This window comes from Eschscholzia californica, unplaced genomic scaffold (genome assembly GCF_041429995.1).
Source record: "Eschscholzia californica isolate CP2 unplaced genomic scaffold, dmEscCali1.0.p SCAF_1, whole genome shotgun sequence".
Classification (NCBI taxonomy): domain Eukaryota; kingdom Viridiplantae; phylum Streptophyta; class Magnoliopsida; order Ranunculales; family Papaveraceae; genus Eschscholzia; species Eschscholzia californica.
This window is the reverse complement of record NW_028238198.1, coordinates 50,723,866-50,795,954: the sequence shown is the minus strand read 5'-3', so window position 1 is coordinate 50,795,954 and position 72,089 is coordinate 50,723,866. Positions and strand designations below refer to the sequence as shown.

The 72,089-nt window shown below is 34.6% G+C and overlaps 3 protein-coding genes across 9 annotated transcripts in view; all 3 read right to left on the bottom strand.

Moving 5' to 3' along the window:
• Nucleotides 1-2,778, bottom strand: part of LOC147567433 (uncharacterized) — a 3,401-nt gene extending 623 nt beyond the window's left edge. The window contains exons 1-4 of the mRNA XM_086669502.1: nucleotides 2,512-2,778; nucleotides 516-637; nucleotides 265-435; nucleotides 1-172 (exon numbers count right to left, since the gene is read on the bottom strand). The exon at nucleotides 1-172 is cut by the window's left edge and continues 269 nt beyond it. Coding sequence (XP_086525628.1) covers nucleotides 1-172; nucleotides 265-435; nucleotides 516-518 — 346 coding nt within the window. The 5' untranslated portion in view covers nucleotides 519-637; nucleotides 2,512-2,778. The remainder of the gene's footprint in view (nucleotides 173-264; nucleotides 436-515; nucleotides 638-2,511) is intronic.
• A 51,064-nt stretch (nucleotides 2,779-53,842) lies between these two features.
• On the bottom strand, nucleotides 53,843-60,358 carry LOC147567432 (uncharacterized). Of its 7 annotated transcripts, none has more exons than XR_015230765.1 (25): nucleotides 60,007-60,279; nucleotides 59,825-59,899; nucleotides 59,599-59,740; nucleotides 59,293-59,485; nucleotides 58,938-59,059; nucleotides 58,739-58,830; nucleotides 58,439-58,508; nucleotides 58,298-58,355; nucleotides 57,698-57,780; nucleotides 57,369-57,586; nucleotides 57,211-57,282; nucleotides 57,071-57,124; nucleotides 56,900-56,989; nucleotides 56,718-56,793; nucleotides 56,534-56,630; nucleotides 56,386-56,455; nucleotides 56,063-56,242; nucleotides 55,735-55,857; nucleotides 55,551-55,634; nucleotides 55,262-55,446; nucleotides 55,044-55,182; nucleotides 54,896-54,952; nucleotides 54,446-54,746; nucleotides 54,241-54,342; nucleotides 53,843-54,153 (listed from the first exon to the last, which is right to left on the bottom strand). XR_015230765.1 is itself a non-coding variant. In XM_086654085.1 (24 exons), the coding sequence occupies exons 1-24, from the start codon at nucleotides 60,100-60,102 to the stop codon at nucleotides 54,040-54,042; spliced, it is 2,592 nt and encodes an 863-aa protein (XP_086510211.1). In that variant the 5' UTR covers nucleotides 60,103-60,358; the 3' UTR covers nucleotides 53,843-54,039. The 7 variants fall into 7 exon arrangements, 1 of the variants encoding a protein (XP_086510211.1); XR_015230766.1 differs by having other exon boundaries at nucleotides 54,629-54,746; XR_015230767.1 differs by having other exon boundaries at nucleotides 54,674-54,746.
• Nucleotides 60,359-63,317: 2,959 nt separating this feature from the next.
• LOC147567431 (large ribosomal subunit protein uL22-like) lies at nucleotides 63,318-66,014 on the bottom strand. Its single transcript, XM_086654086.1, has 7 exons — nucleotides 65,756-66,014; nucleotides 65,605-65,641; nucleotides 65,397-65,437; nucleotides 64,163-64,393; nucleotides 63,975-64,077; nucleotides 63,805-63,872; nucleotides 63,318-63,629 (listed from the first exon to the last, which is right to left on the bottom strand). The coding sequence occupies exons 1-7, from the start codon at nucleotides 65,756-65,758 to the stop codon at nucleotides 63,561-63,563; spliced, it is 552 nt and encodes a 183-aa protein (XP_086510212.1). The 5' UTR covers nucleotides 65,759-66,014; the 3' UTR covers nucleotides 63,318-63,560.
• Between the last annotated feature and the right edge of the window lie 6,075 nt (nucleotides 66,015-72,089).

Here is a 72,089-nt window from a genome sequence, read left to right as displayed (position 1 = left end):
CATCATGGTCGCGAGGAGGTTCTAGAACTGTATGACGAAATCTGAGCTGACGGATGGCTCGTTTTGGGTATAATAAATCCATGGTGTCGAAATTGACAATCATCCCAGAGTAGAATAACAACTCGTCCTCCTCATAATCATCTCCATACTTCGCGTAAGGATTCCGAGCAACCTGCCCCAAACAGCAAAAACAATTATAAATATTCATTTCGAAGTAACTAAAACTAATTTACTTATGAAAATTATATGGAGTATATGACTTACTTGTTCAACTAATAGGTTGTCCAGTTTCTGCCTGTACTCTACGAGTGATCTCTTTCTGGTTTGGACCCTAGCAGGCTTCGGTAACCATTTCGCAGCGAATGCCAACCCTTGTACAAATTCTGGTTTAACATTCGAAGCATTAAGAGTAGGAAAATACTCGTAAATCCAAACCTAAGAAAATGTTTCAGATATTCAGTAAACTAATTATAAAAAAAATTAATAAAATGATTGAGTACGAAACTCGAACGTACCATGAGAAGGGTAAATCATCCACCCATCTGTTTCACTTCAAACCTGCTCGCAGTTAACATTTGATTCAACAGGTTAGCAGGACAGGCGGAACCCCATGAATAAGTATAGACCTTGTCCAACTCTTCAAAACACTGAAGATATTGAACATTCACCCCGTTCCCACTCTTGTCGGGGAAAATACAAGATCCCACAGCGTAAAGTAAATACGCTCTCGCTGCATACTCCTTCTGCCTCGAAAAATTATTCTTACTTTCCAAATTTTGTCTTAAGAAAATCTAACTTCACTGTTTTCAAATGCCCGTTCTTTAGAGCTTCCATTGACTCTTGACGGCTAAGTCCTAGAGTTCTATTCATCATATCTAACATTTGATCCACGTTCGTTGTATTGTATAATACACCATTTACCGCACTTCCATCAATAGGGACCAACGATGTGTTTCACATCGTTCAGTGTGATCATAATCTCCCCAAACGGTAAATGAAAAGTGTTGGTCTCTGGATAAAACCTCTCAACGAAAGCACTAATAAGTGATTGAAGAGAGATAGAGTGAGATTTTTAAAGAAGGACTCTCGGCTGGAGTTGGGAAGAAGAGATTAATTTTGAAATTGAAGATTTGAGGGAAAGAAGGAAAGAAGATAAGTGAGATATCTAGAGAGAAAGTAGGATTCGGCTTTATCTTCTTCCATATTCAGAGATGATTAGATAATTTCTAGAGAGATTTTCATCTCTTATAAAAGAGAAGGGACAGGAGCTTAACAGGGCATCTCGGTTGGGATCATCTTTTGGGGGGAACAAGAACAGAGAACCTTCTTCTTCTTCTTCTTCTCTCTAGGCTTAATGTATAGATATTTTTGTGTGAGAGATAAGAGAAGAACAGAGAGCTGTGAGCTTATTAAAGAAAAATTTTATGTAGAGAGAGAGAGATATCCAAATCACCATTATCTTCTACTGCTTTCTTTATTCTTGTGAGAGAAGTAATAGAAACAGAGAATGAGAGAAAGTGAGAAAGAGTGATTTGTAGAGAAAAATTACAGAGAGAGAGAGAGAGAGAGAGGGATAAGAAATAAACAGTGTTCAACCTTCTTCTTCTTCTTCTTCTTTTCTATTTGGATTGATTTTTAATGTTCTTTCTTTACTGTTTCTAGAAGACGAGAAAATCCGTGGGAAAATAATTTTCTCACAGAGAAATTGTTTCCGAGAAGACGAGAAAATCGCGTTCCCTTAGGGCGCGTTTGGCTGCCAGACGGGAAAATCAGAAGGAAACCATTTCCGGGAAGAGAAAAAAAGTTTAATTTTCTTCCATTTTCTTTTATTCTTTATATGTATTTTAATCTCATATCATGATTATCTAATCGTCTAATCTAGGGTTAGGATGAAACCACGTTCAATCTTTTCATCGGGGTTTTAACGAAAACATCTCCCGGAATTAGGATAGTTCATTATCCGAAATTCTGAGTTATAAAAAGAAAGTGATTTAATTTGACTAAGTATTTGTTCTTAAAAGTAATTTTATGTGGTGAATTCAGAAACCTTAGTCTCTCTCCCTTAGTTCATCTCCCCCATTTGAGTTCACTTCCATTATTTTCTTTATTATTTTGTTCTTTATCATTTTATCACCAAAACCCGTACCAATTCTAAGTTTTAGAATAGTTTAACTAGTCTCTGAGGAACGAACTGGTCTTACCGGAAATATTACAACTTGACACCCGTGCACTTGCGGGTGTAGACCTATTTAGGGTAACCTTTCTAGGCCCATCATAAGCTTAAATAGTTAGACATAGCAATCTGAGTTACTCATTGCCATTGAAATAGACATTGGCTTAGGGAAGCAAATACAACATACCTTTCCACGCCATATATGGTCCGCAATGTGCCACCTATAGAACTTAAGTAATGTTCTGTCCATAGGGAATCCAACCTCGTCAGTCAAATAGGCTTGTTCATCTTCTTCGGATTCTTCGCCTCCTCCTCCAACTTGTCCTTCCTCTCTAGACTCCTCGCCCGAGACGTCATGTGATTCTTCGGCCTGCTCTCTGTTCGGTATTTCATCTCGAGACTCGTCCTCCGACAAGTTAGGTTGCTGAGTCCCCCTATTTCACTTTGCCTTTTGTTTCGTACGAGGCCCCCCACGTCTATCACGTACCGACACGGTAGGCCTAGTGCGAGGCACCACTTCACGTGGAGGGGACACTTCTGCAGATTCATCCACTCTCTGTTTTTTGCTCCTAGATATCAATATATTACAAGTAAAACTATAAGAACCCACGACAAGTTAAGTTTCTTATCACTGAAAACTATAATAACAGATATGAACATAAACCAATTTAATTCATCAAAGTACAGAAACCAATTTACACATGCATATGCAAGTATAAGAACAAGATATCATGGAAAACTATGAGACTATCAAAATTAAGATCGAATAACTACTCATAAGGTTGCATAGGAAATAAAAAGATCAAAACTTTTGATTTTCCTATTCAATTCATCAAGGGCATATGAGAGTAACTTCAACATACATAAGCACATGAAGAAAACCTCATTAGGCGATCCAAGCTTTGCTTCTGGTGTGATCGATCTTTCCTAAACCCACACAGAATGCATCAAAAAACGCATCATTCAACCTAGTAATAGAGTATGCACCCACCTCGTGCCACTCCACGCATCAAGAAACCCACATGGAATCCAGACCTAGTAATAGAGTAGGTCTTGTTCCTGGTTCTCAGGAACAGGAACCACGAATAGTTCGTGGTTATCAGGAACCACGAACTGTTCGTGGTTCAGAACCCAATCGTTTTCAAACCCAAAAAAAACCCTAGTAGATCCAAACACCCAATGGGTACCTTACTCGTTTCAAACCCTAAACATAAAATAATCATCAAATATGCCCTAAATAGCTAGTAGATCTAGAAGATTGATCAAGAAATTTCTTGAAAAAATCAAAACCGTAGGTTTAATGGGAAGAATTGGAAGAAATGTTACCTCTCTTGAAGACTAATGTTCGATGAAGAAGCTTTATCACGACCCATACTTGAAGATTGATCAAGAAATTTCTTGAAAAAAATTGTTTGATGAAAAACCCTAGGTTTTCTCTTTCTCTTTCTCTAAAATTTTTTACTGTTAGAATAAGTAAGGGACTTTTTTCTAGACTTAGTAAAAAATATGAGAAAAGGACCTATATCAAAAAAGTAAATAGTATTTGGACTTGGTAAAAAATATTCCCCATAAAATATGTTTCCCCGAAATTTTTTCAAAATTTTGCATATTCCCTTTAAAATTTCACACCCAGGAAACTATTTGCTTTCCCCAAAGATCTGGCCAAATAAAATTATAAAAAATAATAAAATAAATAATATTTATAAAATTATTTATATATTTATATATATTTTTTAATAAAATATTTATTTATATTTTTATATAAATTCTTTATAACATGTAGGTAATAAATAATTATTTTTTTTATATAATATTTTTTTGTTATATATATATATATATATAAATATATACATTAATCAAATATTGTATGCAATTACATAACTAACTTATTTATTTGAATTATTTGCTTCTGTCATTTATATAATTATATTAATTAATTATAAATATTTTTTATTATATTAAATTAATCACTAACCACATGCAACCATTTACCCACAATATAGTAAATGTTCTGGGGAACGGGCATTGTGGCTTTCATGTTGTAAGTAAAGCAATTACTGAAGGACGTCAAGTATTGGGTAAAGAAATTCGACTTAAAATGTATGATAGCGAAATGGGACTTAGCATATTTTTTAACTAAGTCCTATTTCGTGACATTAAACATGGAATTGTTTCATGATTATTTCGTGGCCACGAAATAAAAATGAAACATGATAGTTTTCATGATTATTCCGTAGTCACGAAATAAACATGAAACAGTACCATGTTTCATGCCACGAATTGGAACTCCCCATTTCGTAGCTCAAAACATGGTACTTTTTAGAGTTATTTCTTAGCCAACATATTTTTAACTAAGTCCCATTTCTGTGGATTTGTTGTAATAAAGACTTTCGCCCCTCGGTGGTGATATTAGCAATCAACATGAATTTGAGCTTTTTGGCGACTTTGACTGGGCCATCGATTTACAACAAATGTCAAATGATCGTTCTTGCTCATCATATAAATAAATACACTAATCAATTATTGTATGCAATTACTTAACTAAATTATTTATTTAAATTATTTTCTTCTATCATTTATACAATTAAACATAGTTAAGATGTAAGATGAGAATTTCATAATTAACATGAAGGGGTATAGCTATATTTAGGTGTAATTGCACTGATAAATTAAATTTGAAATAGTAATAAAATAAATAGTATTTATAAAATTATTTATACTTTTAAATAATTTTTATAATAAAATATTTATTTATTTATTTATATAATTTCTCTATAGTATGTAGGAAATAAATAATTACTTATAATTCTATATAATTTTTTTTAATAAAATATATTTTTTTTATATACACTAATCAAATGTTTTTATGCAATTACATAACTAACATATTTAATTAAGTTATTTTCTTTTGTCATTTATATAATTATGTTCAATAAATTTTAAATATTTTTATTACATTAAATTATTCACTAATCACATAATTGAAATATTAATTATATAGTTAAATATTTAATTAAAATAATTAAATAACGGAACTATTTAATTAAATTAATGATTTAAATATTTAAATTCAATTAAATTAATTACAATTATGTAATGAAATTAATTACATAACTGAAATATTTAATTAAATTATTGTATTCTGTCATTTCTATAGTTATGTTAAATATAATTACGTTAAATATAATTTGAACATTTGATTTTTTGGTTCTCTTAATTACAATTTTTCTGATTAGCTTGCTTAGCAATGTATAACAAACAACTTGTTGGAACTCATAAACACATCTCATAATTTTTAGACTTACTATCTTTAAGAAATTTTAAACCATAAAAAAATGGATTTTTAGGTTTATAGTCCAAAAAACGGGTCCTAATAGTAGATATAATCCTCTCTAATCCTATAAAGGGTTTTAAAACCAAAAAAATAATATAAATGGATATCTAGTCCATTTGGTCTCATCTAGAGAGAAAACACAAATCTCTAGAATAAATATTATTTCATAATCCCTAATCTAACCTTTCCATATTTTATAACTAATTTATATTCGAAATCTATGCATATCTTTTTCCATATTTATGTCTCATATTTCTCTCCAATCATGTTTCTATTCAAAGTAAGGATATCTTCATTATTATCACCCATATTTCTCTCCAATCATGTTTCTATTCAAAGTAAGGATATCTTCATTATTTTCAGTAACGGAAACTCTTTATTTGATCTCTCTAAAACCGATTTAGTTGACAAACCTCCATTAAACTCAGAAAATCTTCTTCTTCTACATTATATTGCTGTCCAAATTCATCATTATCAGGTTTAATACTTTCGAAATCTTTATAAACACCATTGTTAATATCTAATATTTCTTCTTATAACTAAAACCCTAATTATTTCGCTCTATTATAAAACGTATCAGATTTATGCTACATATCTATATATCTGTTTACTAATTCATTAATTTCGAATGTATGATGTTTATTTTCTCTCTCTAAAATTTTCATAACTGTTTAAGATCTTTATGTTTATTCCTTATTCAATGATTTATAACTAAAACCCTAAAATTTTCATAACTGTTTAAGATCTTTATGTTTATTCCTTATTCAATGATTCCTTCAAAGTTAGTATGTTATGTTTGCATCCAGTGATAATATCATATTTCTTTAGATCTATGTTTAATCTTCTGTTGTTTCTGATATTTCGTGAGATCAAATTATCAATTATCAATCGAATGTTTGATGTTTATTTTCTTTCTCTCTCTTAAAATTTCATTTATGTTTTTGATCTTGATGTTTAATCCTTCAACTAGAGTTTGACATTATTGCAATCAATCATCATAGCAGATATCTTTAGATTTGTAGTTTAAGCTTAATGATATTCTCATTTTTTTGTTCAGATCTGGTTTTCAATCCATACGGATTTATGAAACATTTGTTCTTTCGTACGGTTACTCATAACAGAATTTACAGTACATGTACTGTATCGTAAATTACCACAATCTATAGTAAATTATGGGTAATTTACAGAACATTACCCGTGCTTTAACACCAAAACAGTACTCATTTCATTAGTAAAAATACTTCGCTTTACTATCAAATCTCGTGTACTTTGCAATACAGTATATATAATTTGCGTATATCTTCATGTTCTTACCATTATGTATATAATTTACGTATAAGTGCTCATAAATTATGTATTATTTATTTACCATTACGTGTACTTTTCACAAAAAACAGTAGCCTTGATAAGTTTACCAAACTACTCAAAACCTTCAAATGTTGCCAAAATTTGACAAACATTATATATAATTTACGAAATTGTACATGTAGTTTATAATACAATATATGATTTTTTTTTCTTTAATGTATGTGTATTTATGTGTGTAGATTTAATATACCAGATGAAATTTCAAAGAGAATCATCAAATCAAAGTGAGTCAACGAAACTAATGGAGAGTACATGGACGGGCACCATTTTTGAACCAAAGAAGATTTTGTACTTTTTTTTTTTTGTAACAGAATGTAAAGGAATTATATGTAATGTAAAAGAAATTATGTGTAATTTATTGAACAAGACCCACATACATTTGATAAATTATGTTGTATATTTGACAAATGATGGTTTCCTCTTCATAAATAATACATAATTTACGTATTTGTTTCATAATTTGTATTCTATGTGTATTTATGTATGAGTAAAATATGAGTAAAAACGAAAACATATGTTGCTTTAATGTTCTCAGAAAAATATACTATTTCCAAAACTGAAAGTTAAGTGAGAGAAAATGATATTTATATGTTTTGTATATTAACCCCCAAATCACGCTAAATTGATCCTAGAAAATATACTATTTCCAAATCTGAAAGTTAAGTGAGAGAAAATTGATTTGAATCGAAAAAAATTTACATAGTAAGAGAGAGAAAATTGATTTGGTTACGATTTTTGTTTTGAATTGATTTTGGAAATAGATTTGCTTTCCAAAACGGTTAGAAGATAGATAAAAATCAATTTCGGATTTATAGTTAGTTGCTTTAAATCCCATAAATCACGCCCACATTAGAAACATTCCAAATTCACCCTGGAAAATTAAAAATCCCGTGATTTTTGTAGGAGGAACATGGACGGTAGTTTTCTCATAAAGAATGGGTTATTATGTCCATAATGTAAAAGGACTAAATATCCATGTTTTGGGAAGATTGGATCATAAACCTTTTTTGAATATTATTTTGGTCTATATACACACGGACCCTAAAAAAAAAGCATAATTTAGATATTTCTTAATTACATATGTTAACAAACTCCTTGCAATGTTTCATTTTATTTCTTTTCCGTGTTCTTCGTGTTTGGCGATTGAAAACCTTTGAGTTGTATGAACTTTTCTGCCTTTCATTTCCTTCATACAATCTTCAAAGTTAAACAGAAAGTGTTAGTATGATTAGTAAAATTATGCATGGCCTAACTTACTTAGAGTATGCCCTAGTTAACTAAGATGTAGAGGCTCTTTCTTCGTGTATCCCTTAAAAACGAAAAGATGTTAGTTTTTCCTGTAGTTACCATGAATGTTTCATAGTAGTGTCTGCTGAATGAGGGCTTCATTTTCGATTGTTTTGTCTATGTGCCCGGTCATAGCTTGGGCTACGACGGGTTTGTCTTAGGTTAGACCAGCGTGGCAAGGCTTTATTGTTGCTTGGCTAGCGAGACCTTTTGCTGTTGAGAGGCGTGTTGCCTTAGGGTGCCTATCGACCAGGGTTTAGGACGTCGTCTGTCTTCAGGGCTTACTACGTTATATTTTGAACAGGGCTTGTTCTTGATTTATTTTGAGTTTAGACTATGGCTCCTCCTTGATTTAGCATGAGGTTCAAATAAGACTCCTCATTAATTTAGTTTAAGGTTTGAATATGACTCTTCTTTAATTTATTATGAGTTTCGCAGAGGACTGTTCTTTAGTTTAGTTTGAGATTTGAATAAAACTCCTTCTTAATTGATTTTGAGGTTCGAATAGGACTCCTCCTTAGTTTAGTTTGATGTTCGAATAAGACTCCTCCTTAATTTATTTTGAGGTTCAAATAGGACTCCCCCTTAATCTATTCTGGGTTCGCATAGGTATCCTCCTTAATTTAGTTTGAGGTTGAATATGACTCACTCCGCGAACCCAAAATGTCAAACCGGTTATTCAAGATAAAGCAGGCAACCCTGCTTGACACGCAAAAAAATAAATGCTCAAGGCAAAAATGCCTCCAAAGATTAAAGTCTCGCTAGTCGAGCACCAACAAATCCCTACTATCCAGGCCTCCAAACGAACAGTCAACATACCCTCGTAGCCCAAGCCATGACCATGATGTGCATATCAAAAGAAGCACGGCCTCGCAGGACATTTTGATTGCCTAAGGTGACGACTGTAGCAAACCAGGGAAAATAATAACCAGCTTGCTTCGACGCGGCCAACACTGAAACATATCTTGAAAAATTACAGTTTGTGCCATTGGAGAAAACTAACACTTTTTTACTTTGCAGGAGAATATCTACGCACCTTAGTTGGATAGGGCATGCATTTTAGTAAGCCTAGATCATACATTATGCTAACCCACTAATGATTTTTGTTCAAAAGTACAAGCAGTATTCTATGAACAGAAAAAAGAACAAGAAGTTCTAAGATTAAAATCAAATAAACGTCTCATCTTTAGAAAGTGCTAAAAAAGTTGATAAGGGAAAAAGAATAACTAAGGAAAAGTTGTCCACGAAGAAAATCGAACATCAAGTGAAGCTATTTATAGATAGAAGATGAAGAACAAATGTCTCATTGGAAGCCTTAAAGAAAGAACGGTAGATGCCTCGAAAACTAAGTAATTAGTGATCATCGGTAAATCGCAGAGAATATCTGACTAAATCAGACATGACATTAATGTGACACGAAACAACTAGGGCCCTGTCCAATAAGAAAAAGGTGCATGTCCCACGCATGGCAGAAAGGTACCGTGGGTAGTTGCCCAAAAGATAAACTCTGAAAAAGTGTGATTAAAAGATCAGACGCTTGACGTCAGTAAATAAAAGGGTCAAGAGCGAAATACGTTCTCCAAAAGCAAATGCATTAAGATCCGTTGTACGCGAATGAACACGTCGACGAGTTTGGGAAAGCAACACTGCAAAAATGATCAATTACGTAAAGAACAACCTGACTATTAACACAACACTAGTTCAGGGTAAGTTTTAAACATTAAAGATTTATTTACTTAAGTTGCTCATAAATCATCATAATTATGCATTATTACACACACAACTATACAATAAATCCGAGGAAAGACTTCTAAGTTCTTTTACTCATTAGTTTCTCTACTTCGATAAGGAGTGGCGGGACTCGTGGTGATCCAGAAATTGGTCATCAGTTGACTGAGTTCAAAACGTTAAGAAAAGACCAAAAGTCTGACGGGTTAACCCGAATCAAGTCAACAAGGATATAATTCCCAAAGAGGTCTGTCACTCAAGCCATAATTGGGGGGTCGGTAGGATTTCTTAGGCCCCTTAAGCGCTTTCCTGACATAAATACAATCAGGTCTGCCCCTGGTTTTAAGAAAAGACAAAGGGGGGGGGGGGGTCCATGTAATTGTGATCGATACCTCAATCCTAAAGTTGTGGGGGGTTGAAGCGTGCCTAATGTTTACCGACTTAATTCGGAATCCTATCAAAGATCCCAGACAGTGAGGAGTATTTATTAAACTTGGACTTAAAAAGTCTTTTAAGGAGGAAACATCTCCTAAATAATCTACATACTCGGAAACATAATCCATAAAAAAAAAATTCTTAAACAAGGTATCTCCTAAATACCGAAGATATGGGAAATGTCAAAGAAGAATCCTAATATCTTCAGACTACGAAATAAAAGTTTTAATCCAACACGGTGCATCTCAACCGCCTCCTCGAAATCGGTGAAAGAAGCTTATAAAAGATAATCAAATCGTCTCAAAGCAGACAGAGACACAACACATTGAGTAAGTCGTAACTCCATAGGAAAGGTTCACTATTCAATTAATTTAGCTGCAAGGGTAATCTAATTATCTTGAGCGTTAAGGAGATTCTGAGTTCCTTGCAGGTTTCGCCCCCTGTTTGCGAAGAGCAGATCAAGATTCAACGTAGCAACCTCACTATTCTGACTAATACCAGAAGGACAAATTTTGACAATAGCACATTCAATGTTCAATTATTCAACTGCAAGGGCAATCTGTCTGTCTTGAGTGTCGGAGAGGTTTCCAAGTTTTTTTTACAGATTTTTCCCCAAGATCAAGAGGACCAGAGCGAGATTCAATGTGGCAGTCTCATTATTAGTAGAAGAAGGACGTACCACATTCAGAGTGTGAGAGCAAATCATAACAACATTATGGACAAGATAGGAAATAAATGTTGAAAGTTACTCTTCGTGACCCAGAAGAAACTTATCGAGGTCTCTAAAAAACAAAATGAAAGGAGAATCTCTGCTTTCAGTAGATACAACCTGGGAAGTAACAAAGGAAGTTAAACACAAAAAAGATAAGACAGGCGAAAAGAAACTGAAATCTCAAAGGAATAGCCACCTTGAATAGTGTCTGTGTGACTAGCTTTTTGAAAATCATCCCCAGCTGATGTTTGTATTGTACGATCATTAGCTACAAAATAAGTAAAACTTCAATGTAAGTTACAGCATGATCAATAATGTGATTTTTCTCACATACACCTCCGAGGTCAGCCTCAATTTTAGAAGATATATGATGGGCCTAGAAGGTTACCCTAAAAGGTCATCACCCGCAAGTGCACGGGCGTCAAGTAATAATTCCGGTAAGACCAGAGTCGATCCGCAGGGACTAAGTGAAATCTATTCTAAAACCTAGAAGTAACGGTTTTCTTTTCGAAATTGATTTGGTGATAAAATACTAAAGCAAATAAATAGACAAGTAAAAATGGGAAGTGAACTCGACGGGGGAGAAGTCTAGGGTTTCGAATCCGCCTAATCATGGTCAAATAACAACCTAATCATCAATGGCTTTATGTAACCGGATTTCTCGAATGATGATATATCAACTATTGAGTTACACCTGATAAGTATCAACCATAAAAGAATTTAACCTAATAATGATAGATCAAATCGGAGGCATAACTAGTGAAAATTATATCATCGACAAAAGTGAGCTCATTTATCAAATCACGGATTTTTAACTATTGCATATCAACTTATCAAGCATCAATCATAAAAGAACCTAATATAATCATGATGGATCAAGTTAGAAGTATAAACAATGAAAGAAGATCACTAAAACTACGATAAGAGTTTAATCAATGATATTATGATGAAAAAGAGATATATGTTAAACATGATCAAAACTTCATCAAAACCTTAAACTAGAGAGATTAGCTAATCATGATCAAAGAGATTAACAGTAATAAGTATGAATGATAATAGAGTAAAACAAAAAACAGAAAAATCTGGAACAAAGAGAATCAACACTTAAGCAAATAGGCAAACAGTAGATACTTGAGAATTTCTTTATTTCTGCTTGAAGAAATCTGAGAGAACTAACTTGATACATATCATATTTATAGTCATAAAACTAACAGTAAACTCCTAAAAAACTGCAACTACTTAGACTAATACTTCATGACTTGACTGCTACTAAAATCTAGGAAATTAGTTATTTGACTAAGTAAACAGAAACTTTAGTACGTAGATGCACTAATTTTTAACACTCCCCCTTAGTGCATCCTTCCGATCAAGAACTCCAAGAGCTGCTCTGAGATGTTCAAACTTAGGCTTTACCAAAGCCTTTGTAAATATATCTGCAACTTGATCATTTGTAGAGACTCCTATTAGCTTAATTTCTTGGTCCAATACTTTCTCTCGGATGTAGTGATGACGAACTTCAATATGCTTTGTCCGAGCATGAAAAACTGGATTGGAGGCAAGCTTAACAGCACTTTCGTTATCACACTTGATTTCGACAGCATAATCAAGTTTGCAGAACATGTCTTCTATTAACCTCTTCAACCACATACACTCTTGTGCAGCCATAGTTGCTGCCACATATTCAGCTTCTGTGCTTGATAATGCAACCACCGATTGTTTCTTGCTGCACCAAGACACCATAGCCGAACCAGTACTAAAGCAATAGCCTGAAGTTGAGTGTCTATCATTTTTGTCTCCAGCCCAATCTGCATCAGTGAAGCCTTTTAGACAGAACTTCTGAGTCCTCTTGTACATAAGACCATACTCAAGTGAACCCTTCACGTAACAAAGAATTCCTTTTGCTGCCTCCAAGTGACTAGACCTTGGGCACTGCATGAATTGAGAAACTACACCAACAGAGTAAGCAATCTCAGGCCTTGTGATAGTCAAATAAATCAAACTGCCAACCAGTTGCTGAAATTTCATAACATCCTTTAGTGGTTCTCCTTCATCTTTGATCAATTTGAGATGTGGCTCCATTGGAGTGGTTTTTTCTCTTGACTCCCCCATGCCAAAACGATGTAACAACTTCCTTGCATAGCCCGTTTGAGAAACAAAGTACCCTTGATCTGATTTTTCAATTTCTAAACCAAGAAAACAACTAGTCTCCCCTAGGTTCTTCATCTCAAATCGAACAGAAAGTTCATTTTTCAGCATCGAAATTTCTGCGTCATTATCTCCTGTGATGATCATATCATCCACATATAATAAAACCATCAAATGCATATTTCAATTTGATTTAATAAACAAACTAGAATCTGCATTTGAAACCTTAAAGCCGCAAAAGATAAAGTATTGAGCAACTTTACCATACCAAGCACGTGGTGCTTGTTTAAGGCCATATAACGCCTTCCTTAGTCTGCACACATGGTTAGGATACTGCTCCGCAACATATCCTTCAGGCTGCTCCATGAATACGTCACGATCCAACTCTCCATAAAGAAAAGCATTTTTTACGTCAAGTTGCCATAACTTCCAATTTCGGAAAGCTGCAAGAGAAACAATGGTTCTTATTGTTACCATCTTCGCCACGGGACTAAATGTTTCTTCGTAGTCCAATCCGTAACTTTGAGAAAAGCCACGTGCAACGAGTCGAGCTTTGTATTTTTGAACATCTCCACTTGAGTTTTTCTTTAAACGGTAAACCCATTTGCAAGTGATGGGATTGCAGTTTTCTGGTTTCACCACCAACTCCTATGTCTGATTCTTTTTCAATGCTTCAATTTCTTCTTGCATTGCAGCTTCCCATTCTGGACGGTCTTTGGCTTCTTCGAAACTTGTTGGTTCTTCATCTACTTCTCCTATAAAGAAGCATGAAGTGACTGTACACAACTGAACCTCGTAGTCTTTGAGGTAATTTGGTTGTCTTTTCTGCCTTATAGGCCTTCTTTCAACTTGTTGATCGTTGCCATTTGAGTGGCAATCAGCTGGAGATTCATTTGTATCTGAATCTGGTAAATCATTTTCAAAAACAGGTTGCTCTTGATCATCACAGAGAATTACTTCCTGCACATAATTTTTCTGGGCTGAATAATAGATGGAAATCTCATCGAATACAACGTCCCTAGAGGTGACAAACTTTCTGGTTTCTGGATTCATACACCTCCATCCTTTCCTGTTGGAATCATATCCCACAAAAACACACTTTTTTGCTTTCCGATCAAGTTTGGTTCGATTTGATTTTGGAATGTGAACATAGCAAACAGAACCAAACACACGAAAGTAATTTACATTAGGTTTTAATCCATATAACAATTCAAAAGGAGTTTTTTCTTTACCTGGCCAAGGTGGTAATCTATTTATCATATGACACGCACATTGAAATGCTTCAGCCCAAAGTTCTCGTGGAAGATTCTTGTCGTGTATCCATGAAAGACTTGTTGAAGCGAGATGTGCCAACTTCCTTTCTGCTACCCCGTTTTGCTGAGGAGTATTAGGACATGTCATTTGTCTCTGAATACCATTTTTCTCACAATACTGAAAGAAATCATCAGACATAAACTCTCCACCATTGTCACTTCTTAGGCATTTTATTTTCTGCCCAAATTCCTTCTCTATGGTGTTGTTGAACTCTATGAAGTTCAAGAGTGCCTCACTCTTCAATTTCAAGAACTTTACCCATGTATATCTTGAAAAGTCATCTACCATCACCATAACATAAGAATACCCACAATAACTTGGTGTTTTTGTTGGTCCCATCAAGTCTGTGTGCACTAATTCAAAAGGGGCTGATCTACGGTTGGATGAGCTTTTAAACGGAAGGCGATGTGATTTGCCAAACTGACATCCTTGACAAATCACATCTTCATGTACGTTCTTCAATGTTGGAAGTCCATCTACTAATCTGTTAGAAGAAATTTGCTGCAGCATTTGATAACCCAAATGACCTAACCGAGCATGCCAGATTGCTGAGTTGTCCGTTTGACTTGTTTTCTTCACATAGGCTTCCCCTGCTGCCAAGACAAACAAAGACCCTTTCTTCTTACCGGTCAAAACAACATCACCATCAATTGTCTTCACATTATCAAGAACTTTTACATCGTCTGGCCCAAACAAGACATAATTTCCAGAGTTAGTAATTTGAGAAACTGAAATTAAATTTCTTTTCAAACCTGGAACATGAAAGACGTTGTCGAAATTGACATTTGTATCCGTATCACCAATCTTGACAACTCCTTCATTTTCTACTGGGTATATGGAATCATCAGCGGTAATAATAACCCGTTCTTCATTATGTTGTCGCAATTCTGAAAATAATGAATCATCTCCTGTTACATGATGAGAACAACCAGAATCAACAATCCACTCTTCATTGCCCCTTTCCTGATTGAAAAGAACTTCATCAGGGATTGTTTTTTCAGCAACAGGGTTCCTTCTTTCAGCTACTTCTACAGTGAAACACTGCTCCCAATTGAGTGGTTCATTGCTTTCTTTTTCACTTGCAGCATTTACCGTGGAGAGCTTCACTCTACAATTTTTCTTCACGTGTCCGATCTTACCACATCTATAGCATTTGAAAGACTTGTTGTTTTGTGAGCTGCCTTTAACTGTTTCTGTGTTTGACCCTTTTTCATGGTTCTTGTTTCCAACCACTGGTTTCTTATGATGTTTTCCCTTTGAGAAGAGTGCAGCATCTGAATCAAAATTCTTCGCCATTTGCTTTGCCAATGCCTCTTGATTGGAAAGCAGATTTTCTAACTCTTCGACTGAAGGTTGCTTTGCCCATCCTTGAATATAGGTAACAAAAGGAGTGTACTCCTTCTTCAATCCACGAATGAGAAATCTCCGTAATCTACCTTCACTGATCTTCTCATCCGGATCCAATTCTGAAATTTCAGCACAAATACTCTTCATTCGTAAGAAATATTCAGAAATAGACATACCTCCTTGTATTAACATTGCTAACTCGTTCTCCAAAAATTGCAACCTCGTTGTATTCTTTTGAGAGAACAACCTCTCTAGTATCTCCCAAACTTCCTTTGGTGAGCTAATATCACGGACATGATCAATGAACTCTTTTCCAATTGAAGTCCTCAAGGCAAAAAGGGCTTTACCACATTTGATCCTCCATTTCCTTCGAGGTTCAGCATTCTCTGTATTATCAACTGGAATTTCTGCTTCACCAATGACTAGTTCCCACAAGTCTTGACCTTGAAGATAAGCCTCCATGCACATTCTCCAATACTTGTAATTTGTCCCTACAAGTTTCTCAACACCGAAATGTTGATTCGAGCTACTTCCCCCATTTGCAAACTCCATACTGCAATAAGAAACTTCTCCTCTACAACTTTCAATCCCCTCCAACAAGACAGACAAGCTTGATAGACAAGAAGAGAGAAAGTAATTTCAAAGTTCCAGAACCTAGCTCTGGTACCATAAAACAAAAAACAGAAAAATCTGGAACAAAGAGAAGCAACACTTAAGCAAATAGGCAAACAGTAGATACTTGAGAATTTCTTTATTTCTGCTTGAAGAAATCTGAGAGAACTAACTTGATACATATCATATTTATAGTCATAAAACTAACAGTAAACTCCTAAAAAACTGCAACTACTTAGACTAATACTTCATGACTTGACTGCTACTAAAATCTAGGAAATTAGTTATTTGACTAAGTAAACAGAAACTTTAGTACGTAGATGCACTAATTTTTAACAGAGAGGAACATCGAAGAAGGGCTACAATTTTCTCACTGATTCTCCCACGACAGCCAAACGCTCCCCTGGAGAAAATAATTTTCCAGCGTCAGTGGAAAATTATTTTCCAGATGGAATTTCGATCCAAACGCGGTCTTCTTCAACAACAAAATCTCTCTCTCTCTCTCTACTGTTTCTCTCTGTTTTTTAATTCAATCAGGAAGATCAAGGTACCAATAAATTGAAGAAAAAATGATTGTATTGAATGAAGAATTTAGAAAACCATTACTCTCTCTCTCCCTCTCTAAACAATAATATCTCTGTTTCTCTTTTGCTCTTTATTTCTAAATAATCAAAATCTGGTTCTCTCTTGCTCTCTGTTTCTAACTTTCTCTCACAAAAAGTAAAGAAATCAAAGGAAAAAAGATGAAGATAGATGATAACGTTCTCTGTTTTAGCCGTGAGAAGATGATGGTGAATACTCCTGGACCAATCTCCTTTCTTCTTCTCTCTCTCTCTCTCTCTTAATGTTCAATGAAGCCCCGAGAAGAAGAAGAAGAAGAAGAAGATGATGATCAACCCCTGTTTTAGTTAAAGCCCCAAAGATGAGATGATTAACTTGTTCTTAGCTCTCTATTTTTTATAGAAGAAGAAAGGAGAAAAACTCCCTAACTCCAAGATATATCTTTGAATCAAATATCTCTCAATATCTTCTTAATCATGCCTAACAGAGAATTCTTTCTTTCTCCCTGTCTACTTCGAATCTCTTTCAATCAAGCTACCACATTAGTAACAACCCTCTCAATCGAATCCCATTCAATCTCTATCCAAGAAAATCTCAATCAAGCTCTCTGTTCAGTTAAGATATAATCCAACCAATTGTTCCTTAAAATTTCCATGTAGTAGAGAGAGAAGAAAGAATTAAAATCATATTTTCCTCTCCTTGAAAATCTTCATGCCAATATGGTTGTTCCAGCTATCTCTTTGAGAAGAAGAAATTTCCCAAGAACAGTAACTCCCTCTATTACTCTCTTTCCATTTCTATTTTGATTTCTTTCATTCTCTGTTCCATATCTATAATTTCATCTTCTCTCACGAGGATATCATGAAAATTTCCTTCCTATTTTAAACTCTCCGCTCCTCTTTTTGTATTAGAGATTTCCTTCCAAAATCTAAAGAGGAGAGAGAATGTTTCTCAAATTTGGACGTCCACTAGTGAACGTGTATTAGCTGGCAAAAAAGATAATGATAAAATGCAACGCGAGGTAGTTTAAAAGGCAGCAACGTGCTTCAAGATTATACCACGTGTCTCTGCAACTAATTGGTCGTTTGATCTCTGGGAATACATTATTAACTTGTACCGTGTTGCACAGGCTCAAAGACTCCTGAAAGTCCCGAGTTTAACCCGCACGTCCCACCTGGGTACCGAAATATTTTTCCATCGCGGTTGGATTGTCCGCCATGTGTCCTCTAGCTGATTAGGTCAAATGATTTTGACCCCAACTTTGACTTAAGACTAACTTACTCATCCGGACTCCGAATTGGCATCTGTATTTGCCAACGAGTTCGTCTTGGGAGCTACTTTTCAACCGAGGATCAATGTGACCAAAATTTCCAGAATCACAAATGACAAAAATGCCCCCCAACATCTATTTCTCACGATTTCCTCTGTTTTTCACACTGAACTCCGTAAAGACACCTGAGAAAGAAAATCAAACAAATCATCAGAGTAACAGCTTGATTTGGACTATCTAACCCGAGTTAAGAGATTCAGATGAGACATTTTCATGTCTCATCAATATATCATCTCCAGAACGAATGTGAACTCTCCAGATAGTTCTATAAGTTGGGTCTCTGAATGTACCATGTGCAAGAAATAATTAGACTAAAATGACTAGAAATCATTTGGTTAGAGTTAAGTGTTTAAACTCGTACCTGTTTCATCAAGTAGAGAACGGTTCTCGAACAAGGAATGGGATACATTGTAATTCTATAGAGTGGAAAAAAAACACTATTTGTGGAAGATGTGTTATATCAAATCATGAGTTGTACTACACAAGAATGAAATAAGTGTTCTCTGTAGTTAGTTAACATGGAATAAATGATTGAACAAAACTCGGGAATAAGCTTAGGCAACACATGAGCAAAAGAAATAAGCATTCACGATACAAGCATAAGCTTAGTAGTTGTACGTATGAAAAAGTACCCGGAAATAGCTGATTTTAGTACATATACGCCGCCCCGACTCACAAGTTTTGCCGTATCACCTGCATTTTCAAAAGGATATCCTATAAAAATAATGTAATTGAGAGTTTAAAGGCAATGTTAGTAGAATTATAGTTGTTGGAATTAGGAATAACTATATATTATATTATTAGATTTAGAGATATATCTTATATATAAACGGGCGCGGTACATCCCTTTTGGCTAACGCCGTTCCGGTTGATTACATCTCAATTTTACGAGTAAAGTGTTCACGATCATTCTCCGATTGTAGGTGTACCGTGGGATATATGATCACGCCCTCTCACATCAAGTCGGTTCGATCTTACAGAAAGATGTGCATGTACATTGTGCTCATTTTTACACCATATGGGGTCATGCGATTACCTATCATTTGAAATCATGTACTGATTTCGAATAAAATCACGTTCTGATTTCGGATGACAGGTAACCACATGTCGCCAAAAGATGTGAAAATGAGCACAATGTACATGCACATCTTCGTGTAAAATCGACCTGACTTGATGTGAGAGGGCGTGATCATATATCCCACGGTACACCCACAATCGAAGAATGATCGTGAATACTTTACTCGTAAAATTGAGATGTAATCAACCACAACGACGTTAGTCAAAAGGGATCTACTGCGGCCGGCGGTGGCCAGAGAAGGAGAATTGGCCGGAGAAGAGAGAAGAGAGATAAGGTTCGTTTGGATTGAGTTTTTTTAGTTTTTCACAATCTTCCCCGGAAACTTTTTAGCTTTCCCCAAAGCGGTGGCCATTTTAAACTTCTACGGAGTTGTTAATATATGGGAAGGTAACGGGAATTTGGGTCAAATGACCTTTGACCCAAAATTATTTGGTGAAATAACTCTTGTTTTGTAGTTTTAGTCAAATGACCTTATGTTTACACTTTCCTTCCATATTTGCCCCTCATTATAAAACGAAGTGTAGATTTTCTAGACATTCGAACATAACAAGCAAAACCGAGAAAACCTTGCTCTCTCTCTCTAGAACGAAATATGATGGATTCCTAGAGTTCTCGAAGTGATTCCACCTTGTGTCTTCGATTTGTATGACATTAATCAACGCAATTGAGTTCCAATCTTGAAACTTCTCTCCGTCTAGGGTTTCAATCTTAAATATCTTCTTCTCCATCGGAAATTTCGGCCAAATTTTTGCTCGGTTAGGGTTTGTTCAATTTGTTGAGGTAAGTTCTTCTTTGTTATAGTTACCTTATTTCATCTTAATTTTTATTTCGTTTCATATTATATGTTGTTTTGTTTGGTTTTGAATTGGTTTTTGATTTATCTAGGTATTGTTCATTTTCCTAGGGTTTTACAACTTCATGATTATCTATTGTTTTAGGTTATGTTTTGATTGTTTATCTAATGTTTAATGTTAAATTCATCTAATATATTCTTAATTTTTCAATTTTTGTTTGGGTTTTACCTTAATCTTATGCATTGGTTACTATGCTTGACAATGTTCGCCATGTGTTTGTTAATAGTCCTCAATGAATGAAAATATTGTTCATGTTTGTTGAAGTTTTTTCTTACTTCATCTTCATTATTACATCTTATGTATTGCTTGATTGTCAATTTACATCTTGAATTCATCTTCCTTAATTGGTGTATACAACAATCATCTTCCTTATTCTTGGACCAGAACCGAATAATATAGATGTCATGACAAATGGTAGAACTTACAAGAATTTGTAAGATTAACTTACTTTTTTAACACGAAATAAAAGTTCCTTATCTATCTTGAGCATTTTCACAACATTTCCACGACCAAACCGATACTTCAGAACTGTTGTTTTTTTACTTGGGAACCTTTCATATGGTGTAGAAGCTGACTTTTGTAATGAAGGTTAATGCAATTTGCTGCTTAAAACTAAAAAATAATGTGTATAAAGTTTTTCTGTTTATGGTCATCCTTTTCTTCACTAATGCATGTGGTGCTAAGCATAATTCTTGAAAATTTGGATGAAACACTTTTAGGGTGGGAGAGTGTTCATGTTCCAGAAAGAGGTGAATCATTTCTGAAGTTGATTCCTCGTACGACTTTTTGGGGTCCATGGAAAACACTTTTGAAGCTATTTTTAGAGGAGTAGTGAGTTTTGAGAACATCAAATTGGCGATTAAATTATTATACTTTTGGACAAAGAGAAGGACTCGCAATCCGTGTTGTATAAGCATTTAACTTTTAAGTTGGAAACAATTTTCGGGACATAGTAGTGTGTTACTTTTCAAATTGGTACTTCGCTTTTGTCAATTTACATGTTGAATTCATCTTATGTGTTGTCAATTTACATGTTGAATTCATCTCATGTTTGTATGTATTTTGGAAGTTGGTAGTAATTTTAGTACGTACAAATAATGAATTTATCTTTGTTTTTTAGGGTAATTCCTAATAGAATCCGTGAGCATTTGGTTATTTCATGGTGGTAGATTAGAAAGGAGTTCAAACTGTATTTCCTAATGCAATGCACGGTGCATGCATTTACCACCTTAGTAATAATTTGAAGGCAAAGTTGAAGAAAAATGATTTCCTTTCGTCATTTTTTAGAGCAAGCAAAAGCTACAAACTTTCAGAGTTTAACAGTTATTTTTTACAGTATGCTACAATTTCTTGATACATGGTGAATGAATTTGTATTTTTGATTTGCAATGTTTGAAAATTTGGCCCAAATAGCAGAGAATAAAGATTTAGAGATATTGTCACAAAGATTGTTGTGTCAATGAAGAAAAATTATTTGTGAAGTCTCTTAATGTATCTCCAATGAAATATATTCTAATGTAAATGTAGTATGACCTTTTACTTGGTGCACTTTTAATTCTGTTGTGAACTCGTTGTATGTATGTGACTATTCCAAGACGTAAATTTATGTTCTTCCATGGGTGTAAAAAACTTAGACGATATTATATGACAAGACTACAGTAGTCTAGACTCATACGGCAAGAGTCTAGACTCGGACGGCAGGAGTCTAGACTCGCACTGCAGGAGTCTAGACTCAGAACGTCTCAAGGAGTCTTTCGATGTCTACTCTCACATTGTGTGGACAAATCCACAAGAAATTTAAGCATTCAAATTAATATTACTCAATTATAATAGATATCAAAGTAAAATAAGTCGAAGTATTTCCATAGGTGAAGTACTTTGAATTGTCCCCGGAACCATAAAACTCAATTTTGTCAAGCTATTCTTCCCATCTTCACATACTATTTCATTAAAAACTTCACGAAGTTCTCTAAGTGTTGTCCCGTCTGATAGAACTTTTCCGGCTTGTTTACCACCAATATACTTTATTTCGTCATTCACATTTTACAATCTACCACCATGGAATAATCAACCGCTAACGAATTCCATTAGAAATTATTTTACAAAACAAAGAAAAATTCATTATATGCATGTATTAAAAGTACTACCAACTTCCAAAATACATATAAAACAATATTTTATGCTTGAAGATTATTAAGTAATACAAGGAAACACAAGGTCAAACATCAACAAAAAATAGATACATTTAGAAGCTATATATATATATATATATATATATATATATATATATATATATATATATATATATATATATAACAACGATTTCATCGAGGAAAGTAAACTTGTATACGTTACAGTCTAGATTGAGTTTGAACAAGTATAGACTGAGTCTGAACTAGTATAGGTTACTAATATTGAAGACTATTAACAAATCATGTGATTCATGTCTAGTATTCTTTCAATTGTTCGTCACGTTGCAAATATTTTAAGTGGGATCATTCACAAAAGGTTATCTTATGTATCGTAAGACATTAATACCTAAAGATATGAATATGGTAGCCATTGAGGACAACTAACAAACACATGAGTGATGAACAAACTTCAACAACATTAACAATACTTTCATTCATTGAAGACTATTAACAAACACATGGTGAACATTGTCAAGCAAAGTAATCAATCCATAAGATTAAGGTAAAACCCAAGCCAAAAATGAAAAATAATCAATACATAAGATGAATTTAACATTACACAATAGATAAACAACCAAAACATAACATAAAACAATGTAATCATGTACTTATAACAAGGTAAACCCTAGGAAGATGAACAATACATAAATAAATTAAAACTCATACAAAACCAAACAAAAGGATCTATAATATGAAACAAATTAACAATGAAGATGAAATATGATAAAACCATAACAAAAATGAACTTACCTCAACAAATCGACAAAACCCTAACCAAGTAAAAATTTGGGCGAAATTTCCGATTAAGAAAAAGAGATTTAAAATTGAAACCCTAGATGGGAAAGAAGATTCAAGATGTTTCAAGATTGAGACTCAATTGCATTGATTAATGCCATATAAATTGAAGAGGGAAGGGTGGAATGATTTTGAAAGCTCTAAGAACCATCAAATTTCGTTTCAGAGAGAGAAGGGGTTTTCTCGATTTGGATCAAAATCGGGTGTCTAGAAAATTTAGACTCGATTTTATATTGAGGGGCAAACTTGGAAGAAAATGAAAAAAATAGGGTCATTTCAAGGAACTTGAGAAATAAGGGTCATTCCACCAAAGTCAATTAGTCAAAGGTCATTTCACCCAATTTCCCGAAGGTAACACCTAAGCAAAAAAAAATTTGTACTAAAAATTTGTAGGTTATACTTGATCACTAAATTTTCAATACCCATGAACAAAAACTGGATGACATTCTCAATTCTACAAATTATTAACTTTTACGTACTTGTAAAAGTATGAAGAAACTAATTCAATTAAAAATATTAAATCAATGAATTTTGAGCAAAATAAAAAAGATTTAAGACTAATGAGAAAGTACATACCTAAAACAGTACGAAAAATTAAATAAAACCCTAAGACTTCAGTAACATTTAGGAGGTATATATTTCAGTTGTAAACCGGACTGAAAGAGGAAGTAGGGAAGGGATTGATAGATTTTGTAGAGGGAAAGAGAGAAATACAGTGAAACCCTAAATAGTATACCAGTTTTCTTGTGGTTAAATAATAGTTTCATATCACCTTTAAAGGTTATCAAAATTAGACATGAAAAAGATCTAATGAAGCTATCAAGTTTGTTCAATTTTAAGTTATAAATTTAAACTTACAACATTTTTTTCACTTTATAAAGTTAATTTGTTGTTGTCATTTTCTTCGCATCTTAGCTTCAATAGATTAAGATCTTTTGAGTTTTTTACCGAAACTCCTGCAAAGAAAAAACAGGGAGATTTGGAATAGTAATTAAAATTCAAAGAACCAATCTTAAAAGACAGAATGAAGAGATCAAGTTAGAGAGAGAGTTTGCATACCTAGAAAATACTCAATAAATGATCCACTCGGTCTTCCTTCAAAATCTGAATGTACCCCAATAACACTCTCCATGATTTATCCATTCTACTTAAGGAAGAAACAGTCCAAACCATCCGATTGAGATTAAATAATCTATTTCTAGCTCAAGAAAGGGGAGAGATATTAATAGTATTGACTATGGAAAAAAACAAAATACTACTTTGGCAAAAAGAACCAAATGATGGAGAGAGAGAGATAATAGTTACTGTTACAAGGGGAAAAATGAAAATTACATTTTTTAAATGAAAGAATTATAAACCCTATGAAACTTTCTCTTTGATCTTTCATTTCATTAAAAGTAAGTACAATTAGTGATTAGATCACTTTATATATCTAATACAAGTTGTTTAGAGAGAGCGAGAGAGTTTGTTATTTCTAGAGAGAGAGAAACAGAAAACTAATTCCTAACTAATCTTTAACTGAATCTTAAAGTGTTAGTTATAACCCAAGTCTTAACAGACTTGATTTTAGTTACACCATTATTACACCGACGTCTATAGGCACCCACAATACTTGAATCTTCACATTAGCGCTATCATTTCTCTAATATTAAATCTAGGCCAACGCTTTGGGGAAAGCTAAATAGTTTCCGGGGTATGAAAACTTGGTCAAAAATTGGTCAAATTTGTTTGACAATTTTATTTAGGGGGAAAGCAAAATAGCTTCTCCACCTCACCTCTCTCTCTCCACCTCACTTCTCTCTCTCCACCTCATCGTCTTCTCCGTCGAAGGTCGCCGGCCGGAAAATTTTCCGGTCGGCGACCTTCAAACATAATTTTTTTTTATCTCTCCCTCTAAAAAACAATTTTTTAAAAAAAAAAATCTCTCCTCTCTCTCTCTAGGTCTGTTCGCAGACCTTATGAAAGTCTACCAGATCTAGAGAGAGGAGAGAGATATTTAAAAAAAAAAGTTTTTTTACAGAGAGAGATTAGAAAAAAAAAACTTTTTTTTTTTTTTACGTTGAAGGTCGCCGGCCGAAAAATTTTTCCGGCCGGCGAACGTGTCGGAGAAGACATATAAAGAGGTGGAGAGAGAGTGAGGTGAGGTGGAGTGTTTTTTTTTTTATTTCCCCGGAAAATTTCTAAAATTTTACATATTCCCTTTAAAATTTTACACCCCGAAAACTATTTAGCTTTCCCCAAAGCGCTGGCCTAAATCTATCACCGAAACTACGAACAAGAAAATCTATCACCAAAGAATGTTATGTTTTGTAATTATATACGTAAGGATGCTTTGTAATCAGTTATTGAAACCCATTTGTAAACATAAAAATCACAATCGAAGAAAATTTGATTTGCATTGCAAGATTAACAGATTCGTGTGAATTTTGAGAATCAGCTAGAATCTTATCATTAGCAGCATAAACTTCAAACTAACAAAGTCTCCATAACCAAAAACTCAACTTACCTTTAATCATGAAGGGGATTAGGATCTGTATTGGTTCTCCTATTATCATCTTCAAAAATACTTTAAATACTTTAAGCATCTTGACAAATACTACTACCATTAATTATCTTCCCTTCAAACATTTTCTTTCCCAGATTCTAATTGAGACATTTTATCAAACACCTCGAAACCAATTTCCCTTCAAACCAATGTCTAAAAACATTTAGTTAAACTCTGATTCTCAATGAATGGGTTAATTATAATAAGTTTTGATTCATATAAATTGTAACCACCACCATCATTTAAAAGAAGCAAGTGAGAAATAGGGAAGGAATGAAGGAATATAAGAAGATCAAGAATCGATAGGAACTAAAAAAATAATTAAAAAAGAAAAGCAGAAAAAAAAATACGGGTTGTTGGTTTCAACTTTTTGAATTCCTTATGAAGAATTTGACATTTTCTCTCTATTGTTCAACATCTATGAAGTGGAAAAAGATGTTTTAGAGGAGACGAATAGGTGAAGAAGAGTAGATGGAAGACGTATCAATTTCTCACTCTTAATTACTCAGGAATTTACTAACAAATTCCACAAATAATTTACATAAAATTTGTAACTGAAATCTTCACCCTCTTTGGATCAAGAGAGACATAAATGAGACTACAAAGAGTGAATGAATGAAGGGTTAAATGAATTTGCACATTCAAAGAAAAAGACATTGAATAAAGGGTGCATGAAGAGAAATGACGGGTTTCGACAACTCATACACATACAGAGGTACGGCATGCATTAGATTACATCAAGGGCTAGGATCCATCTTAGATTAGAGGTAGAATCATATATTTGTTCCTAGTCAGCTTCTTTATTTTATCCTTTATCCTACGTGGAAGTCTAGACATCTATGTGGATGTCCAGTCACATTATTTATGTCCTAGTCATATTTTTATGTAATTATTATGTCCTAGTCATATTGACCTTATTTGTATAATAGACTAGGCATAGCCCCCTTCCTACGCGCGGGGGCAATGCCCCTTGCAAAATGGAGATAATGGGTCTGATTTTTTTTCTTTAAACTGAGGGGAATGAAATTGAAATTAATACAATTATGTTGTCTAACCTACCGTAAATATATATGGATTACAACACATGATATCACACGCAGTCCACTATCGGATAAGTGATAAAAATTTCATGTGAGATTTTTCTAAAAGCTTGGTTCTAATCATAATGATGAAATCACCAACTTGATTAAGAAAATTATTCGAAACCTAGCTAGAGTAGAGTATAATGTATTTGGTTTCTCCTAAGATCAGCGAATGAGAAATATCAGATCAGCGAATGAGAAATTAAGTTTCTCCTAAGATTACACATCTTGAACCTTATAAAACAACAAATTACGTACTATATGACGCAGATCGTATGAATTTGGTGAATTTAACAAATTAATTCCAAATATATTCAATTAAGTAATAAATTGGGAGAATTTGACATACACCCCCACTATTATATGAATATTAGGACTACACCCCCACTTTTTGAAAACTTTTGATATACACCCCCACCTGGACGGAAACCGTCAACTCAGAGTTAAGTTGGGTGTGTGTGAAACACACGCGCCTACCATGACGATTTTACCCTTTTGTAGTTGTTGAAATATTTTGAGCGATTTTGACATACACCCCCACTATTATATGAATTTTTGGACTACACCCCCATTTTTTGAAAAAACAAAATTTTTCAATTTGCCCTCCAACGATCATCTTTTACCTCTTTTCTTATAAACTTATTTATCTTAGACAAGCTAAAAGATCAAAGCGAAAGAACTTATTTATCTTATATGTCAAATAAGATAAATAAGTTCCTCCCATATAAGATAAATAAGTTCTTTCACTTGATATCCCAAATAGTTCCTCCCATCTTTTCTATAGTTTGATATCTCAAATAGTTCTTTCGCTTTGACCTTTTAGCTTGTCTAAGATAAATAAGTTTATAAGACAAAAGGTAAAAGATAATCATTGGAGGGCAAATTGAAAATTTTTGTTTTTTTCAAAAAAATGGGGGTGTAGTCCAAAAATTCATATAATAGTGGGGGTGTATGTCAAAATCGCTCAAAATATTTCAACAACTACAAAAGGGTAAAATTGTCATGGTTGGCGCGTGTGTTTCGCACACACCCAACTTAACTCTGAGTTGACGGTTTCCGTCCAAGTGGGGGTGTATATCAAAAGTTTTGAAAAAGTGGGGGTGTAGTCCTAATATTCGTATAATAGTGGGGGTGTATGTCAAATTCTCACTAATAAATTAACTAAGTTGATCTGAACTTCACAAGTTGAAACAAAATGATTGTAAATGTACTAAAATGCTTCATCAACAAAAGGTAAGAGGACTTTTTTTTTTTTGCAAATATTCACCCAAGAAATTTTCTAAAATTGCTCGAGATCATCTCAAACTTTGACTGAAAATTGGTTTACAAATAGTCTTGGGTTAAACTATAATTTAGATCTTTATTTTAGAAATCAATTTATATTAGTGTGCATGAGTTAAAAATTTCAGTAAAATATTTAAAACCTTTTTTAAATACATAAACATTTATAAATTAATTAGTCAAAATTTTGTAATTGAATATTTAAAGTCCTAATTAGGTGCCTCATAGCGGACGAAAGCATTTAGTCTATAAACTGCCTAATATATCATCATCGGCTCATGAATTTGCATAGTGTACATGCACATAGAAAATGAACTTCAACCTTTTAGAAAAACAAGCAGATAGATAAAAAAAGATACACATTATTATAAACTTTGACAACACCGAAAATAATAAGATGTAATAAAAAAATGCATAAAGACGAAAATAAAAAAACCCGAGGTGATTGATCTTTCCTATTGGAAATTCTTTCAAGTTCACAAAATATGATATTTACAATCTCAGCACAGACAATTTACAACTGCTGTAAAAAATTCAAATTGACAAATTTTTAGGGTCTGAAACAACAGATCGAAAAGAAAATTTGATGATGAAAAAAATGTGCAACTTTGGAAGGTTTACGTATAGAGAAAAGTATATAAGCGCCTTTAACTGATCTTTATTTTCTATTCTTCCAAGTCAAATTTTTCAGGTAAGTTATAGCTGCATTAGCATTCGAAAAATAGACATGCTTAAGATAGAATTACGAAGAAACAACTTTGAAGAGCAACTACCGAATATTATGAACCTGAAAACTGAGAGTCAATATTAAATTACTAAAAATATCATTTTGTACCAATTCTTGACATTTTTATCACTTAATTTATACTAACTTTAACACCAGCCCTTGAAGACTATTTGTGTCCCATCGTTGATTAGCCTCTCTACTACCATTCTCATTCGACCCAATAATTGATCCTGCTTTCCCTGACCCCATTGTTAAACAAACATGTTTTACTACTTGTAACTGGATCAACAATAGTACCTCACTTTCATTATTAAATCCTCTCTTTACTTTCTCGTTATTACTTCCTCACAGTCTTAACGGACTAATTTAAAACATGCTCCTTTGAGAAGTTTCAATTTTCAGTTCTCACCTCCTTCCCAAAAACATTGTTCTGGTATGCTTTCAAAATCATAAATTTGAACTATAAAAATTATAAATGTTTGACGGAGATAAAAATTATTCGATACACATTTAGATAAATGTACAAGATGATGAATATACGTCTTTTTTTGTATCAAAAGGATGATGAATATACATCTTCAACTCTAGATATGTTGGTTATAATGTTTAGTTTTGTGGTTGTTCATAAGAACGATAGAGTAATACCTTATTATTGCGACGGTCTTCCTGTTCTTATTCTCCCATCTCGAAGGTTCGTCTAAAATCTTAAGATATGATGAAATATACATCTACAACTTGGAGTTCTTAGTTATAATATTTGGTTTTATGTCGCTACATAAAAATATATTAGTAAAATCAATTTAGGATACATATGAACGTTTCTAAAGGTGGCGGTAAAAAATTGAGAATTAATGTGTTGCAAGGTCATAAGGAATGAGGGAAGGTGAAGTGTTATATCAATTTCAATATTTGGATAGAAATGTGAAAGTGCAAGATTTATTTCATCCTAGCCAGCCAGAAATTTAAGTGTCTTATATTATAGAAATTTAAGTATTTTATATAATATGTCTATGGGTTATCCTAATCATCTAGGATTATTTATTTTGTCCTAATCATAATATTGATGTGGAAGGAGTAATTAAAATTAAAATATGATATAATGTGAAAGGAGTAAGTGCATATTAAAATGAGAAAATGTGGAAGGAGTAAGTACATATTAAAATGAGAAATAATTACAAAGAAATTAATAATGGAAGAGGTAGAAGTAAAGATGGGGGGTTAGTAATTATTAAGAAAATAAAAAGAATTTAATTCATATCCTAATCATATATCCTAGTCCTAATCATGTTAATTTTACCCTAATCACATATCCCAGTCACATTATTTTGTATTAATTATGTCCTAGTCATATTGATGTGTTTTGTATAACACTAGGTATGACCCGTGCCTCTGCCACGGCCATTTTTGTTCGGCATAAAAAGCGTTATTTAGTGGTGTACTTTCTGTTATCAAAATTAACTCACGCTTAGCGCAAACAAACTTTTTATTATTCCACTTGTAGCATAAACAAACCAGATATTTGAGTGTACGAAAATTTAAAAATAATTAATAAAATATAAGCAAATAAAAATTTATTCTAAAATTTGAATTGGTTGTGTCCAATAAAAATATAGATTTGCAAATTTGAAAGTATTATTTGCGACAAACAAAACACAATTTTCTTTTTTTTTGTTGAAATTTTTTTTTTTGTTGTTAACTTTAAGAATCAAATAGATATTTTATTTAAGTAAATGAAGAATATAAACTTGCACATTTAAAGGACAATGGAATCGATACTAACTTCAAGAATCAATTAGGAATCCTTGGCACAAACAAAACACATTTTTCCCCTGACTTCAAGAATCATTCATATATGTCTCAAGTAAATGGAGACTATAAACCTGCATATTTGAAGGAGAACCAAGTCGATTACAATCACCCATTCGACATAGCAAAACTAAATACTAACAGAAAGGAGACACTCCTTTTTATTGAAAGCCAGAAAGGAGATACTTAGGAACAACCAGATGAATTCGACTTCAGAACCATAGATCCAGTAAGCATAAATAATTATGCAAGAACTATACTTAAACCAAAGTTAGCATATTTTAACCTAAGGAATAGCCTTTGAAGTATTTAAGTAGATATTGTATAAGTTGATTCTAACTTTGTGTTCTGGAACAAGATAAGAAAGTGAATAAGAAATTGACACATAGTTTAATACAGGACAACTCAATTTTTACTATACATATCAAAATCTAGATAGAGGGAGACCTTTACAAACTAAAAAACTCATTCAACTTCAATGATGTTCCAAATGAGCTGAAAGACAAAAACTGCATTACAAGATAGATTAGTTATTTGGAGGAGAGAACTACGAAATTGAAAGAATGTAAAAGAAAATTAATGACAAGGAATTGGAAAAATGAACGACAAATTAGAAAGGATGGAAGAAACACATTTAAAAATAGAAAGTTTTGAAGTTACAGTCACAGATTCTGGTGGTGTCCCAACCGTGGAGAACTCTGGTTGCGCCGCTATCTCTTGTAGGTTTATTTTCCAAGTTTACAAAATTCGATGACATACCTTCACTGCAAAAAAACCCAGAATCAGAAGATCGAAATCGGTTGGACTGAAAAAAAACACACAATCTAATTCACAAATGTCCCCAATAGAACATTATAACATCTTTGTCTGTTTCTTTACGGGGCTTGGACCATGCCTACTGAACAATCTCACTGCATATGGCACAAGACGATTCCACACATCACATCGACGCGGGACTAACAAAAACCAGAAAAATGAAAATTAGTACACAAATAATGCGTACCTCTAGTCATGAGCGTCTTAGAAAAACTCTATAGAGAGGTAAAGAGATAGGCAGAGAATAAGATGAGAAAAGGAACTAATGGTGATGAAGAGAAACAAACACTTGAATTAAGTCTGAAATGGTTTGAGATCAATTTTTCTCTATGGACCAAATATATTAGCTTATGGAAGAACCTGTTTGTCACCTTCATGAACAACTTGTGAAACCAAGCCCATCGGCCATCGGTACAATACTTCCTCCTCCAATCCAATACTAAATTCAACTAACTTATAAAACTTAAAAATGGGCTGAAATTATGATTTTACTAAGAACCTGTTTCTCCTTTAACAATGTCAACTATCTTTTCGAATTTATCTTCGACAAAAAAAAAAAAAAAGTTAAAAAAGTAAATGAAAGAAATAGGCCGACGATGACCCTAAAAAATTCAAAATAAAGAGTGACATGAAGAAGAAAATGAATGAATATCACTCACCGGAAAATTATAACGTCTGACCTCAATTTTAACAATTCGAAGTGTAATGCAAGAAACATGGGACATAGAAAGCTACTTGAATGACCAATACCAACCATAATAGATTTCTATTGGCTTTATCTTCATGTAACACCAATTTCAGGTTAAGTTTTAGTGGAAAAAAACAAATACTTAATAAGCAACACTAAATTGAGACAATTCAAGCTTATAAAAAACTAAATGAACTAACCCGGTGAACAGAAATCCAAGAAAACAATGCATAAGGATTGATATTCAAATTATGAATTGAACTTGACTAAAAATTGTTTTCTTACCTTCATAGCCTTCGGATTATCTTACTAGATGTTCTTACCGGGAGGTGGAGATGTTGCCACATAGTTAAATTCGGTTACTTTTATTAACCCTGTAACTTCTTGAAACTACCCTTGGACTATTATATCCTCATTTGTATTAAGAATTACCACATATGTTAACTTCAAACAAATTAACTGCAAGGCTGTTATTGGCATTTACTTGACACTCCCACAATTATGAGAGGATATCGTGGGAGGTAGAGAGATTAGTGGTGACGAAATCAAACTACCCCTTATATATCCCTCGGTTGAATTTTTTCTCGATTCAGATTGAAGAATTTCAACTTAACAGTAGAGAGAAGAAGATGGATTTCTTCTTACTTCTTACTTACTTCTCTTATATTTTTGATTGTCAAATCTTTGTTTAATCGTTAGACTCAAAATCTATTTTATTCGTAGTATCATTTTTTAATTTCTTTACTCTCTTCCTATGTTAACTCTCTTCTATAGTCCATACACAGTAGAGAGAAGAAGATGGTAGGTAACATAAGTTTGGTTTCCATGTTTACTTTCTTCCATCGGACAATTACTTTCTTAACTATTATTTTTTTCCTGTGGAAATTTTTTTGTTTAACTCTGTGCCACTATTAAAGTTTTTGTTTTTTTTTGTTTTTGATTTACAATTCAAATAAAAACTATTAAAGTTTCTTGCTCCAAGGTGATTGAATGTATTTATTTTATCTGTGCAGGTGCAGGGTATAAAGTCGTCTCATGTTTTTCCCGGGAGAAAGATACATGTAATTCCTCCTTATTTGTAATTTTATGTAATTTTTTCTTTGTTCATCTCTGTATGTATATTTACTACTCATTTTTATAAGAGTGTATGTAATTTTCGAATGTCTATTTCAAATCACTACATGGGATCATCTAAGTGAATGTAATTCTTCTGATGTCTATTTCGAATCTCTACATGGGATCATCTAAGTGTATGTAATTCTTCGGATGGCCATTTCGAATCTCTACACGTGGGTGTTGCTCTTTTTTCCTAATTGTTATGCTTCAATTTATTGATTCACTTTTCACCTCTTTACTGTAAATATCATTTTATGTATGGAAGACTTGAAGATTCTATATGGAATACCCAATAAATCCAACAATTTGAAATTTGACATATTTTAGTTATATATTATAAGTTATTATTTTACTTTTCTTTATGTTAATTCATTGTTACTTTATATCTATTTTTGTAAAACCGTGGGAACCTTGCTTAGAATTTTTCCTGTTCTCCATTTTAATGACTAGGTGTCCACCGCGTCCTACGGACGCGGTAGATCCCTTTTGGGTAATGCCTTCATGTATGAACCAACCTAAAATATGTGACTTTGCTACTTATCGATTTTGTTGAGCATGTCTTAGGGTGTGTTTATATCGGGATCATGCATAACCTAGAAGTGTACGTGTTGCGATACATACACGTCTAGGTTATGCATGATCCCGATATAAACACACCCTAAGACATGCTCAACAAAATCGATAAGTAGCAAAGCCACATATTTTAGGTTGGTTCATACATGAAGGCGTTAGCCAAAAGGGATCTACTGCGTCCGTATGACGCGGTGGACACCTAGTATATATATATATATAGGGGGAGAGATTACTTGATTTGTCCAAACAATTGCAATAGAAAACTCCAAAAACAATAATCGCACTCTGCCGAAATCACTTGAAAAAGCATGTTTAGGCCCTCAATAATTCATTCAAGACCTATAACAGACAGAGTCCATACATTGTTTAACGACAACCATCTTATGTGAAGTCCAAAATCAATCCTTGAAAACACCGAGAGAGAAAAGTGTGTGTTATATATATATATACATCTGGTAAAGTTGAAAATCCATCTGGTGAACCCATCTTGTGAGAAGACGTATATCTGGTGAAATTAAGAATTGTTTAAAGTCAATCTCAAAATCCATACTTAGATAAATAATACATAAACCTTTACTGAGTGATACTGATAACACATAATTCACAAAATCTAAATAAAATAACCAAGATTCCTACTTGCATTCCTATTTGAACAAGATAAAATTACTTGAAAATGAAAAATTGAAATTTTTCTAAAACCTAATCTTCAAGGAAAATCATTTTAGGAACTCATCTGAATCAAGCATCTAGGTGTGTACTTCTCCTAGTAGATCAAAACCCATTGATATTGCTCCATAATAATTGTAGAATTGAAATTCAATGATGAAAGTGAATATTCATGCATCAACCCATTGGGAGCAAGGGTTTAATGTAGGGGCAGATTCAATGAGTCGTTGTAGATGACACATGAAGGGTTTTATCATTGGAGCTGATAAAGGGAGAGAGATAGACATCGAACAAGATGGTCGTTGGATCCATTGAAATTTGAAGATTAATTACAGTATAGATGAAAGAGTCATTTATTTTGTCCTAATCAGTTTCATTTATTTTGTCCCAGTCAGCAAAACAAGTTCTGTTTTGTTATATAGATAAATATAAATATAAATATAAATATAAATATAAATATAAATATAAATATAAATATATATATATATATATATATATATATATATATCTTATATAATTTCTGTTATTTGGTTATATATATATATATATAACCTCAATTCTCACAATTCCGGTGACATTTCGTCAACCTTCTTACCCATTTTCAATCTAGTTGTATCTCCGGCAGTAGGGGATCATCAAATCTGGAAGAAGGGAGTTACCGTCTGTTTGAACCTCTATCATCAATCTCGTGGTTTTGGTTATATATATTTTTTTTTTTCTTCTTCTACTCATAAAGTGAAGAAACTATCAAAAGTGGCTACAAAATATATATATATATATATATATATATATATGAATTATTTTATCTTGATTTTCTAACCATAATTATCTTGTAACTAAGTTATATAACATTGTACAAACAAGATCGATTTATATGTGAAATTATGAATTCAATTATACTTAAATGATTGTCCCACCTTTTAATAATTCATTTGTCGACATCTTTGAAGAAGATGTAGAGTGGTCTTCTTGCTCTGACTGAGATTCCTGACGGGAAAAGGAATTAGAAATTTCAGTGCTAGGTTTATCTGCGAGTTCACTTTCTTATTAATCTTCAATGTTGAGAAAAGAAATGTGATGTCAGTGACACAAATGACTATTTGAATAACCAAGCAAATAGATTCGTCTTCTTACACACAGAAATGAGTTGAAAGCAAATATCAGTAATTTACACCCAAAGTATTTTTTTTTTTTTTTTTTTGGGAACAAGACTTCATTTAATAAAAATGACTGGTTACAAGGTAATGAAGTCAGGGCTGCAACCGATGTAACATCTATTAGGGGTATTACAGTAACTTAATAGTTAAGACACATGAAATAACTTCTTATGGTATTGACCACTTGTCCACTTGCAATTAATATTTCATATGCAAATAAATGCATTTGTAAGTAAAAAAGAGTTACTAACCTGCTGGACCAGAGAGGAAAACGTACGGTTCCAAAAGAGTTTTCTATGCTTTCAACAAAAAAAAAAAAAAGAAGAGTTTTCTATGTTTCAGGCGTAAAATTGCAGCACTTATCAGAATATGAGTTGTACTCTCACTATTCAAAGTTTTAGGACACATTATATAGTTACCTTATAGTTATGCATCATACCCCAAAACCTAAATGAATAATCAATTGAGAAAAATAGAATACATTAACAATAATATTATTCTCCTAACCAAAGACTTGGTAAAATATTGAGATGACAAGGGTTGAAGTTGAGCTAGTCGAATAAAACCCAAGACTCGATGACATTAGGAAAGCCAAGAAACGATTGGGTGACACAATGTGCAATGTTAACACGGAAAGCAAAGCTATGACCCAAAGTTTCAATCTTGGAATAATATGGGAAATCAAGATAGTACCTGAGATAATATGGGAAATTATCAAAAGTGACTCTTATTTCTTTGCCATTAAGAATCTTAGCATGAATATCAGCTTTCAGCGCTGCAATTTCTGATGAGTACTTGAGACGGTTTTTTGGTCTAACTTCAAGAGCTATTCTCATCTCATTCCTCATCTCCATCCAAGGGAGAAGCTAGGTTTTTATGTTAACCTGGACTAAAATTACTAAGAGAGCAAAATTTTCATTTTCAATGTATACACAAATGACTTTTCGATCCAAAACAAGTGATTCTAAAACCTATTCTCATAAGTAGTATTTCATCTCCATCCAAGGGCGGACTCATAAGTAGTATTTCAAAAGCAAAAAATTGTCACATAAAATATTTTCTTCGACTATTATTCTCATATATATATATATATATATATATATATAGCTTTTCGATCCAAAACAAGTGATTCTAAAACTTCACATTAGAAGAAATAAGATTTACGTGAAAATTTCGTTAATAGTTTAAACAACAAAAACTTAAGAAAAATTAGCTATTAAGAGTTTATAATGTATGTGTTATAATGTATGTGATCATTGGTAATTTGGGGACAAAGAAATTATTAGAACATAAAATGGTTATTTAAGAAATGGGTAAAACGTCATTTAGCAAAAAAAAGGGATTAAAATAGTATGTGGGTCAGAAATAGGGGGCAAAAATTGGGAACAAAAGTGAAAACTACATAATGTAAGGGGCTAATATGGAATTTATTCAAGAAATAAGGTGGTCAATACGTGGACAATCAATTTTTTTTATATGCACAACTATTTTCGGGTCCAATGCGAGTCAAATATTTTTTACTTGGTTGACTTTGATTTAATAAGGGGACAACTCTATAAGGACTTGAATATTAACACTAATTAATCTAAGGACCATTTACAATGGTTAAAAATAGAAAACCTATCTGACATTCATCTTCATCATCATCACCACCATCATCATGTTCTTCTTCTTCTTCTTCTTTTTCTTGTTAATCTTATTCTTGTTCCTTTTTCTTGTTAATTTATAACTTTACTATCTTATTTATCAAACCCTAGATAGATGAGGAAGATAAATCCCCCCAATCTCAACTTAAATTTTTTTTTTCAGGTGTTTCTACAGTAAGCATTAACAATATTGATGTGATAAAATCATAACTTTTACTGTTTTATTTTGTATTTTCGTTTGCGTAGTTTGGAATAATCGAAAACAATTTCATGAGCAAAATTCGAGGTGAAAGAGACAACTATCAGGATTTCGTGGAAAGTACTCTTATGACATCTGTTTTTCAATTTTTGTTTTGTTTTTTTAGCCTTGAGAGTTCAACATATTTCGACAAGAAGTCAAGTTGAATTTGGATCCTATTTCGACAAGAAGTTTCTGCAGCAATTTCCTTAGATATTCTTGGTGCCAGGATCTACAATGTCCTCCTAACTTTCCCTCTCTACAAATTGTGTGTGATGAAGAAGAAGTAGAATAAACTTTAGGATTTATGGAAGAAAAGATGGAAGGTTTAAAATAAAACTTTTGATTCTTAGAGGACATGAAAGAAAAATCATAGAGTGATGTCCCCTTAAAAACGGTTGTCCATATAAAACTTCTACATTTTTTAGTTGTCCATATAAAAAAAATGGTTGTCCATGTATTGGTCACCAGAAATAAAAAGAACTTCAATTTGAGCTAGGGATCAAACCACCCTGGCTACCACTAAGGAATGTCAAAAACCACATTACAAAATTTATAGTTCCGCCCTTGTCTCCATCACTTCAAAATGATCAAAACCCTAACTCAAAAATCAAACTTAACACTTTAACTCAAAAATCAAAAACCATCCAGAAAGATTACATTTTGTTAATGGCGACCAAACTGCTGGCACCACCGCATTACCCACTTTTTCCCCCTTGGCAGAATCTGAATCAAAACCCGAATTTGATTCAGAACCAGAATCTGACTCAGAACCAGAATCCACATTGGAAGTGCTTTTATCCTATAAAGAAAGTATTAGGAATGTCAAGACCAGGAATTTTTTTGAAAATTCTAGAACACGCAAAGAGAAACAACATCACTGATTTCATCCAAAAAGATATTAAAATAGAAAGTTTAAGAAAACAAAATCATCAATTTCAATTCATTAACACAAAGTGAATTTAAGAACATAAAGAGCGAATTTAAGATACTGAAAATTAATCTTTTTTAGTTTTGTTTGTGAGGAGGGTTTATCATCAAGAAATAACCATTCCTTACTGTTATTACTCGACTGAGTTTCTTTTCGCACGTCTCGAGCCATCACTCGTGCTCCTCTAGAGCGAGATTTTAGAGAGAGACAGAGAGATTAAGGTGATCGTTTTTCTTGAAGATTCTTGTTTGTTGATTTTGTTTTCTGCTTATTTAGTTCAAGTACTTGGTGTAATTTATACTTTGGGGAGTGTTAACAAAGGAGTGAATTTAGGGCATGTCATAGGTCATCCGGCGGTTAGGTTCGTTTGAAAGGCGATATAACCATCCCAAAAGTGGCTTAATAAAAAGGGACCTGTTATAAGAATATTGGAATATTGGCGGTTGCCCATGAAATAATCTTTAGTTGCCATGGGGCTTTGGAAGTGGCCCACACAACATGCTTAAGTGTAAATAGTTGCCCATGGAAGTTTCCTTAAGGATTAAGATGGGAGATAACATGAGGTGGTAAGCTGGCTGAGTCATTAAGATGACAAGCATGAGGTGCCTAAAGCAATAAGACATTGTCATCAAAATGCTCCACGTTGCCCCACTTCTCTTCCTATAAATACACCCATGACCCTTTAATTATATGTATGAGAAAGTTGAGAAAAAGATTACTTATAAATCTATATATAAGATAAGAAAAGCTTGGTCTTTCAAGTGATTTTATGATTTAATTTCCCTTTTCTTTGGGTACAATTATATATTACGTTATCAGCACAATAGTCTCGAGAAGTGGGTAAAGAGATTTGAAGGTGTAAACGAAAAAATTATCTTGAAGGTTATCTAAAGGTTAAGGTAAGTTGTGTTATTACTTTTCAAATGTCGAATCTAACTAATATAAATTAGGCAGTTTTTGACCTAACAGGAAAGAACTATATTAATTGGGCTTTTGATGTTGAATCTCATTTAAAGGAAATGAATCTAAGAAAATCATAGCAGAGGGTAATAATGAAACTTATCAGAATCGTGCGGCTGCACTGAATTTTATCCGGCACCATCTATGTGAAGATCTAAAGTCAGAATATTTAAATATGAGATACCTTTTTTTACTATGGATTGGTTTAAAGAAACGTTTTGGCCATTTAAAAAGAGTTATCCTTCCTAAGGTTGTAAATGACTGGTTGCATCTAAGATTGCAAGATTATAGAACTATTTCTGAGTATAGTTTTGTTTAAAATAACGACAAAATTGGCACATTGTGGTTTCCCTGTAAGTGAAGAACAAATGTTGGAGAAAACATTTTCTACTTTTCATGATTCTAACATGAACCTGCAAGAACAATACAGAAATATGAATTTTAAATATCATTCTGATTTAATTTCTTGTCTACTTGTTTCGAAACAATATCGAGAAGTCATTATCAAAAATCAAGAGACTCGTCCGACGGGTTATTTAGAAGAATCCGCAACCTATGTGACATCTTATGGACGAAGTGGTCGTGGCAACGATCACAACAGAAATAATAGATGTGGTGGCTACCACTCTAAAGGGCGTGGTCGTGGTAACGATTACCAATTAGATACCAGAGATGGTGGCTACCAGTCTGGTGGGCGTGGTTGTGGTTACGACCATGGTCGTCGGGGATGTTACAATAACTCGAATACTAGACCTCATCCATTTAGTCGACAAGACAAAGGAAAAAGGGGATTAAATGAACCATCTGAAATGCAAACTAAATCATGTTATAGATGTGATATGACAAGTCATTGACAAAGGACCTGTAAAACTGCAAAACGGTTGGTAGATCTTTACCAAGCGTCGTTAAAGAAATCAACGACGAATACATAAATGAAGTAGATGGAGATAGGCGGTTCCTCCTATAACACTGGATTGGATGTGTCTGATTTTCTAATTGATGAAGTGGAAATACATCATACTGAATCACAAACCGAGTTATTTCCCGTTGATTACAAAGGTAATCTTGAAATTCCAAATGATCGTGTCCCATAGGATGAAAGAGATATATACGATGGTAGCTTTGATCATCTATCTTCAGCCGAATTTGACAAACTACTTGATGAAGAATTTGACAAAGTGTTTGATCAAATTTAATGTTACCCAGAATAGTGTTATATTGGTACATATTGTTTTGTTTCTTAAATAATGTAATATTATCATATAAATATGTTATTATTATTATTATCTTATGTCTTATTTTTGTGTACATAAGGTATGGATTGCAGAAATTCAATACCGAAAGATGATGAGGATATATGTGTGGTCAATAACGGAACTACTAACTCTATCTTTCAAAATAATAAGTATTTTGAGACTTTGAGGTTATACAAGACTAATGCGACAACAATCGCTGCTTCATCTAATCTCATTGAGGGCTCCGGTAGAGCTGCTATAATATTACCGCATGGTACAAAAATAACCATTGACGACGCATTGTTTTTAACCAAGTCTTTGAAAAATTTATCAAGTTTTGAAGACATTCGTCAAAATGGTTATCACATTGAGACTAGAGATGAAAATAATGAAGAATATTTATATATTACTTCCAATACTTCTGGCGAGAAACATGACCTAGAGAGACTGTCGACTCTCTCTTCTGGATTGTATCTTGTAAAGATAAAAACGATTGAATCATACACTGTCGTAAACCAGAAGATTTACGACCCTAGTGTGATGACACTTTGGCATAATCGTTTGGGACATCCTCGATCTACCATGATGAGTAAAATAATCCAAAATTCGCAAGGACACCCATTACAGAGCCAGAAGTTTCTGATAAGTAAGGATTTTACTTGTAAATCTTATTTTCTTGGTAAATTGATTGTAAAACCATATTTCACAAAAGTTCATATAGAATCTCCTAAATTTTTGGAAAGGATTCAAGGAGGTATTCGTGGTCCTATTCACTCATCATGTGGACCATTTAGATATTTTATGGTATTAATTGATGCCTCTACCAAATGGTCTCACGTTAATCTTTTATCTACTCGTGATAATGCATTTGCCCAATTACTAGCTCAGGTTATTAGACTACGTTATCATTTTCCAGATGTTCCTATCAAAAGGATACGTCTTGACGGGGCAGGTGAATTTACATCAAAAGCTTTTGATGTTTATTGTCAGGCAGTTGGTATTGATGTTGAACATTCTGTAGCCTATGTTCATACCTAGAATAGTCTAGCAGAATCATTCATAAAACATCTACAACTAATTGCGAGACCAATATTGATGAAAACTAAGTTGGTTGTTTCGGCATGGGGATCTACAATATTACATGCTACAACTTTGATCCACCTTCTGCCCAGAGCGAATGGTTATTCGCCGTTACAACATGTTTTAGATCATCAACCAAATATTACACATTTACGTGTTTTTGGGTGTGCGGTGCATATCCCTATTTCACCTCCAAAACGTACTAAATTTGGACCTCACGGCGGTTGGGTATATATGTTGGTTTTGAATCACCATCTATTATAAAATATCTCGAACCTATGACAGGTGATACTTTTACCGCACGATTTGCGGATTGTCATTTTGATGAGACAGTTTTCCCACCATTAGGGGGAGAAAATCCGTCTATATCGGAAAAATGATTTGTGTTGGCATACACAAAGTTTGTCTTATCTAGACCATCGCACTAGTCAGTCAAAACTAGATGTACAGAAGATAATACATTTACAAGACATTGCAAATAAACTACCAGATACATTTAATGATACAGCAAGGGTAACAGAATCATATATATACCTGCTACTAATGCTCGTGCACGAATCAATATTCCAAGAGGGTCGGGTGAAAATGTTATAGCAAATGAGTCGTCTAAGGCACCTCAGAAGCGTGGACGACCAATTGGTTCTAAAGATACTATCCCTCAAAAGAGGAAAAATCAGTCACAAAATAATAATTCTCTAGATGAGATTATTAATGAAACACCAACTATTTCTGAACAAATACCCCTTGAAGAAGGTGAAGCTCTTGATGAGGCAGAGAAACCTAATAATGAGGAAATCTCTGTAAATTATGAATGTTCGAGAGAAGTGTGGAATCGAAATGAAACAATTATTGATGAGGTATTCTCTTTTACAGTGGCAACCTTAATTCTGAAAGCAAATGGTGATTATGAACCACGCTCTATTGAGGAACGTCGGCAAAGACCTGATTTGGTCGAAATGGAAAGACGCAATTCAGACAGAACTAGATTCACTCAATAAGCGTAGTGTTTTTGGACCAGTGGTCCTCACACCTGAGGATGTAAACCCAGTTGGGTTCAAATGGGTTTTTGTAAAAAAGAAACGCAATGAAACTAATGAAATCGTTCGCTATAAAGCACGACTTGTAACACAAGGTTTCTTACAAAAACCGGGGATAGATTATGAGGAAACATATTCTCCTATTATGGATGTAATTAAATTTAGATATTTAACCAGTCTAGCAGCTCAGGAAGAACTAGATATGCATCTACTAGATGTCGTTACTGCGTATTTATATGACAATCTAGATATTTATATGAAAGTCCCTGAAGGGTTCAAATTACCAGAGGGAAAACCACATGTCATGTATTCACTTAAACTTAATAGAGCTTTATATGGTTTAAAGCAATCAGACCGAATGTGGTACAATTGTCTCAGTGAATACTTGACCAAGGAATGTTATGTAAATGAGCATACTTGTCCATGTGTGTTCATTAAGAAATCATATACTGGATTTGCTATCATTGTAATATACGTTGATGATATAAATCTAATTGGGACAAAGGAAGATGTCTCAAAAGCTGCTGAATGTTTGAAGAAAGAATTTGAAATGAAAGATCTTGAAAAAAAAAAAAAAAAAATTCTGCATTAGCTTACAAATTGAGAGAACAAATGGCATTCTTGTCCATCAAAATTTATATACTGAAAAGGTTTTGAAAAGATTTTGCATGGACACTGCATCCTCTCTTAGTAACCGAATGATTGTCAGATCTTTAGATACTATAAAAGATCCTTATCGTCTTAAAGAAGATAATGAAGCACTACTTGGTCCTGAAGTACCATATTTAAGTGCAATCGATGCTTTATTATATTTGGCTCAATGTACTAGACCTGACATTTTCCATTAAATTTATTAGCCTGATTCAGTTCAACACCAACAAAACGACATTGGATGGGAGTAAAGCATATTCTTCGATATCTTCGCTACTGACATGGGGTTATTTTATTCGAAGAATTCATTCAATTATTCACAAATAATAGGATACACCAATGCAGGATTTATCTGTGACCCATATAAAGGAGTTTCGCAAACAGGTTATGTTTTTACTAGTGGTGGTACAGCTTTCTCATGGCGTTCGAGTAAGCAAAGTGTAACACCCCTATTTTCTTGATATACCAAATTGGGTGGAAATAATAAAAGTCTAAGTCAGTTTTGTTTAGATGAAATACTGGTGGGTTTAAAAATCCTATTTCTCTTCACTTTTGAGGAAACCCTATAGAAAAGAAGGAGGGTGCAGCCGCTCCTTAGTGATGGGAGGAGGAATAAAGAAGAAAAGTGATGGAAATAGAGTTCTCTAGTGAGAGAACAAGCCATGGTTGTGGTCTTAAAGTCATCTAACACGAAAAGAGGTAGATTTCCTATCTCCTAATTTTTTTGTAGGCTCTTTCAATTTATTCCATGATAGGTATAGTATTGTTAGTCACATGAAAGAACGATTAAATGGCTTAGAGACTAGTTTTATCTAGAATTTCATAAAACACATAGAGAGGACAGTATTTCGGTCTAAATTTAATTTACATCTGGTATTGATATATGAATAATCTCGGTATGATTCTTATATGCTTGCAAAGGTATGTTTGTCTAATTTCTAGTAGTTCAAACGGTTCATTAATCCGAGTTCCGAGTGAAGAGTTACGATAGTTTTCGTACAAGGTGTCAAAACAGTGTCTACTGCACGTCGGTTTATATTAAAATTGAATCTGGTGTAGATATATAACGAATATAAGTCTGAGTTTTATATCTTTGGAAATTTCTCTTTGTCTACTTTCTAGTAGTTCAAGCGGTTCACTAATCCGAGTTCCGAGTCAAGAGTTACGATAGTTTTCGTACAAGGTGTCAGAACAGTGTCTACTGCACGTCGGTTTATATTAAAATTGAATCTGGGGTAGATGTATAACGAATCTAAGTCTGATTTTTATATATTTGGAAAGGTCTCTTTGTCTACTTTCTAGTGGTTCAAACGGTTTGTGAATACGAGTTCCGAGTGAAGAGTTATGATAGTTTTTGTACAAGGTGTCAGAACAGTGTCTACTGCACGTCGGTTTATATTAAAATTGAATCTGGTGTAGGTATATAATTAATCTAAGTGTGATTCTTATACGGTTGGAAAGGTTTGTTTGTCTACTTTTTAGTAATTCAAACGGTTCATTAATCCGATTTTCGAGTGAAAAGTTATGACTGTTTTCGTACAAGGTGTCAAGACAGTCTCTAATGAACGAATTTATTGAGATAATTCACATGGTTTCTGTTCTTCAGGCAATGTATCTCCTAGGCAGATACATACCTTCTAGTGGTGAGCCTATGTTTGTTAATTAATATTTTTATTTGTTTATTTGAGATTGCGATCCACGTGAGGATCTACTATAAGCATCATCCCTTCTGACTTGTCATGTGTTGTTGACTTGAATTGTTTGGTGAGTTTGTTTGTAAGTCTTGATAAGAGTCAATGTTTGTTGTTTATTGGTCTGAGATACTTGAACAAGAGTTTGATGATTGTGTCTTTCGACATAATGTGGTTGTCGACGTACATGTCAAGTTTGTGGCCATAAAGGTTTACCTTAGTTAAAGGCATGATATTTTTATCTGCTGAAAAAGGGAAAAAGATCATTGTATTATTAGGGTTAGTATTAGATTAAAATAATACGAGAACCGGAAAACCTAATAATTAATCAAATGACATAAATTATTAGTTTCGAGAGGGATTGGTTAAATCTGATATATTATGTTAGTATTCACCGTTAAATTTCAGATAATGCCAATAATGAATATGAATGCAATGCTTCCTTGATTGGAGATTGAGCTTGCCTACCCGAGACTTAGGTTTGAGGAAATCTACTGCAGTTGGGTTTTAACCCAGCTATTTTGTTTTTCAGGTAATTATTGTGCACTCATGGTAGGTGTTGCTCGTGGATCCAGTTTGAAGGTCTCAAATCTTGGATTTCAAGGCGGTTAGCTTGAGATTTGGGATTTGGGGAGCTACAAAGTGGTATCAGAGCCGAGGACGGTTCTTCGCTGAGGGTGGGGGATTGTAATAGTCCCACATTGCTCACAAGAGTGTCCAGAGACTGGGCTATATGTGTAAGCTCAAGCTTAGTAAGTACCGAGGCCTTTTGGGTAGGCTTGTGGTGCCTTCGCCAAGGACAAAACCCCGTACCTGCGTGAGGTGGTCAAAGCGGGGACAATATCGGCAACTGCTAAGGCTTGGGGCGTTACAAAGTGGTATCAGAGCTCTAGGTTTAGTGGTCCTAGGGTTGTATTGTGGGTTTGATTGTCGTCGTTAGACACGTCATTGTTATGAACACTTTAATAGTGTCTTGCAGAACTGGTTGAATCTAGAATGTGCTTTTGGAATTGCTTTCTTGTGAAAACTTGAAAGAAGTTGTCTTTATATTTTGGGAATCTAAATTGTGATTGCAATTTTTCCATGGGAAGGATAATGGCTATTGATGTGATGTACTTTTTGTTTGTGATGCGTGCGAGTAAATGTCTTATTTGACCGTGATGTCAAACCTAAGGTATGTGATTGTGATTGTAGCAATACATATATTTATGATATACATGAGGGTACTGAAAATCCCTACTTTTATGGGGTTTTGGGTTGTTTGAATGTGTGTTGTGTGATAGTGTATCAGTTGATTATGAATCAACTTAAAAATTTGTTTCGATGAGAAAATGTTAACTGAGAATGGTTGGCTCGACATGTGGGTCGATGCAAACACGAATTTGTTGTCGTGATAGTGGACAACCTCGTGGACCATGATTTTAAGTTCTACTTATTGGATTGAACCAAGAATGGTTGGCTCGACATGTGGGTCGATTGCAAACACTAGTTACTAATGCGATATTGGATAACTTGGTGGACCATGATCTTGAGTTTCGTTAATGGATTGAACTAAGACTGGTTGGCTCGACATGTGGGTCGATTGCAAACACGGGCTTGTCAATTTGATATTGGACAACCCAGTGGACCAGGGGCTTGAGTTCTAATATGGATTGACGATTATAATCCATAAGTGATTGGTGGTTGGCTCGACAGGATGATCGATGCAAACACAAGTTCATTATTGTGGACCACATACTTCTAGTTTGAGAAGTAATAAATTGAACTAAGACTGGTTGGCTCGACATGTGGGTCGATTGCAAACACGGGTTTGTCAATGTGATATTGGACAACCTAGTGGACCAGGGGCTTGGGTTCTAATATGGATTGACGGTTGTAATCCATAGGTGGTTGGCTCGACAGGATGATCGATGCAAACACAAGTTCATTCTTGTGGACCACATACTTCTTGTTTGAGAAGTAATTTACCAACTAGAGGTTGGCTCGCCTCCTGCTCATATGTAAAGTGCTCGTGTTGCACGGATCCCCTCTTTGGGAGGTATCAATGGTTTATTGAGAGGTTTAAGTCGATGCAAACACGGATGCTAAGTGAAGCTATCTTGTGGACCTCAAAAATTGGTTATGCCCCTCCAAAAGGGAAGTTGTATTGTATGAATCTTTTCAACTGTGTAACAGGTTGACTTCAGTTGTGTTGTATTTCTTGTGCTTGTATAACATTTATGTTCTAGCATTTGCTACACTTGATTGCATATTGTTTGTGATTGTGGTATGTTTGATTTCGAGGACGAAATCCTCTTTTTAGGGTGGAAGATTGTAACACCCCTATTTTCTTGATATACCAAATTGGGTGGAAATAATAAAAGTCTAAGTCAGTTTTGTTTAGATGAAATACTGGTGGGTTTAAAAACCCAATTTCTCTTCACTTTTGAGGAAACCCTATAGAAAAGAAAGAGGGTGCAGCCGCTCCTTAGTGATGGGAGGAGGAATAAAGAAGAAAAGTGATGGAAATAGAGTTCTCTAGTGAGAGAACAAGCCATGGTTGTGGTCTTAAAGTCATCTAACACGAAAAGAGGTAGATTTCCTATCTCCTAATTTTTTTGTAGGCTCTTTCAATTTATTCCATGATAGGTATAGTATTGTTAGTCACATGAAAGAACGATTAAATGGCTTAGAGACTAGTTTTATCTAGAATTTCATAAAACACATAGAGAGGACAGTATTTCGGTCTAAATTCAATTTACATCTGGTATTGATATATGAATAATCTCGGTATGATTCTTATATGCTTGCAAAGGTATGTTTGTCTAATTTCTAGTAGTTCAAACGGTTCATTAATCCGAGTTCCGAGTGAAGAGTTACGATAGTTTTCGTACAAGGTGTCAAAACAGTGTCTACTGCACGTCGGTTTATATTAAAATTGAATCTGGTGTAGATATATAACGAATATAAGTCTGAGTTTTATATCTTTGGAAAGGTCTCTTTGTCTACTTTCTAGTAGTTCAAACGGTTCACTAATCCGAGTTCCGAGTCAAGAGTTACGATAGTTTTCGTACAAGGTGTCAGAACAGTGTCTACTGCACGTCGGTTTATATTAAAATTGAATCTGGGGTAGATGTATAAAGAATCTAAGTCTGATTTTTATATATTTGGAAAGGTCTCTTTGTCTACTTTCTAGTGGTTCAAACGGTTTGTGAATACGAGTTCCGAGTGAAGATTTATGATAGTTTTTGTACAAGGTGTCAGAACAGTGTCTACTGCACGTCGGTTTATATTAAAATTGAATCTGGTGTAGGTATATAATTAATCTAAGTGTGATTCTTATACGGTTGGAAAGGTTTGTTTGTCTACTTTTTAGTAATTCAAACGGTTCATTAATCCGATTTTCGAGTGAAAAGTTATGACTGTTTTCGTACAAGGTGTCAAGACAGTCTCTAATGAACGAATTTATTGAGATAATTCACATGGTTTCTGTTCTTCAGGCAATGTATCTCCTAGGCAGATACATACCTTCTAGTGGTGAGCCTATGTTTGTTAATTAATATTTTTATTTGTTTATTTGAGATTGCGATCCACGTGAGGATCTACTATAAGCATCATCCCTTCTGACTTGTCATGTGTTGTTGACTTGAATTGTTTGGTGAGTTTGTTTGTAAGTCTTGATAAGAGTCAATGTTTGTTGTGTATTGGTCTGAGATACTTGAACAAGAGTTTGATGATTGTGTCTTTCGACATAATGTGGTTGTCGACGTACATGTCAAGTTTGTGGCCATAAAGGTTTACCTTAGTTAAAGGCATGATATTTTTATCTGCTGAAAAAAGGAAAAAGATCATTGTATTATCAGGGTTAGTATTAGATTAAAATAATACGAGAACCGGAAAACCTAATAATTAATCAAATGACATAAATTATTAGTTTCGAGAGGGATTGGTTAAATCTGATATATTATGTTAGTATTCACCGTTAAATTTCAGATAATGCCAATAATGAATATGAATGCAATGTTTCCTTGATTGGAGATTGAGCTTGCCTACCCGAGACTTAGGTTTGAGGAAATCTACTGCAGTTGGGTTTTAACCCAGCTATTTTGTTTTTCAGGTAATTATTGTGCACTCATGGTAGGTGTTGCTCGTGGATCCAGTTTGAAGGTCTCAAATCTTGGATTTCAAGGCGGTTAGCTTGAGATTTGGGATTTGGGGCGCTACAAAGTGGTATCAGAGCCGAGGGCGGCTCTTCGCTGAGGGTGGGGGATTGTAATAGTCCCACATTGCTCACAAGAGTGTCCAGAGACTGGGCTATATGTGTAAGCTCAAGCTTAGTAAGTACCGAAGCCTTTTGGGTAGGCTTGTGGTGCCTTCGCCAAGGACAAAACCCCGTACCTGCGTGAGGTGGTCAAAGCGGGGACAATATCGGCAACTGCTAAGGCTTGGGGCGTTACACAAAGTATTCCCGCTACATCTTCTAACCACTCAGAGATTATTGCTCTTCAATAAGCTACCAGAGAATGGGTGTGGCTCGGGTCTATTATCAATCATATTAGAATTTCATGTGATCTTACTGGAATAACAAAGTCACCTACCATTATTTATGAAGATAATGTGGCTTGCATTGCTCAAATCAAGGAATGATATATTAAAGGTGACAGAACGAAACATATATCGCCTAAGTTATTTTTCTCGCACCATCTACAGAAGACTGGGGAATTGATATTCAGAAGATACAATCATGTGGGAGTTATGGTGACTTGTTTACCAAGTCTTTACCAACTACAACGTTCAGACAACTAGTACAAGGCATCAGAATGCGAAACTTAAATAACTTAATGATGTAAGACTACATCGGTCAACGATATGATATTTATTAGGGGGAGATACTATATGAAGATTTTCGTATCACTAGTTGTGAATATCTACACTTTGTACTCTTTTTCCTTCGTCCAGTTTTTTCCCAATGGATTTTTTAGACAAGGTTTTAACAAGACAATATTTTCCGTATTCAGCATCACTCATAACATCTTTTATTGCACTCTTTTTCCTTCATCAGATTTTGTCCCACTGGATTTTTCTGACAAGGTTTTAATGAGGCAATTATTTTGAGTGATGGATATCCAAGGGAGAGTGTTATAAGAATATTAGAATATTGGTGGTTGCCCATGAAATAATCTTTAGTTTCCATGGGGTTTTGGAAGTGGCCCACATAATATGCTTAAGTGTGAATAGTTGCCCATGGAAGTTTCCTTAAGGATTAAGACGGGAAATAACATGAGGTGGTAAGTTGGCTGAGTCATTAAGATGACAAGCATGAGGTGCCTAAAGCAATAAGACATTGTCATCTATGTGCTCCACGTTGCCCCACTTCTCTTCCTATAAGTACACCCTTGACCCTTTAATTATATGTACGAGAAAGTTGAGAAAAAGGTTACTTATCTATATAATAAGGGAGGAGAGTATCTTTCCCCCTCCTCCCAATGGCCATGATTTATCCTCACAAAAGATAAAAGATGGTTGAGATTAATTCTCCCAAAATCTAATGGCTTAAACTCACATGACACCCCATCCAATGGTTTAAATGAAATGGTAGAGCATCTTTTGAAAGATGCCATTTTGAATCACTTTTCCCCCCATTTTGAAATCACTTTTCCCCCCGAATTTGTCCTTTCCCCCTCATTCTCAATTTTTTCAAATGTTTCTTTCTCTCTCATGCAGCCTCTAAGAGGCTGCCTCACGCAGCCGGCCTGCCTCTCTCCTCTTTCTCAACATTTCTCCAGCTCACACCATCTCTCTTTCTCTATCAAACAAAATCCTTATAGCAAGAGCCCATCAAATTTATTTGTGATGGTCAAGATGTAGAGGAATATCAGCTTTTTTTTTTATGAAAGAGAGGAGTATCAGCTTAACAATGCAAAGATTAACGTTTCAGGGGTCATGGATGGTGGTCATGGGAACAAAAGGTGTGACATTAGTAGTGGAGTAAACCATAATAACAATAACGTAGTTTTGGTAAACCAACTCATCTCCCATCAAAAATAGGTTTCAAGTTTGTTTCTCACACGACCTCATTAGAGCAAACAGAATAGTATCAACCCACCATCAATCTCATACAACCTCATCAGATGATGATGAATCATCATATATCTTCCTTTACTGCTCCAACTATCACCTGTTACTATTATAATTACATCACATCTGCCTAAAACCTTAACTTATATACCTATCCATGCCAATTGCTATTGTTGATTATTCTCTATGTAATTACTGATCTCGGATAAATATATTCATTCCGTATTCTATGAGTTGTATTTTTGTTTATTCTATTTTCTTTTTGTGAATTTTTTTTTATTGTGGCATATGTGAGATTGAGCTTGAGTTGTTTATTTCTTCAGTAACTTAATGATCGATTATTACTGTAGTATTTTAATCAGTCGCTAGATCGACCATTTATCAGTTCAGTTCTTTATGTAAATACTGGTTGACCATTTTTTTCTTACCCTATGTTAATTATACTAATTATTTATAATGAACGGTTGTAAATGTTAATCCATGTGGCGTGTGCTTGAAGAATTGCTACTATTAATTGGTTGTTGATCTTGCTTAATTTGTTGTTGTTGTTCATTTTGCTAATTAGATTAAGCATATTGAATCTTGCGTTTTCTTTCTTAGGAGTTTCTGAATTTTTTATTAAGTTTTTTCAAACAAATTTTAGGGTTTGTCGGATCAACTTAGAGTTTATACGAAATAATCACTTAAGGGATTAAAGAAAGAACCTCCTGCAAAAGTACTCATTTGGATTCGAAGTCCATCAAGGAAGTTCGAAATTAAATATTTACTGTCGTAAAAATCATACAACCATGGTTTTGGAAGGAATCATAGAAGTGGTTTGTCACGTGAAAGTTTTTTTTATGAGATTGTCACATGAAAGTTAGCAGTAGATTTATCAAAGAAATGACATGAGATTATCACATGTTCCATATTTTGATTTGGAATGTTTGAACTTATTAGGTCACAACTATTTTCACTTTAAAGTTTACTTTGTGCTACTCGATTTTTGTGGGTTTATAAATTGATTTGTGTTAAATTTAAATCGATTTCTTCGGGGGTTTTATTTAATGCAGTATGGTTTTAATCTATTTCACCGGCTCATGTACGCGCTTGATAAAATTGTCTGTGCCCGGCGGGCACGGGTTATACCCTCGTAAATCTATAAGATAAGAAAAGCTCGGTCTTTCAAGTGATTTTATAATTTAATTTCTCTTTTCTTTGGGTACAATTATATATTACTGGACCTAATTTCTTTTTTCAATCTTGGACTCCCTAAATACTTTGCAACACCTTTTTGAAAAATATTGGGTTTTAACCAAACAAAGTACAAATATTTAGGTTTTTAGCCAAAAAATACAAAAAATTTTGGTTTTTAGCTAAAAAAAAAAAAGTATAACTTGTCTTTTTAATTAAAAAAAGTTTAAAATTGGGTTTTCGGTCCAATTTCCTGTTAATCAATAAATTTCACCCATATGTTTTCCTATTTATATTTTCTTCAACATCTATCTCTCTACAAAATCGGTTGTTCTTCTACCTATACTCTCTCTACATTCTTTAAATTTTGTAGATCTAAAAGCCTAAAATCAATCGCTCTTTAATTTTGTTTTTTTTTTGTAGACAATCGGTCATCAACTACATGAGTGGTAAAGAACTATATGAGTGGTCATCAATAGAGAGAGCCAAAGCGTTACTATTCATTAGCTGACACAGAGACTGAAAAGTGTTGCAGCTTTTAGTGTTCATGACGAAGCACCCAATCAGCAACGAGCATGATTTTGTGTATAAACCAATGAAGCAAAGACTATTAGATTTAAAAGATTCTTTTTAACAGTACTGAAGGATTTAACATCAAAATTACTGGAGTATTTTTCTTGAACGGCTCTCGAGTTTTTTGTTCTTGAACAGACCTAAATTTTTTCATGTAAAGATCTGGAAGATTTTTTAACATATCTATACACTATTGAGAGCTTGTAAACATTTGTCTTCAGTTTCCACGAATAGTAGATGGAACAAGATTTAAAAGCTTGAAGATGTAATTATTTTTCTCTTTTCGTGTGTATGAGGATGATGATGATATTGGAAAGGGTTAATTCTGTTTTGGCCCCAAGTTGTGACCAACTCGTTTTGACCCTCATAATTGTCTGGCAAATCGCTTTGGCCCAAAAGAATTTCGACTTTTTCATAAATACAATCTTGGGGGCTAAAATGTAATTAATTCCAAAAGAAAATTTAAAAACATAAAAGCCCCATCGTCTCCTTATTTCTCCTCCACTTCACCCCATCCCTCCTCCATCTCACATCTTCCTCTCTCCACCTTACACATTCAAAAAATAACTTCTTCCATATTTTATTCTTATTCTCTCCCCTTTCTCTCTCTTGTATGTTGTATCGCTCTAGACTCTTCGGCAAAGAAGCTACCCTTCACCGACCATTGCCCACCTGACCTTGAAGATCTGGAGAAGTAGACCTTTGAACGTCTCCTTCTGATTTGTTGAACCAGACCTCCCCTTCGTCGGAGAGAAGATAGAGAGAGAGGGAAAGAAGAGAGAGAGAGAGACGAAGAAGAAGGTGGAGGAGGAGAGAGAGAAAGGAAGAAGAAGTTTTAGAAGTTCACATTTGTGAAATGAAAATTGTTATGCACATCAATTCTTACAAACATGGGGTTTTCTAAATCTTAACATGACTCTATTTATACTCTACTATAACTACCACTTTTGTCTCATAAACTCCTTCAATTGGACAAATCTTTAATCAACACTATTTTTATATACAGACCCAACCCTCTGCATACAGATATGAGCACCGATCGCCATCAGAAAATGTAGGAATGAGACTTCTTCCGTCTAGAACCTCCTTCCCCATAGAGTTCATTCCATTGATGGAGTTCATTCATGTTTGGAGATTCAGATGACATATTAGCGCAAACCTAGAAAGCAGAGTATCATAGGAGAATATGAAGTGAAGAAAGACGAATATTGAGTTGGATAAGAAGATAGTAATATTTCTCTTTTACCTGTTGATGAGCATATCTGAAGTCATCCATATTAAGGGATCGAATGTCCAACGTTTCAGTAAGGGGAGGTGGTGGTCTGCCTTCTGCAGCTGTTGCTGCAGCCTGCTCATGTTAGGAATAAAAGTATCAGACAGTGTATCGCATGGCTTGAACAGGAAACTTAGAAAAAACAGGAAAGTTTCAAGAAAAAAAAAATAGAAAATACTAATAAGACTGCCGGTTTGAAGGCCTAAACGATCAAAGGCCATTTTCCATCAACAGTGCAAATTTGCGCTATTCCGACATCGGAATCTCCAATTTCTACATCCATTGAGTTATTTCCATTTTCCTTTGCTTCTTTAATTATATGCATGTAACTCTCAGTGAATGCCTCCTCATCATTATGTACCACTCGTCTCGACGCCAGCTATATTTTCCTTGATTAGATACCAACCATGACCACTAGCCTAGATCACCACAAGCTTCTCCATATGGCCGATTACACGCCGAATCCACCCAAATGCCTACTAAATACGCAAGACAAAATGTTATGTCATAACACAGGTCCGGGAGGTCTTTATAGGCAATGTGGGTCTACATGCCTCGGACATGAAACTTCTATGTCACATAATTAACAGATAAGCATTAGATCAATAATTTGAAGATGGAAACTGACCGTTTCCTTTTTTAGAATCTCTCTTAGTGGACAGTAGGCAGCAGTAGCACACAGATTCTGCAACCGAATGAAGCATTTTTTTTAGTAACAGAACAACGAATAAAAAATGAAAAGCGGAAATTTATCAAATAATAGTATCGAAGATGACCTTGAGATCGCTTCCCGAATATCCATCAGTCATACTTGCAATTGCATCTGTATCAACATCAGGTGATAATTTCTCTTGCGCCAGTATCACTTTCAGGATTTTTGATCGATTTGGAGCATCCGGCAAATTTACCATCAATCTATGAAAAAACACTGTGATTAGTAATAGCAGGATAGACTGCACAATTATGCAAGAAGAAACTGGTGATGACATCTTACCTACGAGGAAGCCGTCTAATAATAGCTTCATCAAGGTCAAAGGGCCTATTAGTGGCAGCAAGCACAACCACGCTTGTTGTATCTTTCTTGAGTAAGCCATCCCAGTGGATCATAAATTCATTTTTCAAAATGCGCATACATTTATTTTCTCCTCGTTTTTCTCTACGTCCCAACATGCTATCAACCTTCTCCCAGAGAAAGTCAAGCAATATAACAAGAGTCAAAATTTTGAAAATTTAAACGACAAAATTAAAAAAGTACAATGGAAATTTTATGTTTTAATATTCACCTCATCGACAAAAATAACAGTAGGAGCAAGTTTACTCGCGAGGGAGAAAACAGCTTTCACATACTTCTCAGACTCGGCGAGCATCTACAGAAAAGAGATAAACCAGGGGACAATAAGATTACTTAAACCTAGTAAGTTTAAGAATTGAATTTTTTTTGGAAAAAGGTCGTGTTAGACTATCAACCTTAGACGTAATCCCAGACACTGAAATACTGATGAAGTTCGCACCAGATTCAGCTGCAACAGCTTTAGCGAGCATAGTCTTCCCTGTTCCAGATGGTCCATACAGAAGTATGCCTTTGCAAGGCTGCGAAAAAGTTATCGTCAACTTTGTTCCTCAAAACCCTCAGAGAGAGAATATCAGAATACTATATCAACACATATAGAGCAATGAATTGTAAGGAAAAAGATATTCAATGGACTAGTAACAAGACAAAGAAAGAGAGAAATTAACATTGGAATTTCATATCTATTCTTCACAGATCCAATGAACAAAAGATAAAGGTGCAAACCTTTGTTAGTTGGCTCTTTCTAAACAGCTCTGGCCTTTGCAAAGGAAGCATCACAAGTTCTTTTAATGTATCTTTAACATTCTCAAGAGCTCCTATGTCATCAAACTTCACCCCAATTTCGCTAGGCGAAATTACATCACTTAGAAGATTTCTCTCAAATTCATTGTTTATCACAATATCCTGTGGTTTTCCAGCACATCCATTCCATGAAGATAACCAAAGAAATTCAAAATTTGATCCACAAAGCATTTTTATTAAAGAAATAGGAATTAAACATGTAAATTTTGTCCATGGTTAAACTTAGAATTAAGAATTTGAATCACCTTGAGGGACTTCTTCAAACTGGTGGATTCATTCTGTATAGACTGTAGAAGTGCAAGACCATATTCAATGCTGCCGAATAGTAATTTTGTTCGGTTATAATATAACTATAACCATCTAGATAGTAAAAGTAATGCAATGTTAATATACCTCTCAGGCGGCAAAATAAGCTTTCCATCTTTAGTATCAACATTTTCATTTTTTGTGAGATGGTGTTTCAGAGCCCATCCGACTACATTCTGTGCATCTGTGCATCATGAACAAGATTGGATCTATTATTTAACAAATCGAAGGAGGGTTTCATACGTCATGATATTACAAAATAATAGCATACTTTCGTTCGTAAGAATTTGATCTTCAACACGTAGTGTCTCGAGTTCTTTGCCCTCCAACCAACTACGTCTGAGAACCTATACAAAGTAAGGTCCTTATATTGGAAAATTTAGAAATACCAAGTGAAACTGCTGTCGGAAAACATGTTAAATAAGAAGAAAAATAAACAGGGAAGTCACATACTGTACGTAAGTGGCCCAAATTCCTCATAGTTCTAAAGGCCTTCACATCTTTATTCAACTGTTTTTCCCAAGTAGCCAGAAGGGTCTTCTCCTGCATTAGTTTGTTACCAGGTCATATGATAGTGCACTGCAAACCATAGATGGCTGATTAGCTTTATAGTGCACGAAGTACCTGTGGCGCATGTATGTTGATTCTATTTGGAAATATTTCAATCAGACATTCTTCCTGGAAAAAATCACATCAAAATTAGAATATCAGTTGCCAGTTAACAATTAAAATCATATCATATTAACACACAAAACATTCATTACCATATCCGCAGAATCATGGAAGTGAGTTTGGGTGTTTGTGGGTTTTTGAAATCGTTGAATTCCTTGATGCGACTGCAGAAGAGAACACGTAGATAAGGAGTCAAAATCATTTCATCCAAGATATTTTCAGCATGAGTATTAGTAGAAGAATGACGTACCTCATTCAGAATGTGAGAGCAAATGACAACAGCATCATCGGGAAGATAGTAAGTAAATGTTGACAGTAACTCTTTGTGTCTCCCAAGAAACTTATCGAGGTCTCTCAAAAACAAAATGGTAGGAAAATGTATGCGTTCGGTAGCCACCTCGAATAATGCCTCTATGACTAATTTCTTAAAATCATCCTCAGCTGATGTTTCTACTGTAAGATCATTAGCTACAAAATAAAGTAAAGCTTCAACGTCTTCATTTAAAGTTACAGCAACACATCAATAATGTGATAGAGCACCACTGTTGCATAAGAATGCATGATTTTTCTCACATATACCTCCGAGGTCAACCCCATTTTTAGAAGATCCATCATCTTCAGAACGAATGTGAACTCTCGAGATAGTTCTATGAGCAGGGTCCCTGAATGTACAATGTCCAAGAAATAATTAGACTAAAATGACTAGAAATCATTTGGCTACAGTTAAATGTTTAAACTCCCCCGTGTTTCATCAAGTAGAGAACGGTTCTCGAATAAGGAAAGGCATACATCTTTGTTCTGCAAAGTGGAAAAGAAAACACTATTTTTCTATCACAACATGAGTCGTACTACACTTACAGATTTATTACCGATCTCGATACTCATTTTGTTATTAATTTGAGCATCATAAAGTGAGGTGAAAATTTTTCCTTGCTTCATGTCTTTGAATTCAATATGACTATTTATCTCGCTCAAAGCCATTGAATGCTATACTAAAGCTAATAGCTACTGATTGCAGTATAAAGCATGTCTTCTCTGTACTTCGTTAACATGGTATTAATGATCGAACACGAATTGAAATAGAAGACTTGAGAACAAGCTTAGGCAACACATGAGCAAAAGAAAGAAACATTCAAGATACGAGTATAAGCTCAGTAGCTGTAAGCATGAAAAAAGTACCCGGAAAAAGCTGATGTTAGTAGATTTACGCCCCGACTCACAAATTTTGCGGTATCGCCTGCATTTTCAAAAGGATAGCCTAAAAAAGAATGTAATTAAGGGTTTCAAGCCAATGTTTCGTAGATTAAATGAAAGTGCCACCTTTTAAGAATTGATTTTTCGACATCTTTGGAGAAGCTGTAGAGTGGTCTCCTTGCTCTGGCTGAGATTCCTGACAGAAACAAAAGCAATTAGAAATTTCAGTGCTAAGTTTATCTGCGAGTTTATTTTCTGATTAATCTTCAATGATGACAAAAGAAATGTGAAGTTGATTATATAAACGCCATAAAAGAGATTTTAGGTGCGCTTTAGTGAACTTAAACTGTGTTATTCTCCAGGGGTAGTCAGTCACACAAATGAGTATTTGAATAACCAAAAAAAATAGATGCATCTTCTTCTTACACACAGAAATGAGTTGAAATCAAATATTAGTAGTTTAGCCTCAAAGTAATTAGCTAGTGCCTTGGCCAGCATCTCCTGATATATTTCGGAACCTGCAAATATTGTCACAAGAAATAACTTCTTATGATATTGACCACTTGCAATTAATATTTCATATGCAAATAAATACATTTGTAAGTACAAAAAAAAAATTACTAACCTGCTGGACCCGAGAGAAGAACATGCGGGTCCAAACATGACAATTCGGTACAGTAGTGTAAGAGTTCTCTATGACCCATGACTAAAATAGCAGCACTTATCAGAATATGAATCGTGCTCTCACTGTTCAAAGTTTTAGGACACATTAAATAGTTACAGTTAGGCATCATAGGGCAAAACCTAAAGATCAATTGAGAAAAGTAGAATACATTATTGACATGACAAGGGTTGAAGTCCAATAAAACCCAAAACTCGAAAACATTGACCCAAAGATTGGGTGGGGCACAATGTGCAATGTTGAAACGGGAAAACGATGACCCAAAGATGTTAGAATCTTGGGTTTGGAATAATAATACCTCAGATGATCATATGGGAATTTATCAAAAGTGACTCCGATTTCTTTGCCATTAAGAATTCCAGCATGAATATCAGCTTTCAGCATTTCCATTTCTGATAAGTACTTGATATGGTTTTCTGGTTTAACTTCAGCAGCTTTACTGCTCCTTTTCTTTTGCCTTGTAAAAGTACTCACATGAATCCATGGGTTATCTACCAAAATCAGTGAAGAAAACCCATCAAAATAATCAAAACCCTAACTCAAAAAAAAAATCAAATTTAACACTTAAAAACCCTTCCTATCTCAAAAATCAAAAACCAATTACCATCTGTTAATGGCACTGAAACCCTATTTGTCCCCTTAGAAGAATCTGATTCAGAACCACCAGGTTTCGATTCAGAACCAGAATCTGATTGAGGTTTAGAATCTGACTTTGAAGTAGAATCCACATTCAAACTACTTTCATCCTATAAAGAAATTATCAGCAATGTCAAGATCACAATACTTCAAAATTCAAGAAGAAGCAAAGAGAAATAACCAATTTAATTTACCTTTTCTAGGTTGGTGGAATTCGAAGGAACAGAACTTTGATTAGATTTCTCCTCATTTAAATCACTGATTTCATCCTAAAAGATATTGAAATCGGAAGTAAGAAAACAGAATCAGCAATTTCAATACATCAAATACAGAATTTAAGAACACACAAAGCGGATTCAAGATACTGAAAATTAACCTTTTCTACTTTTGTTTCTGAGAGTTTATCATCAGAAGATGAACATTTCTTACTGTTATTACTCGACTGAGTTTCTTTTTCCCCGTCTGGAACCATCACTCGTACTCCTGTTGAGAGAGAGAGTTTTTAGAGAGAGAGAGAGTTTTTAGAGAGAGAGAGAGAGAGAGAGAGAGAGAGAGAGAGATTAGGGTGATGGTTTTCTTGGAGATTCTTTGTTAATTTAGTTCAGGTAGTAATTTATAGTGACTTTTGCAAGATAACAAACTAATCATTGAAGAGAGTTAACAGATAAAAGAGTGAATTTAGGGCGTGTCGTTGTTGGTTCGTCTGGCGGTTAGGTTCGTTAGAAAGTGGATATAACAATACTCTAGGATGCTACTATATAACACTATCATTTTACTCATTACACCTTCGGTTATAATAATACTCGTATTTTTGTCTTAAGAACGTCCTCAAGTAGAGCATGTAATTTTGGTGTTCTCTAAGGTTGTGTTTGATATCAGGGAAACAATTCCATGGAAATAAAAGAATTTCGTGGAAAGTCTTACGAGAAATTTGTTCCGTGGAAATAAAGTTCTTTCGTTTGGTAGTCATTTATTATTCCGTGGAATTACGAACTTTGTTATTTGGTCGACAACTAACTACTACGAATATAACATTCAATTAAGAGTTTTTACTTACCCTTTATATAGCCAAAATTACATTTTCATCGTTATGCTGTCTAAATTACATTTTCATCCTTATATTGTCTAAATTACATTTTTACCCTCATGTTTTCAAAATAATATTATTACCCCTATGTTGTAAAATTATTTAACCTTGTGTCACTTTGCTAATTTAAAAGTAAGAATGTCAAGTTGTGAATAAAACAAGATGAAAATGTAAATTTGACAATGTATCGATAAAAAAGGGATTTCACTAATATAAAAGAGTAAGGTTGTCATTTTACTGTAAAAGTGTAGGCCATTTTTATAAGATAAAAGTAAGAATGTCATTCAAACCACATAAGGGTCAATATGTCATTTTGATATTATACGAGGGTAAAAATGTCATTTTGACAACATAAGGGTAAAATGCCAATTTGATATTATAAAAGGGTAAGAATGTAATTTTGGCTATATGAAGGTAAAATGTCATTTTGACAACTTTGTAAACATGTCATTTGGTAAGAAGGACAAAAATGTCATTTGTACAATGTATAAGTAAAAAATTATTTTGCCAAATTTTATAGGTAAAAATATCATTGCGAACATATCTAGAGATAAATATTAGGTGTCAAGTATTCGAATATATTAAAATATTTTTATTTTGATTTTTGACTTTCCACGGAAACTAATTCCGAGGGGGGAGCAAGGAATTAAAAGTGGACTATTTCATGGAAATGGATTCCCTAAGGAATTAAAGCCACGGAATTACATTTCGTATCAAACGGTGGAAATACCTATTTCCATGGAAATTCTTTTATTTCCATGGAAATGGGAGATATCAAACACACCCTAATTTTAATTCCTCATTTATAATACTTTTTAAAATAAAAAAAACTAACAGAGTGACTAGTTTCGTGATGTTCTTTTTTCTTAAAAGTGTAACTTCGTTGATATTTTAAAGCCTTTGAAGTTTAAATTATACCGAATAATTTAACCTCCAAAATATTTACTTACATTTTTAGAAAAGCACGAGGAAACAAACTCTTCTATAGCTATCGTTGTGTTGTAAGTCTGGGGAAAAATAAGTTTGTGGGTACAAAATTTTAAGTGGATAATTTGTAGTTTTAATTGTATGCTTTATTTTGTTTCTCTCAACTCCTACGTCCATTCTCTCTCCACTCTATTGGTCGTCGGCAAAGGAATATTGCTGATATATTATAATTTTTCTTTTAAATTTTTCTGCTCAGCCCACCACCTTTCACCACCATTATTTCTTTCTCCTCCTTCCTTTCCCTCTCTCCTCTCCCCTCTTCATCTCTTCCCTTCGCCGGAATAAATCTTTCCCTCTCTCCCCTCACCTCCTCTCTTCTCTTCCTCAGAATATATATAGAGAGAGAGAAATGGAGAGAGAGATGAAGAAAGTGAGAGAGGAGTAGAGAGAGAGAGAGATGGAGATGGTGGCATTGGAAGAAGAGGTGAAGACAAAAAGGAGGATGGAAGTAGTAGAGAGAGAGAGAGAGAGAGAGAGAGAGAGAGAGAGAGATGGAGGTGGTGGCATTGGAAGGAGAGGTGAAGACAAAAAGGAGGACAAAAACGGTGGACATAGAGAGATGGATGGAGGTGGTGGCATTGGAAGGAGAGGAGAAAACAAAAAGGATGAGAAAAATAGTGGAGGTGATGAAGAAGAATAAGAAATATTTTTTTCCCTTTTAAAATTTTGTATCTTGGAAAATTTTAAAAAATTTATAATTTGTATTTTCAAAAAACTTCAAATCTTAACTTAACAAAAAAAAGACCTATCTTCACGTCTTACAGTAAGATAAAAGGGCAGGACGATCTACCCAGATGCTTATCTTAAGAACATCGTCGCGGTTGCAGGAACTGGCTACATCATATATGATTCCCAATCGATTTTCAAATCAATTCTAGCGGAGCCAACTCGTGGGCGGAACGCAGAAGAATGTGAACGGAAAACTATATCTCGTGGGATCTCATGGGCCATTGACAATAATATTGAGTATCTTCATATTGTAAGCGACAACAAATCCATCATTGACTCTTTCAAAAGCTCCTCATCAACAGTTCAATGGCAATCTCAAGGCCAGATCGACGCAATACGAAAGAGCAGTGTATTATTCAAAGATATCACCGGCAGATTTAATCACCATGCAAACAAATTAGCCAAACGGGCTTGTCAAAACAATTGTAAACATGTTTTTCCCTTCTTTCTTTGAACTTGTAACTAGGATTGTTCTTTTTCTATGTTATTTGCTTTCAACAAATAAAAATCACTATGGCCTCCAGATTTTCGCATACTGTATATTCCTGTAATTACAATGTAAATAAAAAATAGACAAATCTTGATGGACATCAAAAAAACAGTTTGCCTGCATGGCTTATGTCAATATCTCATCCATATATACCATATTTTTTTTTGCTGAAACTATATATATATATATATATAATGATGTTGTCAATTCTATTCCTCCCTACTCCACTGTAAGGTCATCGTAGGTGAATGTTTTCTTACAAAAATTCACCTAAGCCCTAAATCTTCAAGCGGTGCGTGGCTTCATACTTTGCTTCATGCCAAAGTATTATTCATCCGAAATATCTACTTTCAATTAATGGTTGGACAAAATAATCAGATGGAACTAGATTTCGTTTGTCCTTAAAAAGGATGATTTGTTTTTGGTAGATGAAAATAAAAAACTTGTTTCCCCATATGGTTACCAAAATCCCTCAAACCAAAATCCATTACCACTTGGTAAAAAAACGGAAGTCAAGAATCTTTATGTCATAAAACAAAGATCTAAGAAAGCAATGAAAAGGTATTCAAACACCAAAAAAAAAGGAAGAAAAACTTGGACTGCACCAACTCTACTACTATATTCCTCAACTCTAGTCTTAAGATGATGCACCACTGCGAAGAACTTGACCTTTCTTTGATTTCCTTGGTGCCAATTGAGTGTCAGCCTGCAAATATAAATTGAAAAGCTCTAATTAGTGAGGAACTAAGGTTTCACTATGTACCATAACGAGGTGAAGTGAAACCGAGGGATAATGATATTTCTGTTTCACTAGAGTTAAGAACTACAACTCTATGTGGCACAACATAGTTTCAGTAAGATTTATATGGTAATGAGTTTACCTCTTTCTTAACTGCTTCTTCCTTTTCAGACAAAGTTAACTCAATGTGGCAAGGAGATGACATATAAGCTGCGAAAAACAAACATAATCAGGGGGAATAAATAAAAATAAACTGAAGTTATTAAGCTGACAGACAAATAGCAAAAATTGATTTTTGAGTATCGAACTTACGGTTGATTCTTCCGTGAGCACGATATGTCCTACGTCTTTGCTTTTGGGCTTGGTTAACTTGGATGTGAGAAATGTAAAGAGAATCCACGTCCAAACCTTTCACCTGCAAAATATAGGAAGTAATATTTTGAGTTGCAGATTTTGAGTTAATCGTTTAAGAAAAGGGAAGGGGTGTCAAGAAATGTTACATCAGCATTGCTCTCAGCATTTTTTAGCAAATCAAGGATAAACTTGGCAGATTTTGCAGGCCATCGTCCTTGGCCATTTGAGTGACGGTTCTTTGCTTGAGCAGTCCTACCAACACCACCACAGAAGCGTCGGAAGGGAATTGCTTGTTTGTGAGCTAACACATCTTCTAAATACCTCTTAGCTTTGACGAGAGGCAATTTTCTAATGGAAAAAGCTGTCTCCCTTGTGTTCTGATACAAGTAAGGGATAGACAGAAAATGAGTGAGAACAGATCAATTTTCAAACTAGTATATGAGCACAAAAATAACTTTCGTGATCAACAAAAGAAACCAATCATCATTTCTGAAGTAATACAATTCGTGCATTATAGTGTACAGAATTCATACAAGATAAAATGAGTACATTGTACTGCATAAGACAAAGTACATTTATTTGTGTGCATATACATAGATAATATGCTTAGAAGAAAATAAAGGCGAAAGAGCATAAAGCCTTGGTCGAGTGATTCGGACTCCAGAGTCACCACGCTGCCTCTGGGTTGGGGCCTAGCCGAACCAAACAGTAGTAACAACCGCAACTACTTGGGTAACAACTAACATGTTTATATTTTTATATTTCATAACTATATTGTACCATTACTTACTGAACCTTTGGTTCTAAAGGTTTACCCAAATACAACGGAATGATTCGCCTGGACATAACGACATATCTACTCATATATCTCAATAGAACCCTAATTTTTTTTTCAGGTTAAGATGTCAATACCAACTACCCAAACACATTCCTATTAAGCAAAACAAATATTACGACTTGTTACAGTCTTATGGAACTTGTGTAGTAACTAACAAGAATATCTGAAATATAGAAGCCCATTACTCCATTACCAACAATCAAAATAACCTCATGCTACATGGAATGCTAACCAGTTGAGATTCAGAATTTCAGTAAGAGCCCACAAAAGTTCTAACTCGATTCTGACGATTATCTCAAGATAATTAGGGTCAATCGTCTTACAATTTTAGCTTTCTATATTCATTATAACTCATTTCATCTACTGTCACGAAATCTAGATAATTAGGTTAAGTGTGTCATTATCCTTCACAATACAGTAAGAACTAACATTCCGTCAAACTAATCCAAGTTCTTACAGATATATAATAACTCGATGAACTTAAACTAGGTTAGCAACCCAACAAACCCTAAATTTAGATAATCAAACTCAAATAAACGCACCTTAAAATGAACTCTAAGATCTGCCCCTCTGGCCTTGCAAGCTGAGAAAAAGGAAATAAAAACACAAAATCAGATCATAAATGCTAGATCGAACATGACAAAAACGAAAAACTGAAGCCCTCAAATCAATGAAAAAACAACGGAGACCGGAAAAATTCACTGTAACGGTTGAAACAGAACATTTCATGTTGATTAGAGAGATGCTTACACTTGGTAGGGTTGTCGGGCTCCTTCGAATACTTCACCTGAAAGAAGAAATATGAGATTGAAAAGATTAACCAGACACCAAATCAATCAATGAAGAAAGATAGAGATAACTTTAGAAAGATAGAGATAACTTTAGAAAGATTGAAAACTACCATTCTTGATCTGCTTCTTCTTCTTCTTCTTCTTCCTCCTCTCTTTTCTGGTGAGCCAATCCCAAAATGTGGCAAAAAATAGCTTTAATAGTATGGAGAAACCTTAACCTAGGGTTTTGGTTGGAGCGCTGACAGATATAGTGGGCTTGGACTTACTTAAGCCTGGTAGGGCCATGTAAGGTCTTGGGAAGTTCTAAAAGCGTCTCCTCAAAATGCTATTTTAGCACTCCCAAGTGTTAAGAAGATGACTGAAAGCGCCTCATATTATGGTGAAGAACGGATAGAGGAAGGCCTCAACCAAAGAAAACAAATGAGGATTCAACCTAGATTATTGGGGCGTTCTAAAAATTATCAACATGAGAGAGCCAACTAAACATATTGTAGGGAAGATGCCAACAAAAAAAGAACTATGTTTTTTCTAGAACCAAAAGTCTATTAAACTGGAATAAGTTACAATTAGTCCTAACCAATACATAAAAGACCATACAAACAGGTCGCCAGATCGTGGGCCTCTTTATTACTTGCTCTGTTGCAATACATCAGGTCTACTTGGATTGAGTTAATTCTCCTTTTGAGACCCTCGATTTCGTCCATCGAACGCCAGGGTACCTCGGCATCAACGGTGGAAATTAAGTTTATGAGAACTAGGGCATCTCCTTCTATTATAAAAGAATCTAACCCTAATTCTTCTGCTAAGTCCAGAGCCGCTTCTAACCCTTTCATCACACTAAACAAAGGTGATTTGGACGTTACCTCTTTCCTATTCGAACCCAAGATTAAACCTTCCGAATCTCGAGCTATTACAACACAAGAAGCTTGATTATCTTTGTAAGAACCATCAAAGTTTATTTTGCATCGTCCTTGTGGTGGAGGACACCGTCTCTGTTCCTGCAAAAGGTTGTTAGATGTATTTGTAATGGTGAGATCTGGAACATACCTTAAGCTTTCTCTAGTATTCCACCAACATCTTGATAGATCTGGAGGTTTCTGTCGAAAGTGAAAGTCACACCTCATTTTCCACCACTCCCACATCAGATAAGTCGTTGTATACCATTCTTTGTCTCCCATTTCAGCATGTAAGAGTAAATTTTTAAGTCTACTAATCGGATCTTCATTATCTTGATGCATGTTTTGAAGTTCAGCTTTAACCATCAGATCTTTATATTTCGGACATCTGCCAAACAGGTGAGTACTCATTTCTATTTCGTCTTGGTCACATAATTTACAGATCTGGTTGATATGATTCATTCTTTTTCCAATATTGTTCAAAGTGGCTAAACCCTCGTGTATCAATGATGAGACATGAAAATGTCCCATCTGAATCTCTTAACTCGGGTTAGTTAGTCCCGTTCGAGCGGTTACTCTGATGATTTGTTTGATTTTCTTTCTCAGGTCTCATTTACGGAGTTCGATGCGAAACATCGTGATAAAGACATACTTGAGGGGCATTTTGGTCATTTTAATGACAAGGGTATTTTGGTCAACATTGGTGCTCAAATGAAAGTACAGTCCAAGACGAACCTGTACGCGAAATCGAAAGTCGAATCGGAGTTGAGACGAGCAAATTAGGCAAGGTCAAAAGCTGGGTCAAATGTAGTTGACTAAAAGTCAACATTGCCACGTGGCGGGTGAACAGAACAGAGATGGACGGTACAGTGCGTTTGTGGTACACATTCGGGCTAAGTGGGATGCTAGTTTGGATTTTCTGTGCAACTTGATTTCGTGTATTCGCAGCCATGATACTACCGTATGTATACAAGCATCTAGCAGATCGAACGGTCGATATCTTAGTGGTGCACACACGGCTTCATCCCATGAGGCGGGTGTACAATAGTTTGCTGCTCCGAGATACACCACATCGCCCCTTAATGTCACGCTCACGCCATGATCTACTGGTATATTCTTTCCTAATAAAAAGATATACCCTACCTAGTACCCATTCCCATTTACACGTCACTTTCCATCTTCCTCTCATTCTCTTCTTCCCAATTCATCTAGAGAGAGAAAAAGACCTTCCTATAATTTCTATTAGAGATATTAGAGAGAAACAGGAAAGGATTTATTTTTGGGTTATTTCCCTAATGGCCCCCTACTTTGTGACCAGCTTCCCGCCTGGCCCCTTACTTTACGAGAAATTCCCATATGGCCCCCTAAAACCGTTAACTTTAACTTTCCGTCACTCTCTCTCCTCCATCTCTTTTTCTCTCTCTGCCATGTCACGCCACCTCATCTATTAGGCCACCTCATCACCTTCTCCGGCATAGGTCGCCGGCCGGCCAAATTCCCGGCCGGCGACCTTCAAACTAAAAAAAAAAAAAAATTTTTTTTTTTTTTTTTTTTTTATCTCTCTCCTCTCTCTCTCTCTAAGATTTTTCTTTTTTTTTTTTTTTTTTTTTTTTTTTTTTCCCCTCTCTCTCTCTAGATCTAGAGAGAGAGAGGATTGATCCGTTCAAGGTCTGTTCAGACCTTGAATAGTTCCGTTCAAGGTCTGTTCGGACCTTGAACGAGCTGTTCAAGGTCTGAACAGACCTTGAACAGGTTCGTTCAAGGTCTGAACAGACCTTGAACAGGTCCGTTCAAGGTCGTTCAAACCTTGAACAGATCTGTTCAAGGTCTGAACGACCTTGAACAGATCCGTTCAAGGTCTGTTCAGACCTTGAACGGATCAATCCTCTCTCTCTCTAGATCTAGAGAGAGAGAGAGAGAGGGGAAAAAAAAAAAAAAAAAATCTTAGAGAGAGAGAGAGAGGAGAGAGATAAAAAAAAAAAAAAAATTTTTTTTTTTTTTTTAGTTTGAAGGTCGCCGGCCGGAAAGCCGGCGACCTATGCCGGAGAAGGTGATGAGGTGGCCTAATAGATGAGGTGGCGTGACATGGCAGAGAGAGAAAAAGAGATGGAGGAGAGAGAGTGACGGAAAGTTAAAGTTAACGGTTTTAGGGGGCCATATGGGAATTTCTCGTAAAGTAGGGGGCCAGGCAAGAAGCTGGTCACAAAGTAGGGGGCCATTAGGGAAATAACCCTTTATTTTTCATAGCAAAATATGAACATAGAAGGAATTGAAGGTTGCTGGATTTTATATATAACAGAAAGAGAAGAGAGATTTATTTCTCTTTTAACACAGAGACAACCGAGATTGAGATTGAAATTGAATAAAGAAATAGTTGGGATTCGGCTAAGAAATTTTCTGTTTAGAGAGAGAAGAAATTCTTTGAAGATTGAAGAAATCAGAGAGATATGGGTTAACATGGAAGAAGGTGGACAGCTAGCAAGATATTTTCATCAAAATATTTCTGATTTTGATTTCTTCTTCTACCTCTATATATATGAAACAGAGAACAGGGAAAGGGACATCTCGGTTTGGGGTCGAAAACAATCACCATCTCGACTGGAGAGTCTTCCTCTGGTAGCTCAACCAAAACCGACTATATTAGAGAGAGAGAGAGAGAGTGATGTAAAGAGCATCTCGGCTGGGATCATCTCGGTTTGGGGTCGAAAACAATCACCATCTCGACTGGAGAGTCTTCCTCTGGTAGCTCAACCAAAACCGACTATATAAGAGAGAGAGAGAGTGATGTAAAGAGCTCTCGGTGTTAGGTCATCTGACGACAAAAGAAGTAGAAAGAGGTTTAGAGAGAGAGAAGGAATTTGAGTTTACTGTTTTCTGTTTCTTCTTCTTCTGATTCTTCTCTTAGTGAGAAAGAGAGAGTTAGATAGAAAGAGTTGAGAGAGAGAGAGAGATATTGTAGAGAGAGAAAGACTGAATCAAATTTATAAATCCATTATCATCTTCTTCTTCTTCTTTATTTATCATCATTCGGTTATACATATTATAGAGAGTTCATAGCTTATTTAGAGAGAGAAAGAGAGAAGTCTGGAAAGAGAAATAAGAGAAAACAGAGAAGGAGAAGAAAAAAAAAACCAGGGAAGGAAAATTATTTTCTCACCTGGAAATCGTTTCCGGGAAGACGAGAAAATAATTTTCCCTAAGGGTCTGTTTGGCAGAATTTTGGGAAAACAGAAGGAAAATCTTTCCCTAAGGACCTGTTTGGTTCTGAAATAGCGAAAAAGTTAAGTTTTCTTCTCCCTCTCTTTACTTTATTTTCCAATTTCTTTTATTTAATGTCCATGAGTAACTAATTCTCTATCTAGGGTTTTAGATGAAGTTCTTCATAAGTAATTTTATCGACATGATTTATTAATATTTTTATTGCTTTTCATGATAAAATCTTCCGGATTTTTAGACCATTCATGGACTAGAATCTGAGTGATATATAAAATTCGCTAATTAAATCCAAATAAATTGTCGTTAGAATTGTTAGGAGAACGGATTCAGAAAACCCTAGGCTCTCCCCCATTTGAGTTCCTTGTATCATTTGTAATTATTTTCTTTCCGTAATTTTATTTTAATATTTTATTTATTTTATTTTATTACCAAAACCTCATCAAAACCAAAAACCAAGTTACTTCCAAGTCTTAGAATAGGTTTCACTTAGTCTCTGAGGAACGAACCGGTCTTACCGGAATTTATTACTTGACGCCCGTATACTTGCGGGTGGTGACCTATTTAGGGTAACCTTTTAGGCCAATCAATCAACTTCCAAATGAAGTTCTGAATCTTTGGGTTCATTGCTTTCTTCTTCCAAAAATTTTTCCAGGGAAAATTTATATTGTCTTCATTTATAGGTGATGTAGATTTAATTCCCTTATAAAGAGATTTCGTATTGAACTTACCACTCTTACTAGGGCACCAAACGAGCATGTCTTTATGATTTGTTTCTCTGAGCTGAATGCCTAGTATATTTTGGATTGTTGTCTGATCAAAGTGAGTGTTTATGATGTTCAAGTTCCATTGTCTTTGATCTGCTTCCATTAAGTCTGAAACATGAATAATATTAGAGGGTAACTCAGAGATGATAACTGGCATATTATTTGTGATATTTGGTACCCATGGGTCCGATTTGATGTTGACCGATTTACCATCCCTATTTTCCATAAAATATTCTTTCTCATAATATCCCTAGTTTTCAGTATAACATGCCAAAAATGAGATGAAGGCCTCGACTCTGATTGAGACCAGAAATCCCCATTTGTGATGTATTTAGACCTTAATAACTTGACTCATACATCTTCTTAGTTAACAAGGAAACGCCATGTCATTTTTCCTATTAATGACAAATTCACATGCTCTATCGATCGGATACCCAGACCTCCATTTTGTTTACTAGTTAGAATCTCCCATTTGATGAAGTGAATCTTGTGATCATTCTGTGAGTGGCCCCACCAAAAACACCGTTCTATTTTTTCTAAATCGTGGACAACCTTTTTAGGTACTAGTTGATAGCTACACGGGTAAGTGCAAAAGGAAGCTAAAATCGACTTAATTAATACTGTTTTCCCTGGTTGACTAATGAATTTTTGTTTCCAACCTGCAAGTGAAGTATTGAATTTATCGATTAACCATTGATAACTATGAATTCTGTTACCTTTTTTTAGGCACCAAGATACTTTTCTTGATCCTTCATGAGGGGAGCTGATAGACAATTCATAAATTGTTGCTGGATATGAAGGGGAACTCCTCTACTAAAATATAAAGATGATTTCGCATAATTCACCTGTTGACCCCGAGAAAGAGAGGTAATGATTCATAAGATGTATTAAATTAGTTAAATTTTTTATATTTGCTTTACCAAAGACAATCAGATCGTCCGCGAACAGCAAATGTGTAATGCTGGGACTTTCATGTTTGATCTTATAACCTGTAAAAACATCTTGAGATTCATAATAATCACATAAAAAGGAGAGAAACTAAGAGGTGGGGATGAAAAGGTAGGGAGAGAGAGGGCATCCCTGCCTTAGGCCTCTAGAGGCCGAAAAATCGCCCACCATATTACCATTCAGTTGGATACTGAAATTGGCAGAAGTAACACAAGACATAATCAGAGATAAGATAGGTCCTTGCAGACCCGTGGCACGAAGGACTGATTCCAGAAAAGTCCAATCCACACGGTCATAAGCCTAAAAGTCCAATCCACACGGTCATAAGCCTTGGCCATGTCCATTTTCAGAGAAAAAGCTCCATTTTTCGCTCTAGATTTATGCATCGAATGGAGGAGCTCCTTCGTAATAATAATGTTATCAATGATTTGCCTAACAAAAGCATTCTGGTTCCAAGCAATACTCTCCTCTAAATAAGGTCTAAGCCGGTTAGCAATGATCTTAGTGATGAATTTATAGACCGAATTACAGAGTGAAATAGGTCGATATTCTGAGGCGAAACTCGGGTTTCTAATTTTAGGAATAAGAGCTATGGTAGTCAAGTTTAAAGATGGATCGAT

Coding starts and splice junctions, on each gene's coding strand:
- LOC147567432 (XM_086654085.1), bottom strand. CDS start 60,102: ATGGTTCCAGACGGGGAAAAAGAAACTCAGTCGAGTAATAACAGTAAG. Junction 56,631..56,717: donor TCAAATTCTTACGAACGAAA/GTATGCTATTAT, acceptor CATGATGCACAG/ATGCACAGAATGTAGTCGGA. Junction 55,183..55,261: donor ATTAGACGGCTTCCTCGTAG/GTAAGATGTCAT, acceptor GTTTTTTCATAG/ATTGATGGTAAATTTGCCGG.
- LOC147567431 (XM_086654086.1), bottom strand. Junction 65,438..65,604: donor GCCCGACAACCCTACCAAGT/GTAAGCATCTCT, acceptor CCTTTTTCTCAG/CTTGCAAGGCCAGAGGGGCA. Junction 64,078..64,162: donor ATGCTGAGAGCAATGCTGAT/GTAACATTTCTT, acceptor TATATTTTGCAG/GTGAAAGGTTTGGACGTGGA.